General features: G+C 35.9%; 3 protein-coding genes across 4 annotated transcripts; 1 reads left to right on the top strand and 2 right to left on the bottom strand.

Moving 5' to 3' along the window:
- The first annotated feature begins 20648 nt into the window (after positions 1-20648).
- nrtn (neurturin) lies at positions 20649-21974 on the top strand. Its single transcript, XM_065241889.1, has 2 exons — positions 20649-20914; positions 21000-21974. The coding sequence occupies exons 1-2, from the start codon at positions 20665-20667 to the stop codon at positions 21425-21427; spliced, it is 678 nt and encodes a 225-aa protein (XP_065097961.1). The 5' UTR covers positions 20649-20664; the 3' UTR covers positions 21428-21974.
- Positions 21975-40824: 18850 nt separating this feature from the next.
- Positions 40825-55201, bottom strand: ranbp3a (RAN binding protein 3a). 2 transcript variants are annotated; one of them, XR_010521045.1, is made up of 19 exons: positions 55157-55201; positions 54350-54438; positions 53835-53890; positions 53688-53724; positions 53198-53269; positions 51748-51819; positions 51560-51625; positions 51299-51391; positions 51138-51214; positions 46730-46840; positions 46545-46624; positions 46369-46444; positions 46147-46255; positions 45937-46061; positions 45742-45862; positions 43629-43771; positions 43358-43535; positions 43124-43236; positions 40825-42913 (listed from the first exon to the last, which is right to left on the bottom strand). XR_010521045.1 is itself a non-coding variant. In XM_065241861.1 (18 exons), exons 2-18 carry the CDS (start codon positions 54423-54425, stop codon positions 43187-43189), a joined length of 1542 nt encoding a protein of 513 aa, XP_065097933.1. In that variant the 5' UTR covers positions 54426-54438; positions 55157-55201; the 3' UTR covers positions 40825-43186. The 2 variants fall into 2 exon arrangements, 1 of the variants encoding a protein (XP_065097933.1); XM_065241861.1 differs by having other exon boundaries at positions 40825-43236.
- Positions 55202-56583: 1382 nt separating this feature from the next.
- On the bottom strand, positions 56584-65613 carry ctns (cystinosin, lysosomal cystine transporter). Its single transcript, XM_065241868.1, has 10 exons — positions 65309-65613; positions 65015-65093; positions 64832-64919; positions 61941-62044; positions 60924-61061; positions 60739-60838; positions 58365-58484; positions 58111-58281; positions 57655-57772; positions 56584-57254 (listed from the first exon to the last, which is right to left on the bottom strand). Exons 1-10 carry the CDS (start codon positions 65370-65372, stop codon positions 57109-57111), a joined length of 1128 nt encoding a protein of 375 aa, XP_065097940.1. The 5' UTR covers positions 65373-65613; the 3' UTR covers positions 56584-57108.
- Between the last annotated feature and the right edge of the window lie 6476 nt (positions 65614-72089).

The following is a 72089-nucleotide window of genomic DNA, read 5'->3' as shown; positions in this document are numbered from 1 at the left end:
ACAGATGTTATGGTCCTGCACAGCTGTGAGTCTGGACTTACGTTTTACTCTTGTGTTTACATCACCTGCTGTCTGTCCTCTGGCCGCTGTTCATTAGATAGAGGGAGGTCCATCTCTTTATCTTAATAATGGATGATAAACCCATGGTGCTGATTAAACAGGGTTGGAATGTAAAATTGCACGGATCCAGCGCTCTTTACCTTCAGTGGTTCTTTAACTGTTTATCTTTGAAAGGATCTCATTTCAAAGAAATATAAACACATGGGTGATTATATAATTGCAGGTACATTTGGTGCCCAAAGTCATTATTTTTTAGTTTTTTCAAATGGTTCAATTTTTTTATTATTTTAATAATGTGGTACTTGTGATATTACCATTATATTCGTAAAACTTCCTGTTTTTTGAATTACTCAATGTCAATTCTGTTACTGTCAAACTCTACTACAAAGGTAAAGTAACAGTGTTGACAGTATGTAGCAGAACTCTTTCACACGCACGCACACACATGCACATGACTGTCAACACTGTTACTCTACCTTGGTAACAGGGATTAAGAGTAAATACATGGGGTTTAGAGTTAAGATACAGTATATGTAAAGGTATTTTTTAATAAAAAAAAATCTCTTTTGAAACTCATGGAGACACAGGAGAGTTTTCTAAGAAGAAATATTTGAGATGCAAAGGTTTTATTGTAGCTAGGTTGAGATATTAAAGTGATCTCACCTGTGATTCTTCTTTCTTATGGGAAAATCCTATTACAGTTAATCCCAAAGTATCTGTGAATAGATAATAGTCCAAATAGCTTGTGTCTACCAAAATGATGTAACACCACTCCCCAGATACTGTAATTATTTTCTTTGGGAACTGTCATGAACAACCATCACTTTCTTTGTAGATTTTTTTGAATGTATAATGATCCTTAAACATGTTGACTCAAGACTCGTCTGGGAGAGAGGGCTGATTTAATCCAGCTATTTCATTCTGTCTGTGGTGTTTTAGAATTGACATTAATTCGTTCTTAAATCTCAAATGTTTCTGGTGTATTCTTAGATCAGCTGTCATTTGCAATACTTCAATTGTTAGTAGGCCTGTAGGGAAACTAAAGCTTGCTATATTTCCAACACCGGTCATTTTTAGAGTTCAGCATATCTTCCACCCCTTCTTGTTTGTTAAATGTTCTGGTTTATCAGACCAACGAAAGACTCAGTCGGTCTCTGCTTGCCATATTTTTGGGTATCTGCCCCCAGTGTTTGAAGCTGACGCATATGCACAATGTTTAACGCAACGTCATTTGATTAAAATATTGAGTAGGTATAACATTATATTCTTAAAATGTTTTTACGTATTGTTTTTACAAATGTTGTGTCTGAAACTGCCTACTACCATACTATGCAGTAGGCGAAATGCAGTAGGCAAGGCGAGTAGTATGTCCGAATTCGTAGTATTTCAAAAACAGTAGGGCGAAAAGTACCCAGATGACCTACTACTTCCGGTTAGATTTTGAAGTGTGCATATAACGGACTCATTCAGTACGTACTGTACAGTATGCGGTTTCGGACGCAGCCAGAGTTTTTTTTATTGCAAGAGTGAAAGTTGGATCTTCAATTGGTAGTCACTTACAGTAACGGTACCTTCACATGGGGCGCAAGCGTTTCATTTAAATGAGGCGTAAACGTCTCATTTACTGAATTCAATTTACAAACTGAATTGTGGATCCGTCAACGTTGCATCACGGCCGTTGCTCGTGGCAGATTTTTCTCAACTTCAGTCATTTCTCAACTTTTCAAACGCCAACGCGCAGGGGTTACCTATTACAAGTCAACACATTCTCATCCCATGGCGTCAATATTTGACGCCACTTGACCATGCGTCAATATGTTACGCGGAGGGTATACCTTTCGCGTCATTTTTTGACGAACTGGGGACTTCAATACTATTACGTCCGTTGCATTCTTTTTCCTATTTTCTTCCCATTTTCGCGTCGGTTTAGGGTTAGATTACGCAAAATTAAACAGTGTACGCGAAATTAAACAGTTGTCACCTGGCGTTGGGGTTAGAGTTAGGTACGACAGTTGTCACCTGGCGTTGGGGTTAGAGTTAGGTTTGGGTAGGGATGTCATTATGTAAATCTAACCCTAAACTGACGCGAAAATGGTAAGAAAATAGGAAAGAGAATGCAACGGACGAATAGTATTGAAGTCCCCAGTTCGTCAAAAAATGACGCGAAAGGTATTCCCTCCGCGTAACATATTGACGCATGGTCAAGTGGCGTCAAATATTGAGAATGGGTTGTACAAGTACTGTGCATTACGTAATAATACTACTTTTCTGTACCAGTAAAGTAAGTCATTAATATTTGAATTAATACAAGTTATTTTTTTAGTTTATTTAATTTGATTAAAAAGACACAATGTACTAAATTAAACTGAAAGTCACAAAAAATTACGCACTATATGCGTGTGCGCCTGAGCGGGAACAGTTTTGAGTAAAATACAGAGATGGGCAGAGCTTGATATTTTTGCGATGGAAAATGCAATTTCTGAATGCATAACCTTTCAGTAATAGAAAACACGTGCAAGGCCTGAACGAGATCAAGCCTCAGCCAAGAAAAAGTAATGCAAAAGTAACTTAAAAGTAATGGAAGCATAACTTTCAATGATAATTAACTAAGTAACGCAATTAGTTAATTTTTTGCAGCCAATCAGATCGCCTTATGCAAATAACCTAGTGCGAGCCAGCCAATAACGTTAATGCAAGACCGGAGCATGTGTTGCGGCCACTGTGTTTGGCTGTTGTCCACGCTTCCCACAAGCCTTCTGTCAAGCGTCAAATTTTATAGGAAAAAATCTTCACTTAAAATGAGAAATGTAATATTTTTTGTCGGTGCTATCAAATGAAAAAATTTAATACAACTTTCACTTTTACAGTTTAACAATAGTAGAGATCAATAGAAATGTGATGTTAATATGCCATGATGTCAAAACGATACAGAATTGCGGCTATTTTACAGCCGCATAGTCGCACTTGTCAGTAATTTTGCCATGAACATTCAGCAATTAACATTTTATGTTTTTGCCAACATTTTCCAGAAGATCAAGTTTGGGAATCAGTTGCATTGAAATTAATTATGAAATTAAGAGCTGTTGCCAGGTTGCACAAACAAGGTATATATATATATATATATATATATATATATATATATATATATATATATATATATATATATATATAGCATAATATAGGCTTTGCCGCAAAGGTTAAACTTAAACAATATACAAATATCTTTCTGTGTCAACAGAAGTTCAAACTTTAATTTTTTTTAAAGTATACAGTTCAAAACCAACCTCTTACCAGAATGTATTGTAAACCATTTCAATACGTCACATAAAAATGTATCAAAGAAAGATTTCACAAATTGGCATCTGTACCATAGACATCACAATGATCAGGCTAAAAGTACTTGTCCGCAATGGACAGAGGGGTGGAGCTTGTGTCTGAATAAGTCTTGTATATTTAATAATCCCTCCCTCTCCTGTAGTAGACACCCACCCCTCTCTCCACCTCTCCAGCAGTACAAGAAACTCATCTCCTCAATGCCATAGTGCTGCTCTCAGAGTCGGTTACTCTCATTTCTGTGTAATTTAGTACAAGGGATTGCTTCATTACGTGGCACACAAGGTAGAAGCTGCCAAAGGTTCTTAATTCTTAATCCTCCGGTGTGGAAAGGATCCCAGGAAAGGTGGCATTTACTGTCAGCCAAAGATCAGGATGAGTTGGACTGGTCCCAGACTGTAGGATCTAAATCTCTTTGGTAATGAGATGCTGGACCCGTATCATGCATATGAAAATTCTGCTTTAGATAACAGAAGTGATGGATTTCAGATCTGGATGTGCATCTCTCGGAGAGATTATGATGGGACTTTGGTTTCTGCTGGGACTTGCAGTCAGCTTCTCCTCACCTTTATGAGTCATTGCTGCACAATCCGTTAGCTAAACATCTGTTTTCTGAGTGATTACTTCTTTCAGAGTTGTGTATCGAAAAGATGTAAGGGACAAACCTGCAGCGTTAACATTTAAAGGACTGCACGTGAACAGCTGCTTCTGTAAACAGGTGAATAAGTGGCTCCAATAGTTTTTTTTTTTTTTGTAGTAGTAGTTTGCAGGTGTTTTGATTGACAGATAGTTGGCAGATACTTTATCTTCCCGTGCTTCTGTGGAATTATAATGTTGAGTGGCAGAACAGCTGATGGGTTTCTTATAAATGCAATTATTGGAGGCTGGTTACACTTTATCGTATAGACTGTGAGAACAATTTTTTTATGTTTTGGCCCCAAGTTTGTTTTTCTACAAATGCCCGAATGCAGACTGAGGATTTGGGGATATTTCTTACACCTTCAGCATCCCTGGATATCTACAGGATCTTCTAACTGATGAACGTCTCTGGACGAGCCCCCAATTCTTCATAAGCACGTTGGAGTTTTTCCAAAGAAATCACATTTCTTTATTTTTAAACAGAGAAGGATTATTGATCGATGCCATTTCTACCCAGAGGTCTGAACTGAACAGACACACTGTGGAGTCTGGATAAGCCGGGCAGACGGTAAGACATCATGTTTTCTCAGCTTAACTACAGCTTAACTAGTAAGATTTTACACACTAACATTACACATGAACATTAGTTCAAGCAAAATTTAACCAGAGAATACTTCAACAGCACTTTGGTTAATTTCTAAATGTGCTAATATAAACATCAAACGTTATAAACTTATAAATATATTTTTGATATAGTAATCTATATTTATAAAGGTTGTAAAAAATGTTATCTGTTCATCACACCCAATTATTTACTAGTTTTTACAACCCAGTCTCACCCCATGGCGTCAATATTTGACGACACTTGACCATGCGTCAATATGTTGACGCGGAGGGTATACCTTTCGCGTCATTTTTTGACGAACTGGGGACTTCAATACTATTAAGTCCGTTGCATTCTCTTTCCTATTTTCTTACCATTTTCGCGTCGGTTTAGGGTTAGATTTACATAATGACATCCCTACCCAAACCTAACTCTAACCCCAACGCCAGGTGACAACTGTTTAATTTCGCGTACCTAACTCTAACCCCAACGCCAGGTGACAACTGTTTAATTTCGCGTACACTTTTTAATTTTGCGTAATCTAACCCTAAACCGACGCGAAATGGTAAGAAAATAGGAAAGAGAATGCAACGGACGTAATAGTAGTGAAGTCCCCAGTTTGTCAAAAAATGACAAGGTATACCCTCCGCGTCAACATATTGACGCATGGTCAAGTGTCGTCAAATATTGACGCCATGGGGTGAGACTGTGTTAAGTTTTTACTAAACTTATTTTAAGATGAAAGTTTGTTTTTGTAATTTTACTTTTATAATAATAAATTACACCTGAAAAAGACACAACTTAGTAATAAATCAGGTAAAGGTTCAGGTGTGATTCTTTTACATAATTAAGCAGGTCAAGTTTCATGCATACATTGATGAATGGCTAAGACCTTGTGTAATAGGATTTCTGTCTCTTAAGTATGTTCAAAGAATGTCTTAAACTGGATCTGTGCCAGTTGTGGACAGGCTTGGTTGACCTTCTGTTGGCAGCGTGTGATGTGAGGCAGATAAAATCTGCATTGACAGTCTTTCATCTGGATAATTCCTGGTAAACTGGTATTGACATGAACATCTCAGATCATCACCATCTCCTCTCACCTGCTTTACATTTGACTCAACTTGTTCTTTCAAAGAAGCGCTTATATCTTAAAGCTGTTTCTCTTTAAATCAGGTGTCTTTACAGAGCACTTACATAAGAATACAGACAACATCTGGTACATTGTAAGTGATGGGTTGGTTTGGGATTAGGGGTAGAGTACAGTATAGAGTGCATGCAGATATTTTAAATTGTACTATACAAGATTACACCTATACAGTACATAAATATATCATAAGGACTGTTTTACACCGAACAAGTGTAAGTGGTACACTTTCCATTTGACCCTGTTGACTCACACAGGTGGTCAACGCTTGGATCTTACGCTAATCCTGCAAGGTTTTGCTTTCTATTCTTTCTGACGATAGGTACAAATGCACATCCCTTAACCTCCTAATACATAGGATTTATTTTTCTTTAAGGTTCACTACCTCATCCACCTTGTGGACTCACTAAATAGTGTGAAATATTCTAAGCGCATGCGCAGACAAGGCATGCAAGCTACACATGCATTATGGCAGTTTCACACGGTACGCGGTAAGCAGCAAAATCGCCGCGCGGCTTCAGCTTTTCTCTTGTATTTGGAAGCGTTTTGTGCAGAATTTATTGCAAATATGTTTGACTTCAACGGCGCCTGTCATGAAGTACCATGTCCGGAGAAGGAATAGGATTTTGGGTGCACGAGCAAGGCGTGTGGACCAACTCCGCTTCACCTCTGTAATCGTCCCCGTTTTGCCGCTTTCCGCACGTCTCCTATTGAAAAAGAACTAAACACTCTTGGTTGCCGCGTACCGCGTGAAACGGCCTTTAGACCTTACAATTGTCACTCTATACAGAAAGGTCATAAGTTCTTATACAATATTGAGTACTATATTGATCTTCGGTTACACTTTATATTAAGGTGTCAACTAAAAAAATTACTTCAATTGGTAACACCTAAAATATAAAGTTTTTTTCAAATTATATGTTTAATTGAAAAATGCTTTAAGTGAAAAATACCTTAAAGGTGCAGTGTGTACATTTTAGCGGCATCTAGTGGTGAGGTTGCGAATTGCAACCCATGGCTCAGTCCACTGCTCTTCCCTCGCTTTTGAAACACATAGAGAAGCTACAGTAGCTGCCACCAGAAAAAAATGTCATCGACGGAGACAATTTAGTAAAAAAAAGTTTGTCCGTTAAGGGCTTCCGTAGAAACATGGCGGCACAAAATGGCGACTTCCACGTAAGGGGACCCTCTGTGTATGTAAATAAAAATGTCTAATTCTAAGGTAATAAAAACATAATGGTTTATTATTAAAAGGTATTTATACACCCCTTATAATATAGTTTTGTAAAATATTTAGCATTCCTGTCAAGAGATCTATTAAAAATTACACACTGCACCTTTAAGTAAAAAATGAAGTGTTACCAATTGAATTTTTTTTTTAAGATGATCCAACTTTTTCCTTTTTACAGTGGTACTGAGTAATTAACACACTGTAAAATGTAAAAGTTGAATCAGCTTTAAAAATTACTTCTGTTGGTAACATCTAAAAAAATAGATTTTTTTCAATTTTCAACAATTTTCTCCCTTTTAATTTTAGGTGTTACCAATTGAAGTAATTTTCACTTAAAGTGAGAAAAGTTTAGTTCATAAACTTTTGTTTAGGTATTACCAATTAGTTTTATAAGTAGAGAAGCTTTCACTTTTTACAGTGCAACATGTGCTGTACTTATTATAGGGTTGGGTTTAGGGTTAAATTAAGGTTTAGGGTTAGTTTCATGTAATTATGCTTAACTGTTACTACTATAGTAAGTATAGTTAGTGTCCAATACAAATTTCCCCTTGGGGACAATAAAGTGTATTCCATTCCATTCCAAGTAACGTGTAACAAAGCCATTGGAAAATTCAGTGTTACCCTATCTTCAAACTACGATATGTAGCTATAAAGTGCTTTTCGGTGCTGCACGATATTAATGGTGAAATGTGATAAATTGCTAAATGATATGAGTTTTAAATTATGAAACAACATAAATGTTTCACAGTCTTTCAACCCTCTCTCTGTTTTACATCTCTCTGCTATCTGCATCAACCTGAAACTGCGACTATATGTAACTTTTTAAAATATTATAATCATTCAGTTATTGAAAATTTGCTGTAGTTATGCAGCTGTTTGCCAGTAACTTACTGTAGATTTTACATGTATGTTATTTACTGGCAACAGCTTGTTCAAAGTTAAATGAACATTAAACATTAACAAGTCTTTGTCTTACAGAATAAAACTATAAAATAACAGCCTCATACAAAGCTTTTGGGATTCAGAAATCAACCTTTTTGTTTTTTATCTTCCGTTTTTGGTTCCCAGAATGCTTTGCATGAGGCTGTCATTTTATAGTGTTATTCTGTAAAGACAAAGACTTGTTAATGTTCATTTAACTTTGAACAAACTGTTGCCAGTAAATAACATAAATTTAAATCTACAGTAAGTTACTGGCAAACAGCTGCCAGTTATGTCATTTCTACAGACATTTTTTACAGTATGTGTATTGTGGTATGCTCATTTGCGATATTTATCTAGTTTGTATATTTATTTTATCTAAAAAACTGTCAGATTTAATAATAAGAAAATGTGTCATCACTACACTGTAAAAATATGCTGTAATTATGCAGCTGGTTGCCAGTAACTTGCTGTAGAAGATAAAGACTGAAAATGTTTCTTGTTCATTTAACTTTGAACAAACAGTTGCCAGTAAATAACATAAATGTAAAATCTACAGTAAGTTACTGGCAACCAGATTTTTTTTACAGTGTATGTCTAGACGAGCATGTAACTTTTTCAAACGAGTGGGTCGCTCCAGTATTTTATAATGCAAGTATTTTTATAATGTATTTCTATATTTCATAAACTATAAATTTGCTGCGTGTAAACTTCATTTGGAGATGAGAAAACATTTTTTTCTCTAATGTAATTTCTAATTTCACCAAATGATTTCAGTAGATGACAATGAAACGAAACGCTCCTGTGGTTTTAATTCAGGACCAATTAAGTTAATCATTTACAGAAAAACCCATGAGTCATTCAGAACCTTAACTCGTCCATCCATCCATCAATGTCTCCATCATTATCTGGATGAAATAACATCTGATGTTTATGACAGTCTGCCAAAGGAAACCGAGCTTCACCTGAGCTCATATTCTGCACGAACATGTTTTCTGAAGAGACCACAGCAGGCATCTCTCCATCTGACTTATAGCCCTCGTCAAACTCATATAATGTGTTGATGTTGTTATTATTGTATAAACACACATTGGGTGTAACAGTGTGATTTTACATCCTGTTATGAATGATACAGTACATGGTGTGGAAATGTTTCTTAAAGCTTCAAGCATTCCTTAATGTTGAGTGAAAAATGGCCATGAAAGTGAATCTAAATATCTGGATGATCAGTGAAAAGTATTCATCCTAAATGAGAGCGATGTTGTACATTTTTCTTTTATAATATTTATATTTGAAAAAAAAATCTATTTTAAATCTGCATTCTGTATGTGTTGACAATTTAAAGCGATCACCTTGACTAAAGACATTTTCTGGTGTACACCTGATTTGTTGAGTTAATTCAACTTAAAAATATTAGTTGACAATGTATTTTTTGAGTGAACTAATATGTTTAAGTTGAATACATTTTTAACTTCTTTTAAGTTAAAACAACACAACTTTTTTCACAGTGTATGTTAAAATCTGTTGAGTGTAACTAAAAAGTCCCTTTAGGCGTAATTAAACGAAACATTTCCCTCAAGATCTATGTCAGAAAATCTTTTATTCGGCAGGTATCGTTTGTCTTTGTTTCAAAACGGTGCGATATCAGTTTAGTTCATGCGTGTCTCGTGAATGTTCCACACATTTGCAATTCATAAACACGATCAGACCAAAACTCTTGGGTTACATTCACATCCCTAACTGTAAAAATAAACAACTTCCTGAATTCAAGCCATTCGCCCGTACAGCTGAAAAACATCACGCTGGGTTGGTTTTGTTAAAGAGGCATCTGCTCATTTTCAATCAGCCTTCATGATGTTGTGGTAGTCAGCTGAACTCAAGCCCAGAGCTTTGGGGAAACCCAACACATTGAATCACGGGGTACGAGAACAGCCACTCGGAAAAGCACTAACATTGATTTCTGCTGCTATTTAGCACCTAAACATCCTCTGACTCGGCAGATAAAGAGAAACACACAGCTGTAATGTAATCACTTGAGTTTGATCTTACTGTATCTGTTACATTGTATTGCTTGAGATGGAGGAAGATCTTTATCACTCCGTTTAGGAGATTTCTCAAACATGCTGTCTAAACTTTATGAGAAAATTTATTTTAAATACCTCATAAAATAGTTTTATGGCTTTTAATCTCTCTGTTTATCTGCTATTTGACTCATTTTTTATTTATATGTGACCCTGCCTGTAAAAACACAGCTAAAGTTATTTATTCGTGATTTATTGTTTTCTACATAATAACATCCAGCATAAAGAAAATTTTGTGAAAATATAACCTTAATATCTTTAATACTGAGGGTGTAAGGTCATGTCAAAGATTGAAGTGATTGAAATCAAGCCTTTTTACACATAGATTATGGAAAATGCATTTAAAATATGTCTGGTATTTGTCTTGGAATCGTAGGTTCATTCACACTGCCAACGGTTTTCTGGATTTATGGGATCTTTGCTTGTGTTTACACATTTAAAATCCCATAAAGACATGAGATGTGTATATTTTATTTGTAATTGAGTCTTAAGTTTGCTCATGATCTGCAATGTCTCCCTTTAGAAATTATTTTTTTCTGATTCAATCATAAACTAGCACATTGCATACTCTTCCATTAAGCTGCATATTGTGAATAGTGAGGAGCCCCCTGATCTCTGCTTCGTTTTAGTTTGCATATATTTTTCGTTTTGAACATTGATGTGCATTTAAAACCCCCTTGCTAAATGATAACTATGACCAATAGCAGTGATCATCTTAAATCGCACCGGTAATGCAGACAGGTTAGTACATAACTTATCTGAATCTCTCAAAGCTTTAACAGCTTTTCTTAATTGTTTTTATTCTTTGTCTATCTTTGGGCATGTGTTGTTGATACACATTATGTGTATATGTAGCTATGTGGATGCATCTGTGGTTGATATGCAGTGTTGGGCATGTTACTTTAAAGAGCACCAATTATCAGATTCACGATTTTTCATTTCCTTTGGTGTGTACATGTTATACCACGGGTCTGTTTAATGCTGTATTCTGATTGGCTGAGAAATGTTCTGTGGGTATGCTTTAATTTCTGATAACCGCACACCTAACTTGTGAAATATCTTAAAAATAGGCACCAGAGCAATGTTTGTGGTAACCGTGGTATAAGGGGAATAATTGACTCCGGTCCTTTGAATTATTTGAAAATAATGCACACCCACTGTTGACATAGCTGTTGTTATAGCACGTTAATAACATTTGTAAAAAACCAAACCGTTTGAAAATCGGTAGAAAATTGTACCTGCACCATTAAACTCAATGCTACGAGTGAGTGAGCTGTCTGAGGTAAGATGGCCGCCAGTTAATGCCGTTAGAGACTCCGCTGTAAGACATCTAGCCTTTATACATATCTATGGTTTTTAACCCATGCTGGGTAAATATTGCACAGGACACACAGCTGGGTTCAAATTTACTAATAGTGTAGCCAGTAAAACCGGAGTTTTGGCTGTGACATGCTGAAGGGAAACTCTGCAATGATTCTGATTGGCCAACATGGCTTTACAGTTAGGGATATATTGGCATCTGTTGGTTTGCATGCTATTGACAACGCTTTATACCGGGTTTTTTTGTTTTCGTGTGGACATGGAGATTTTTTTAATGAAGGAGGAAATAACTCCTTTAAACTCCTATAAACTCCTTTGTTTATAAAAATACAGTGTACGTGTGGACGAGGCCTTAGTCTAGAATTTGTAAAAAAATTCCTCTTGTCATTTTGTCAAGAAGCATCTTGAGATGCTCTTGAGATTTAACAACATTGAAGGAGTTCCCAGTGGGCTCTTATTGGATGGGTTTTCTTTATTATACAGTCCATATCATTCATTTAAAAAAACTTTTTTAAATATTTTTTTGTTTGTTTGTTTGTTTTGTAATCAAATAACGTGTTTTCACAATTATATTTTTTTATACAATTGTTATATTTTTATGTTCAAACATTCACTCAATGTATTGAGATCAAAAAGTTTTTTAAATCATGAAGAACATTTCAGAGAAGTCACCCTGAACTTGAACCGTAGTGTATGCAACAGTGGCGTAGCAAGTGAGTCCCGGGCCCATATGCAAAAAAGATTTACGGGCCCCCTTAAGCCAAAGCCCCTCCAACCTTGCCTGTTGGCACTGTTAACTGTGGCGCGCAAGTCTGTTAACAACATAAACGTTTAATAAGGTAGTCAAATATTTTTACTTTACTTTTTTACTTTAAAGGGTAGATCAAAATAAAGAAAAATTAAATGTTTTGGGTAGTTTTTGACTCGTGACTAAATTCTCCCCCTTCTCTTTTCTCTTGGAGGCCCCACTTTTATGTTTATATTCGTCCATCCTTAATGTTCATGTAGAGAGCTGCTATAGTAACCTCTCACACTGTGTTTTCTTTTTCTTTTTTGGCGCGGCGATGCATTATGTAAAAAACTGATGGCGTAGTACTCTATAGCAGCCGCTGGGTGCAAAAAATAATAATAAACGCAAACAAGAAATGACGGAGAAACTAGACATTACGGAGAAATAAGAAATCACTACACATGATATGCATACAAAAATATATTTATTGCTGCCACAAATAAAAATAAAATTGAAAAAAAAAAAAATTAAAAGCTAGGACGGGCCCAGGGCCGGGCCCCCTATTGGCCCGGGCCCATTTGCACGTGCATACCCTGCATGCCCAGACGCTACGCCACTGGTATGCAATACAAACATATTTACATAATATTTACAGTCTTTCTATTCCAGTAAAATAGAAAATGATAATCCTAAACTATAATGGTTAGGGATCTGGGTTGGTGAGCTATAGGTTGCACGTCTGATCTGAGGAAGTTTAATCCATTAACTGAGAGTTGAAAGCTGATATCCCAGATGTATTGTCAAACCATTGTTCCCTTGAGTGAAGCATTTATCAGAAGGTTGCTCGAGGTGACCGTGTATATAAATAGCTTACAGTGCGTTACTTTTGGTAAAGGCATCTCTTTAGGCACTGAATTACAGTAATGCTAATTATCAATCCCTCTGTTTATAAATGAAGTGGTTAATGTATTTTATATCCATTGCTCAACTGAAAGATATTAACATGAATACCACCATAAGCTGATTTGAGTTGTATTTAATCATTTAAAAGCTTTCTTAAGCTCTTAAATAGGATCAAAATGTTTTTACATTGACTGCAGAAGTAGCAATTATAGTTTTATTTTCAGAGAGTTGAAGCACGTAACAGTGAATAGTACATTGTGATATTGTACCACTGTATCCGGTTATACTTGAACACGCCATCCGAGACGGAAATCAGGTGCTTAAGCAAAGAGGCTAAAGGCCAAAACCTGTCACATTTGTGTATCAGATGCATAAATTAAAGCAAGTCTCAATGTAAAAGTTGTTTTATTGGCACTGTAAAAAGTAATGAATTGAATTTACTGTATGCATGGAAAATAATCAAGGAAATCAGTTCAAAACTTTTAAGGGTGGTTTCCCGGACAAGGATTATCTTAAGACAGGTCTAGGCCTAAGTGTAATTAGGAAATATAACTAGTTTTAGCAAACATGCTTTACTTAAAACATTACTGCCGTACATTTTGAGGCAAAACAAAGGGCACTGATGTTTTTTAAAATATGTCAGTGCAAGTTGTTTTCAGCTTGGACAGCTCTAGTCTAGGACTAGTCTAATCTCTGTCCAGGAAACTACCCCGTAAAGTTTGGTACGCTTATTATAACTTTGTACTCTGTGTAAAGGTAACAAAATAATCTTAAGTACTTATAACTCAGTTTGTCAAGTTGAACCTAGTTCATCAAAAAATGATTTATTGGATTAACTCAATAAAATTGTGGGCAGGATTTCCATCCAATATGAATGTGTACCCCTAATTAATGTGTTAGACTAATTAAATATATACTTATTGCTCTTCATGAGGTATTTTTAATTAATTGAACACAATTTTAATGTGTCATTTCTAAGAAGGGCTTGAATAATTTTTTTGAGTGTGGGTCGCATCAACAAGGATTAAATTAAGCAGAGTTTAGAGTTAATCTATGGTTTGTTGGTCTCAGTTTAATTTTAATTCGAGTTGTGTTGCACCACTAAAATGTAAACACAGATTAACAAATCTTAGATTCAAACTTTAACCTGTATTAAACCTGTCATCTCTGATTTATTTTGTCGCCATAATGAATTTGTAATTAAACAGCAACATTGTCAAAATAAAATACAAAATTGACAATCTTTTAAAACAATTTATTGTATTGATTAACGGAAAAGTGGGGCAGGATAAATTGTATTGATCAGATATTGTGATATAATAAACAAGTTGTGTTGACGCATTTTGCAAGAAACACTGTTGTGTCTATTCATTAAGTAAGGGATAATGTAGAGGCAGCCGGTAGTTATCGGGAAATAAGCCCCGACAGTGTGATCAGGACCCGACGCGAAGCGGAGGGTCTTGTATCACACTGAAGGGGCTTATTTCCCAATAACTACCGGCTGCCTCTACATTATCCCGCTTATTACACGGCTACTTGTCACATAAGAAAAAAAACTGGACATGAATATGAATTTGAAACATTTTATTGGCATATTTGTTTTAAATTAACATTTTTATCCTTCCGCAAAACTTTGCACAGATGCATAAAATGATCGTAATACCTTATTAAGATCCTCTGCTTCATACTTGTCTGTCTCCATTTTTTTCTCTTTAACCAGTCTTTGAGAAGTTTTAATGCCCATTCTGTAATTTTTTGTGTGTTGGCTTCGTAGCTGTCATGCTCTATTTTGTCAAGTTCAGTCTCAGTAAGCTCTCTGTGTCTTGTCGTGGTTGTCCAGTGTTTGTCACAAGATGGCGCCAAACAAACAGTAATCTTTATTGGCGCGGAGCGATCTTACTCGTAAAAGTAGTACCGGCTATGCGTTATTATTTTGGAGTGGTTATTATTCGAAAAGAACGAACCTGCAAATGTCTCAACTGACCAATCAGAATCAAGCATTCCAGAGAGCCGTGTAATAACTGTCCTTAAGTTCCTGACTGGAGCATGGATGACAGGAGAAGTGCAGTACATGCAGTTTTTAAATGAAGGTTTTTATTATGAAGGGAATACAAAATCTAAAACTATACATGGCCCTTGAAAAAACAACACCCATGGTCTCACTGATATATACAAACAATCAAAATTTGACCAGAAAATATTTATTTGACCAATATTAAATGACATCATCACTACAACAACAACAAAAACCCTGTGCACATCCACAACAGGGACAAAAAATGACATTGTGATATAGGTTATTTTCTATTTTCTCTAAAGCCTGAGAAACTCCCTATTGGGAAAGGTGATTCTTGGGACGCTATTGTAGGCATTTCATATCTTTTGAGTACCCACTTGACTAGACAGTTTATTTTGGGACTTTCTGTAAACACAGATCTGCTCATGTTCACTTCCCAAGAAAGAATACCAGTAAGTTTGCTTCCAAAAGCACGGACAGAACAATTGTGTGTTTCCTAATATGGAGACGGTGTGCTTAATAGTGTGATTTGTGTAGGGTGTATCCTGGCTGCATGTCTAATGCATGAGAATGAAACAAAGAAGCAATTTATCTATGTTTTGATTGAGGGGTAATTTGTTATAGTTTGTTTAGACAAGACTAAAATAAAACACTGATAGTTTCTAAACGTCTAATGCTATAGGGGCTCTACACGTCAGTACGGAGTTCACACAGGTTCAGATGAAAGGTTTCAACGAGGATGCAGTTGTTTGTAAATGTGACATATACATCCATTCATCCATTGGCCTATACTTCAGACAGACGGGCCAAGTTGTTCTTTCATAAGATCAGTTTGCTGTTGTCCCATCTTCTGCTTTTCTAGTTTGTCTAGTGTTTAAGTTAGGTACTGTCATATAACAACACATTAACGCAAAGCCCTACCATGTACAGGTCCATATCTTCCTCAGTCTATGTTCTTCTAAACCACACTCAAAAAACATTCAATGCTCCTTGCAGTTTACTTGATTTAAACATTAAATGTAACACACGTTGTTGCTTAATCTAAAAGCATTATATTATTGGTTAATGCCATATTCAGCTTATGAATCTGACCTGATGTCATTAGGCATTGTCATTAGGCAAGACTGATTCAAATAAGTTTTTATTTGTATAAATGTGCATTTACTTGATTGAGTCATGTTTTATCTACATGAAGTAGTTGAGTATGGAGGACCACAAGAGTCATGCAAAATGTAATAAAGAACTTCAATATTTAATAACTACCTGGACAATAAAAATAGCAATTAATAGATTTGTTTAAAAATTCGTTAATTAATCTATAAATAAATAGACAAAGTTACAAAAAAAATCATTATGTAACATTTTATTAGGCAATAAAAAATGAGATTATAAAAATAACATAGAAATGAAATATTAATCCATTAATAAATAATTCAAATTAATATAACAATTTATAAAAACAACATAAAATACTCAATAAGTTCATCATTTTAAATTGCATTTATAAATTCTTAATTAAATAATGGAATTTCAAATTGTATTTCAAAAAGCGATTTAAAACGAGAAATAAATAACTGGATTTATAAATTGAATTACAAATACAGGTTTAAATTAGGCATTTAAAAAGGGCATTTCCGTTTGACTTTTATGTTTTCATTTTCCCAATGATTCTCCTTATTCTTTTCGCTATTGGATTTGCTTTTCGTTTTAGCCTCTCTATTTAGCTTTTCCGTGACTCTTTGGGTCCTCATCTGAGATCTATAAATCTGCGCATGACGTACAATCAGAGCCAATCAGCGAGCTTGTTACATCCTCCTGGCCATAGCTAATTTGCATTTCTCATTTGACCATTTGCAAGGACCCAAAGAGTCACGGAAAAGCTAAATAGAGAGGCTAAAACAAAAAGCAAATCCAATAGCGAAAAGAATAAGGAGAATCATTGGGAAAATGAAAACATAAAAGTCAAACGGAAATGCCCTTTTAAATGGCTAATTTAAACCTGTATTTGTAGTTCAATTTATAAATCCAGTTATTTATTTCTCTTTTTAAATCACTTTTTGAAAAACATTTTGAAATTCCATTATTTAATTAAGAATTTATAAATGCAATTTAAAATGATGAACTTATTGAGAATTTTATGTTGTTTTTATAAATTGTTATATTAATTTGAACTATTTATTAATGGATTAATATTTCATTTCTATGTTATTTTTATAATCTCAGTTTTTATTGCCTAATAAAATCTTAAATAATGATTTTTTTATAACTTTGTCTATTTATTTATAGATTAATTAATGAATTTTTAAACAAATCTATTAATTGCTATTTTTATTGTCCAGGTAGTTATTAAATATTGAAGTTCTTTATTACATTTTGCATGACTCTTGTGGTCCTCCATAGTTGAGTAGCGCTCACATGTTAATTTTGCGAGTCAAACATGAGGAACCACTGACTATGATTGAATCATGTTCAGCATAAAGCTGTTTTATTTATTTATTTATGTAAGTGCAGAACCATATTTTTCGAAGTGCACTTTAATAATGTCTGTTAAAGTGCTTGAGAGACAGTAACCTGCATAAGTTTTTCTCTGTAAGATCGGCATTTCCTGATTTCAGCAGCTGAATTGTTTGGGACCTCCAGCCACTATCGGGAGGGCTTTACAGAATCAAATGGGGTCAATATCTAATTCGTATAACAGTTCGTTTTAAAGGCAAAAACACGTTAATTGGCAAAAACACTTAAGCATATGGCATCACTCATGTTCAAGACTGTTCGATCTTACAGAAATATACATATACCCCAACCCTAACCCCAAACCACAACAAAGTTTTAAAGTTTGAGGGCTTGACATAAACTATTGTCATGTAGACAGATTCGAAATACCAAGTATAGTGAAGCAGTTTGTAAAATCCAGTTTCATGATCTAATGATGAGATTAGGAGCATCAAAGTTTGACTTCAATCATTAATTTCAATCTTTGACATGAACTTATTCAGTCAATGTTAAAGATATCAAGGTTATATTTTCTTTATATTATGTAGGATGATTTTATGTAGAAAACAGTAAAATGACTTCGCTGACTAGGTCACATTTTATCACCAGTATGCTCCTGTTCAATGGTAGAGCATTGTTTTAGCAGCACAAAAGGTCATGGGTTCAAATCCATAAATAAAATGTAAACCTTGAAATGCACTGTAAGTCATTCTGGATTAAAGAGTCTGCCAAATCCATAAATGTAATGTAAATGTGTTTCCTGAGAAACAAACCAACAATCTTTGTGCTACGAAACACAATGCTCTACCAGATGAGCTAGATGAACGCATATATGGTGTACATATAAAAACTGTGTAAAAAACACTGATTATCTAACAAAAAGACTTTTAAAGGGACAATTATATCAATAATAATATGGTTATCATATTTGTACCATGATTTGACCAAAATAAGTATTTTGCAAGGGAATTGTTGTTCTAGTTATATTATGTACAGTAACAAAATGCTTTACAATAAGACCTTAGAAATAAACGGCATAGTGGGCAGATCTGTGTCTAAGAGACCAAAGTCATATAAATATTATGTGGATGGAAAAAACATACTGATCTACTTTTCGTATGTGTTGTATAGTTGCCAGAGCAGAGCAGAGCCATATAATAAGCATAACATGTAGTCTGAGTCTACATGGGATCTATTCTGGTCCAAATTCCCATTTAATCCCCTTCTGATATAGAAACAAGAGCATTCTGGGACTCTGATAGTGTCTCCAAACATGAATGACTTGAACTGTCTCAACATGATCTCACGGAAAGTCACACAAAATTTGATTAATTTATTCATGTCCATGGCACAAAATGCAGCTTTTTCATTTTTTTTTATAAATAGTTTTTGTGTGAATTGCACGACTTTCTTTTTCATGTCATTTTATGTATTGTTTTATCATTTTCCCCCCACTATTTTTAAATCATTTTCGCTTGGGGTTACATTTGGGGTTTGGTTTAGGATGTACTTTTATGTATTGGTTTCTACATGTTTTCTTCCGCTTTTAAAGGAAAAGTCTACCCTTTTGCCATATTAAACTATGTTATTACCTCAACCTAGACAAATTAATACATACCTATCTTTTGTCAATGCGTGCACTGTACAGCGCGTTGTGAATGTGTTAGCATTTATACTAGCCCCATTCATTCCTATGGTACAAAAAAAAAGTTTTATTTTGTGACACCATACTTACTGGTATAACTCCTCATGTCACAGTCTTTAAAACACGGAAGTGTTTGGTGGCTTCCCTGTTTGGTACCATAGGAATGAATGGGGCTAGGCTAAATGCTAACACATTCACAACGCGCTGTACAGTGCACGCATTGAAAAAAGATAGATATGTATTAATCCGTCTAAGTTGAGGTAATAACATAGTTTAATATGGCAAAAGGGTAGACTATTCCTTTAAAATTATTTTCACCTGGAGTTGGGGTTTAGAGTTGGGGTTTGGGTCTAAAAATGTAACAGAAAGTCATTCTAACCTCAACCCCAAGCGACAACGATAAGAAAATAGTAGAGGGCAAAACACTTATTTTGACAAAACACGTGATGCACATGGTTCACCTGACGCAACAAACACATATTTTAAAAACACGAGCAACACACATGACACTCCGAACACTTAATTTAAATATGCGCCCCTCGGAAGAGCAGTCACGAGCCGCCACTGCAATATAGGAAAGACAATGAGAAAACAATACATAAAATGAAACGAAAAAGAAAGTCGTGCAACACACACAAAAAACTATTTATAAAAACGTGCGAGTGTAATGAAAAAAAGCTGAATTCCGTGTCGTGGACACAAATAACTGGATCAAATTTTGCGTGACTTAGTCTGGACATAGTTCCTCTTTGGATGGTCCACACCTGTGCTTGGTCGGAAAAACCGCCACCTGAACGAGTCGCATGGCAGAACCACTTGTTCAAACATCTGTGAAGGAAATCTTTGGAATAACAACTGGGTTTGCACGAGGCTTTGTTGTAGCTGAAAGTTCGAGGATACACATCTGAAATGTTTTCAGTTTGGTTTGGCGCTGCTTGGTGTGGCACTCCTCTAAATGTTGGACCGGCAACCTTGTATTATATTTGAGAAAAACAATACTGTCAAACATCGCTTTTAATCACGAATCTACTTGAAAACATGTTCAAGAAACACTTTAGTGAGAAAGTCTGGCTGGCCGAGTAAGACAGGTATTTTGATGTACCCATGAATTTTATTATGTTCCCATATAGCTAAAGCATCACATTAGCAGCACATGGGTTTGATAAAAAGTGTACAGCTAGTCTGCACTGTAAGTTGCTTTGGACAAAAGTGTCTGCCAAATGCATAAATGTAATGTAAATGTATTCTGATTTTTTGCCAGCAACATATAAATTACAAATGATTCATTAAAGTAGATGTTTCGTCTGTGCTTAATACTTTTAAAAGGGCTATATCATTAGTAAAACTAATGTTTTTTCTGTCTGTTGTATTTAACATCACACTTCTGTATAGTCTCTATTGAACAACCCTGTGAGTGATCGGTCACATTGCATTAAAGACTCAAAATGTGAAGCAGTAATGCAGTGTTTGTCTATTGTTTTGAGTGATGTGTGATTAATGTCTGTTTGTTTTGCAGGGGCCCAATGCTTCTCTTCATATTAAGATGAAGTTATGGAAGTTTGCTGCCATTGGCCTGATTCTCTGTGGTGCTACACTCCCCCTCCTCATCTTTAAAGCCACACCCTCTTCTAGAGCCCCACCTCCTCCTCTTCCTCCTCCCCACCGCAGAGCTTCATCCTCATCATCACCATCATCTTTGTCTACACCATCTAACTCCTCATCCTCCTCCGAGACAGGTGTAAGACAGCGGCGGGTCAGATCTGCTGAAAGTGGAAACTCTCTGATCACAGAATGTAAGACAAAGGTTTAGTTTAACAGAATAGCATATGTTAAGTGGCTCAGTGAAAATAACCAACCCTTCTTTATTCTTTACCTCAGTTATGGAGATGTTTCAGAGCTTCACAGCGGGTGAGCTGAAGCAGGTCATCGGGACGCTGCTGGAGAGGAAAGCCCGGCGAGATGCTCAACAGAGTAAGAGAACCAAGCGGGCTAAGAAGCCCAGCAAACACTGTTCGCTACGGGACGTGGAGGTGATGGTCAGTCAGCTGGGTCTGGGATACGTCAGCGATGAGACTATAGTCTTTCATTACTGCAGCGGCACATGCATCGCCGACCGCAGATTCTATGACCTGACACTGGAGCACATGAAGCGTCAGCGACTGCTCAAGAAAAACCAGCGTAAAAATGCTCGCCACAGCCCGTGCTGTCGGCCTATAGCATACGAGAAAGACATCTCTTTCCTTGATAACTTAAGTCGATACTACACCATCCCAGAGTTGTCGGCCCAGGCTTGTGGATGCGTGTGACATTGAGGATCGTAGTACATGTTTTATTTATACAAGACATCAAAAGATGACAATAAACCCAAATGCTGCAAGAGCAGGATCCGTTTTGTCCTCAAAGTTGTGAGATGTGTTTCTTTGTCTACATGAGATATAAACGCTGGGTTGTCGGATTCAACATTAACACTTCCTGGAAATATATTTAAACACAATAGGTGTTTCTCAATATCAAGGATACTTCGTTCGCAGGACTGGTCCTTCCACGTCACTTCCTTCAGGGGCTAGGCGAGGCTCCTCTTAAGCATTCGGAGAACACGTAAATGAAACAGGCTAGCAAGTGCACGTCATTGCGTCATTACGTCAGTAAAAAATGTGTGCTTTCGGCGGTGCGTGCATAGGATTGTGGGTGATTTGAGAGCGTGAAGGCTACACATATGCATCCTTTCCTGTATATGAGATATTTTCCGAATGAATGACTCAGTCCTTGGTTGAAATTCTGAGGATCCTCGACAATGGAACAGTCCTTCCTGATGTCAATGACGTAGCGTCCTCGAAATTCTGGTTTCTGAGGATCCTTCCTTGACATTGAGAAACACTTACCAACTCATGATCTAGTTTTGCTGCTGTATATGTTGTCCATAATGCCTTCACAGGTCAGTTTCAAATAGCATGAACTGTCGGCTGAATGTTGTGTAAATGTGTAATGATACAAACTAGAAAATTCATTAGGGTTTCGGTAAACAAAACACAGACACCATGGCACATCCAAACCTAAAACATCGAGATGGAAAGAAATTCCCTGGCCAGTAATCCCAATGTTCAGCTATGACATTTCACAAATCAGATAATAATGGTGAAAGTATGTACTCCAGCTGTTACTGGGGCATATGTACCATTATGTACATATATGTATACATTTGGTACCAATATTTAACTTTTTAGGTCTAAAGGGGTATTTTTTGAAAGGGAACTGCCCAAGTCACAGCTGGGGTACTATTTTGACAATTTTTTCTGACAGTGTATAATCTCCATATTAAACATCTACCTCAGCACCAATAGTCAACAATGTTTTTAACATTAACACACATCTCACACACAATGTTACATTTTCGATTCAGTTCTAATTTAAAGGGAATATTGTATGATGATCATTAATGCATTTAAAATGTTTGAATTTCGCTTTGCCAAAAACTAACACGACAATCAAAAATATTGTGAAAAAAGAAACGCTTGACAATAAGATCATTGAGTTGTTTCTCAAAGGAAAGCAAACACCATTTCACAGTTCATCATGTACTTCATCCTGATCTCATGGAAATTTGTATGTATTTTAAATTGGCTAATTAATAGGAATTTGTACAAAGAAAAAATGAACCGTATGTATGAAACATACAAAAACTATAAAGTAAACCCAGCCCTAACTTCAACGGCACAGGGGTCAAGGCAAATCGTACAGAAATGTACAAATGTAGTCGTACAAATGTATACGAATTAGCCACCTCGTAAAATACGTAAGAATTGCTATGAGATAGCGATGGATTGTTTTGTGTCCTCTGAAAGTACACTTCAGGTTTTTAAATATTCAAACTCATTCATTACCTTATTTCTCGTAGAAAACTTAACGTCAGAAGAATTCAATACACTGTGGTTAAAGACTTATTTCATGTGGTGGTGATTTCGTATGAATTTGTACGATGTGAATTGTATAGAAATATACAATTACACATGGATGAAACCCTGCCCCTTACCCCAAATGTCACAGGTGCGAAAGCAGATCAAGCAACGCTTTCTAATGGCAATTTATATGTATTTTACAAGATGGTAAAACATTCATACATTTTTGTGCGATGTGCTTTTGGCCCAGTAAAGTTGCGGTTTGGGATCGTTATTCTTTATTTTTGTGATAATTTTACATACTGATCTCACGGAAAATCGTGTTATTCATGAACATCAGCTGATGTCATTCACATCTCAAAGTTGTCTTCCGCCATTTTGAGTAACTGAAGTGGTCGCAAAAGAACTAGAAGCTATGCCTTCAATATGTTGTGAGCATCAAAATCGCTATTTTTACAACACTAAGAAGGTTCAACACAACTAGTTGAAAAAGGAGCCTCATTCATTCGCATTCGTAAATCGATTCTTTATGTCTGGCAAAGATAGCGTTGCGGACACCATAACAGCTAAAGTCAGTTGTTTAAAACCTTTCTTCTTAGTAAACTCTGTGTACACAAAAAATGTTCTCAATCCTCGTGTTCATGTGTAGAGATCCAGGTGATACTTCAAGCAAAGTTTCATGTTGTGTTGTGCCTTTCAAGTGTGGTAAAAATAATGGTAGTTCGGTAGCAGCGGACAGCGGCTGAAAGAACGCATCAGGGATCGAGTAGGCATCACACTCTAACCAAGACATTTATTTTTTTTAATTAGCGTTTCTTTTCATGACAGTCGAGGTGCGAATGTTGTCTTTCGTAGCCATTTCCCGTATCCGTAAAAATCATAGACAGTAGCAGATAAGAAATCCTTAAATCGTAGCAAGCTAGCCAATGCTTGTCAGTAGCCTACTGGTACTTGGTAGGTACTCAAGTTGACGATGACAATTCATCAATTGTGACAAAATGTGATTAATTTATTCATGTCCATGGCACAAAATGTAACTTTTTTACCTGCTTTGAGCACGAATGTCTTTTTCGTGTTACTCGCACGAATTTCTATAAATAGTTTTACGTGTGCATTGCACGACTTTCTTTTTCGTGTCATTTTATGTTATGTTTTCTCATCGTTTTTTCCTATTTTCTTACCATTGTCACTTGGGGTTTGGGTTAGGATCACTTTTTGTTCGATTTTTAGACATCCTAACCCAAACCTCAACTCTAACCCCAAATTCAGACAAGAATAGTTTTAAAAGCGGAAGAAAAACATGAAGAAACCAATACATAAAAGTACATCCTAACCCAAACACCAAATCAAACCCCAACCCCAAGCGATCATTTAAAAATAGGAAAGAAAATGAAAAAACACAATACATAAAATCACACGAAAAAGAAAGTCATGCCACGGACACAAAAAATGATTTATAAAAAGACACGAAAAAGACATTCTTGCTCAAGGCGCGAAAAAAGCTGAATTTCCCATGGAAATTTTTTGTGACTATAACACGATTTGCCGTGAGATCACTTTGTAATCTTACGTCTTTGTACGATTCACTTCATACGAATTCATATACGATTAGTTCGAATTCGTTCAAATTTATACGAATTGGCCGCCTCATGAAATAAGTATGTATTCCCATAAGATTGTGTCCAATAATCCCAGCAAATCATGCCCAAAGCAAAACATTTATATATTTTAGCACGTCTTGAGTTGTGTTTAAGTTATAAGGGAATCTCTTTTAGCAGGATTAGATGTATTCTGAACATCGTGGCTGAGGTCTTCCCCTAGTTAACCTGATCAAATCCACTTCATCCTATAACAGATGAGTCTAATCCACTTAGCTCGTGTCAAGCGCTGGCCAAAAATACTGAAGTAGCAAGAATTTCTTATCTGCAAAAATACCAAATAAGGCTACAAATGAGGTTGTGTCCTGATTTTGAACTTTCGATGAACTGAAATAAGTAATCGGATAACAAGTGCAGATACTAAAGATGGGTTACATGTTTAAGCTATGCTTTGAATATACTATTATTATATAATAACATGATGCTATACTGGAATTACTGCCCTGTATTGAAATTTTGTATGCATGATGTCATCAAATGTGAGATTGTAAATGTGATAAAGATTATTGACACAACAATCAATCTAAATGAGAATTAGTTACTGCACTTAGTAAACAGATTAAGCATAAGTCTGATCAGTTCATTACAGTAGAGGAACTTAAACAAACCATGCACTTTAAAAGGTGCTATTATATCAAACATTCAACATTGCATTGCTTTAATTTTGTATATATTTAGTTTTCATATGCAAAGATATATGGATAGGTTTATGCAATACACTTATGTAGTCTTTGTGCATGTATATGGTTGTAAGAATCTTTAGCATGCAAAACCAGAAATACTAAACCGGTCATCGGGTTTGTTATGATCTGATACTCTGTATCTAATTCCATATGCATTTAAAACACTTCTTCAGAGTAACTGCATTTACTAAAGAGTTAATCTGCCCATCCATATGGCTTCAGTCACTGTACACCTGTTACATTGGGACGCCCTGTTAACCCAGCACACACCCCCATTACACACACATACATGTGAACATACACAGCATTTGTGTGCGAGGATTGTTGGACCCTGTTGACCAACTGCAATAAACATTGATGCAATGCATCTATATAACAAAAGTATATTTATTAAAGACTAAGTTATGGTTTGTTAATTTATTTAGATGTATCGTCACAACATATTCAGATCATATTATTTATTGAATTTTTTGGGTGCCAAAAAGATGTCATGTATTATATTCATAAACAAATATGTAATATGTTTAATAAACTGTATTAACTTTTAAAACAGTTCTGTGTGATTTGCTTTGTGAGACCATACACTGTTCAAAGGTTTAGGGTCATTTGACCAAAATTGCTGAAGTTTCTCATCCTCTTAAAAATCCTATAATCTGTAGGTGTCTGCTTAAATGTTTGAAATGATTTTTGTGAACAGAATCTGCGATTTAATGTTGCTTATAAATTGAATTTTTTTTTTGATAAATGAGTACAAGCAAAGTCCCCTTAGAAAAGTTGCGCCATCTAGACATCATGCAAGATATCTCTAAAATCGCGTGATAAAATAAACACCAACAATAAAACCTTACATAAACTGTACCATAACTTTTTTCTTAAAGGGATAGTTCGGCCAAAAATGATATTAAACCCATGATTTACTCACCCCCAAGCTGTCCGAGTTGCATATGTCTATCGTTTTTCAGACAAACACATTTTCGGATATTTTAGAAAATGTTTTAGATCTTTTAGTTGATTAAATGTAATGTTAATGGTACTTTGAATTATTTGAAAATAATGTACACTCCGCTTCATGTTGTGCCGCATAAACACTTTGGGTGTGCATTATTTTCGTATAATTGAATGGCCCGTCGTCAATTATTCCTTACATAAGTAAGTTGGGGTGAGCGGGGAACAAATCAATGCAGGTTTACTGTAACACGGCTACTTTACATATTTATATAGATGGTTTCAGCAGTAACAACATAAACAAGTGGCTGTCGTGGTCCAGACTAGGGGTGGGCCGATCCACTTTTTTCATTACCGATCCGATTTCGATTCCTAAATTCTGAGTATCGACCGATACCGATCCCGATCCAATTCTAGTATTTTTCTTGATCCATTTAGAATTGTGTGTGTGTGTGTGTGTGTGTGTGTGTGTGTGTGTGTGTGTGTACACACACATAAATATATATACGGTCATTGTGTTTGTGTGTGTCTTGTGTGCGTATGACGCGTTTAATTCACCGCTACTCCAGTTTATTAACTCCGCGAGCACCAGACCAACCAGAGTTTTTGTGACCTTAAATATCTTCATATATGCAATTGTTTTTCACATAAAGCTGTTGAATATATTAGGAAGACTTTGAATATAGTGTGTTTGTTTATGGTGCTTATGTGGTGTTTATGGTTATAATAGTCTGACTTTTCTATAGCATGATAGTAACAACAACGAGTAACGCACAGTATCGAATTTGGATCGGCCCCGTTATTCCGATATCCGATCCAGCAAAAAAGGTCTGTATCGACCCGATATCCGATCCAAAGTATGGGATCGGCCCACCCCTAGTCCAGACGTAACTTCCAGTTAACTCCGCTAAGAATAAATAACAAAGAAGTTCTTTAAACGTAGTTTATTTATATAACAAGCAAAAAACAACACATAGATTACCTAGGAAACGTTATTTTTTTGACGAGGCATTTTTTCAAGAGATCAGTTCAGCAACTAGTCAGACCATTAAAAAAACGAAACCGGAAGTAAAGTTCGGATCCAGACGTGTATCGTGTCAGCGAACGTGCGTCCGATGAAACCGTCTACATGACGGGGCTGTTGAATGCTTTATTCTGATTGGCTGAGAAATGTTTCATAGATGTAGATTATTTTTCTGTAAACCGCACAGCTGACCTGTCAAATGTCTTACAAATAGGCACAATGTTTGTAATAACCGTGGTATAAGAGAAATAATTGACTCAAGTCATTTGAATTTTTTGAAAATACTCCACTTTGTGTCGCTCTGCATTACCATCCTGGGTGTGCATTATTTTCTTATAATTCAACGGCCCGTTGTCAATTATTCCTTACAGGGCTGAGTAATCTGTGCTTTCGGTCTTTTCTCTCACTGTCAGAAGATGATGAAATTTGTGAAAGGTGAAAAGTTTTAATGTGTTTTGGTTAAGATATTGAACAACGAGTGTATTGGAGGCATGGGAGTCAATTTTCTTTATCTTAAGGTTTTTTTTGAGTTGGGTGTGTAAGTCACCAAATCCAATTTTATTTTAATCACTGTCTTGTTACCTAAAACACAACACTATTTTGAAACATGTCAACAACCCCTAGTAACTGATAGCTGGGATTGAAAACATTTTTACACAGTGGGGTTACAGTAACACAGTGTTACAATTAATACTCAGTTATACAATGATAATGAAACGAAAACTATGTAAATATACTATTCATCAAAGTGATAAGTGTTAATACAATACCAGGGGAAATAATTGACATTTATCATTTTTGTCTTAATTGTGCAGCCCTTATGGTTAGATGAAGCGTCATGATGGATGAACTTGTGGATATCTATCTATTATAGACAGATATATAAACAATATCCGCTTTTAGTATATAGACACAATTTTATTGAATTATTTGTGTTGATGGATCCTACCTTAGATCCTCACGTGCAGAATGTTTTTATTATTGTGTTTTTTCAATGGTGATATTTGGCATCTCTATCTAAGGTAGGATCCATCAGTGTTTAAACTAAACTTTCTAGCAGGTGTTACCACAAACCCTCTGTTTGTTACAATGAACCCCACCTACCTTTATGGAGTAAGTTGTAACGTTTGCACTCCTGTCGCTTTCAGTGTAATTGTACGATAACGGTAGTTCACACAAACAAACTTAAGGCCTCTATCATGCACCTGGCGCAATTCAGCGCAATGCACGACGCAAGTATCTTTTGCTAGTTTCAACTCGGCGCAATTATCATTTTCATGTTTAGTGCCATGTTATTTATTTTAAGCAAATGCATTTGTGCCCAATTGTGCGCCCATGGGCGTTCTGGTCTGAAAAAGAGGTTGTAACAAAGGGCTGCTTACACAAAGCGAGAGAGAGAGAGAGAGAGACGAATCCATATGCAGAATGTTTATTTAAATATCCCAAAAGGGAAGGCAACCAAACCCAAAAAGGGTAATCCAAAATGTAATCCAAATACAGGCAAAGAGGTCAAAATCCAGAACATCCAAAACAAGAACCATGAAACAAGAATATCAAACATAAAACAAGACAATGACAAGATCCAAAAAACCACTCGGTAAAACAGCTGTTACAAATACAATACTTTGCAAGATGATATGAGTTTGAACCAGTTTTATAGTAACAAACAGGAAGTGGAATGTGAAGCATGAAAGTGGAATGTGAAGCATGACATAACCAGATTTCAAAATAAAAGACTGGAAACAGAACATGATATCAAAATAAAAGACAAAACCCTTAGAGGTGTGTTCAGGTGCATAGTTGGTGCGTTGCTATTTTGAGGCAACTAAAATAGACTACGCCATTGACCAACAAAAACCTGCTCTAAAGTCTAAAGTCAATGGCGTAATATGTTTTTGTTATTTAAAGAGCGTCCGGTTCGTAAAATTATCACACACATGGTTGCGCAGCAGACAACACTTTTTATAATATGAAAAATTAAAGGATTAAAATGTAAAAGATTATTATTGAATCTCTTGGGCATAAATGAGGACCGATTATGAGAGAAAAAGTTGCTTCACCTGTAGCCTGGTAAGTAAATAAATGCTTTGCTTTAAAAATTGTGAATGTTTTTTTAAATGCTACCCTGCGGATATTGATATATGATGACTCTGTACCTGTGAATATGGTGAGATGAGAAACATTTTAAAGGGAAACCAGGCAAGGACACTGGGTATGATACAGCGAACTTGCAAGTGGGGTATTCTTCCTACAGACGGTAGGGGCGGGCGAGAGAGTCTTCATTCGTCCGGTAATGAGTTGTTTAACCATATACCGACTTACGAAGATGATTTATTAAAATAAAAATGCTGCCTTGTGTCCCTTTAAAGTAATGCTTTAAAAAAACTCATGGCGCTGTCCAGGTGCTGAAACGGCTCTCCGCACGTTTGTAAATTCTTCATCTCCTCATACAAATAAAGTATTTTTAGAGTACAAAACTTTTCTTACATACTTGTAAATTATTTTTTGATTATGTTGGATAGCCATACATTTACATCAATTAAAAGCCTGCTATTTTCACTTCCATGACTAAAAGTTCCATGACAATTACTTTTAAAGATTTTATTCCAAAAAATAATAATTTCAATACTAGTGAAAACAACACAATTATTTGACATTAATAAACTGGGGGTCTTCTTCCTCCGCTTAGTTTTTCAGTTTACAAAGTCCGTCATCTAAATAGGGATTAGACATAACGCCACTGCAACTGGCTATTAAAGGGGATGAGAGCCGAGACTCTCATTGGTTTATTGCACGTTACGCCCAAAACACACTCATTACAAGAATAGGGACAACCCCTTTCGACCGTGCGCTCGGCGCACAAATCATTTTTCCCGTCGTTAAATTAGCAAAAGTGGATTCGGACACGCCCGTTTAGAACTTGCACCATGCGCTTAGATCATTAACTTTTTCCCCGCCATTGACGAGATATCTCGTCAATTAAGAGAAAACGCTTCCCCGCCAATGACGAGATTTTCAGTCTTTCCGCAATACCGCTATTATCCACCAGGTGGCGCCCTTCCGCAACTTTTTAAAACCGGAAGTATTGCCCTATGGCAAGCTGCTGCATGTCCGTGTCTGTTTTAAAGATCGCTCTGAATGGGATCTCTATGAAAAGTCCGTCACAAAAATGGAATTATCTCTGCTTTTTGCTCAAAATATGGTGTTTTTGCAAAAACCTACCCATATTCAAAAGCTGATTGCAAAAGAACCACTGGAGGTAGGATGAAACGGTTTTTTTTGTTTGAAAGCAGAGGGTCTGTTCTTTCATTTGGTATATTGTATGTTTATATATTTAAAGAAGAACATTTTCTGGAAGGCATTAAACTTTGGTGAAAATCATGAAAAACGCTGGCGCTGGCTGGCAACTTTTTTTTAAAAACGCTGGCGGTGAAAGAGTTAAAATAGGACCCTAAGTGTTCATTTGTAGCAGAGATGTGTTTGTTGATTGTGTAAAAAAAATTATTAATCTAACTTAAATATTTTTTGAATAGCACAAAAGCCAAAAAGAGTTGATTTGTGCCCCGCTCTCCCTTACATATCTCCAACCTGAAATCAACAGAAGCAGAATTCATTTCTAAACTAAATAACATTTGTTCACAACTTTGGGGGTTCATATGGGGTTTTACCTCTAACAATAATTGCACAATCAACTATCATGTAAATAGCTTGTTATCAAGTCAATCACATGTTACTATGTCAATGTTCATGTCTTAACATGAAAACATAACAGAGAAAATACATGGGACATACGCTCATGTTTTATACAAACTGGAGATGTATACTTAGTTGTTGTCATAAAATATTGTAATGTGGCACTATATTGGTGTTTTAAAGAAAAGTAAATAGGTTAACAACATGAGAAACTAGAGAATATCCAAAACAGATATTACGTACACAATGCTCTATTCTCATGTTTCATTTTAACAAACCATATTTTCTGAAGTTCTTTGTCCTGGGGAAATTTGTAAAACAATGTATTTTCTGTGTTTTGATGGCTGAATGACCATCACAGTACAAAGAGAAACACTCAAGATTAAGACGTCTTTCCACCTAATACCACCCGGCGAGTGGTATTCTTGGCACCGGCTACCAACAAGCAGCAATTCACAGTTTGTGGTACAGGTAAAGTCTTCTTGCATTTTTAAGAGACTGATAATAAACCTTTAATTATAAATATTACATAAAAAATATCCTGATTTATTAAGACAAGATAGAAAACTTGCCAAACAAAATGACAGAGTTTGAAATCTTACAACCCAGTGACCCAGGATTACATACCAACCCATGGTAAAATGTAAAGAATTGCTATACAATATCTAGTTTGAAAAAGAGTTTGAACTTTGATCCAGTTGACTCATTCTGTCAAAATACTGCCACATGAATGAGTTAGCATATTTCTCGATTTGTCTTGAGCATTAGCAGTTATGCCAAAGCTGTCAACAGCAACCGAGGCACTTCACAGATCACGAAACCAGACGTTCAGCTTTGTTGAAAGAGAAGGTTGAACTGCATTATTTTCATAAGATGAAAGAATATTTGGGATCTTTCTTGTTTAGAGGTTTCATTTACTGTACCAGCTGTAGATTGTAGCCTCTTGTATATTTGTAGGTTTCCAAGGTTCCTATTGGTCAATACAAACTTTTCATTTCCAGCTTCCTCTTGTTCTGACTGGTGGATGATGGATGCAAGTTGTGAAACACGCATCTGTGGAGGACAACATATTTCTCATAATCTCCCACTGAGATCCAGCAGTCTGAAAGAAATTTCCAATCCTGACACATCTACTTTAGTAGCAACAGTTGTGCTTATACCAGCCTGGTAATACACAGTAATAATACGTAACTTTCAAAATGTACTTTTTATGTTTAAATAGATGCTGAAGTGTACAGAGTAGACGTATCTGCAACATTTAATTGTAGCATTATTACGTTTTTACAGAGCGTTTGATATTACCAACATGATTTCACGGAAAGTCGTGTTATAGTCACGAAAAATGTTTTAATTTACTTGTGTCCATGGAACGAAACTTGAGCATGAATGTCTTTTTCGTGTCACTCGCACAAATTTCTATAAATAGTTTTTCATGTCCATGGCATAACTTTTTTTTTTCGTTTCATTTTATGTATTGTTTTCTCATTTTCTTTGCTTGTTGTTGCTTGGAAAATGTTAAAAAAAAATATAGGAAAAACAATGAGAAAACAATAAATAAAATTAAACAAAAAAGAAAGTCATGCAATGGACAAGAAAAACTATCTATAGAAATTTGTGCGAGTAACACAAAAAAGACATTCATACTCAAGGCATGAAAAAGCAAAATTTTGTGCCATGAACACAAATAAATTAATCAAATTTTTTGTGACTATAACACGGCTGTAAAGTTTCTTGAGGCGCAATATTTGAATTCAAATTCATAACAAGTTTGAGATGTGACTTTTATGGTCATTGATGAGAAGTGGGATCAAGATTACTGGATATAGTACTGGACATTTTAAAGATGTGGATTACAGCGAAATTAATAAAATGAACATCTTTTGTGAATTTATATTGTGTTTTGGTGCGATTATTGTAAAAGACTGCAACAAACTAACTATTACAAAATGGTTAAATGGTTACAGAAATGTAATTCATTTGAAAGTTTTAAAGTGTAGTCTTTTTTGTAATTCTCGTTAAGTCATGAACTTTAAATGCGTAATCTGACTTAAATAAATAAATCAGAAAAAACAATAAGTAAGACACGCCAATGCCCGCAAATTTATTTTTATGAATATAAATACATACAAATGTGTACATCTGTAAAGCTGTTAATAAGCTGTTAAACATTAACATATTAGTCCTGTTAAAACACCTTGATATTATACATTTCAGCGTGTATTCAAATGTAAGTATACGTGTGGTACAACCACACTTTATGTAAAAATACACAAACGATCATTTTTACACCACCAGCTTTGCCGTTTCAGCAAAGTTTTAATGATCATCCATGTTTATTTTTCATTATTTTATTAGAAAAATACAGGAGAAATCAATGTAAAAGTTGGGATGATGGGGAGGAACAATTTGGCATCTCTAATTCACCTAACCTGCAAGTCTTTGGACTGTAGGAGGACATCAGGGTCATGAGAATATTTACAGTGAATATCTGTTTTTAGTGGTCCTTTATTTCATCTAATAATTTTGGCACTGGTGCATTGGGAAAAACTTACTTAAAGGGAACATTTCACAAGACTTTTTTAAGATGTTAGATAAATCTTTGGCGTCCTCAGAGTACATATGTGAAGTTTTAGCTGAAAATAGCATATAGATAATTTATTATTGCATGTTAAAATTGCCAATTTGTATGTATGAGCAAAAATGTGCCGTTTGTGTGTCTCCTTTAAAATGCAAATGAGTTGATCTCTGCACTAAATGGCAGTGCTGTGGTTGGATAGTCCAGATTTAGGGGCGGTATTATCCCCTTCTGACATCACAAGGGGAGACAAATTTCAATGAGCTATTTTTTCACATGCTTGCAGAGAATAGTTTACCAAAACTAAGTTACTGGGTTGATCTTTTTCACATTTTTTTTTTTTTAGGTTGATAGAAGCGCTGGGGGCCCCAATTATAGCACTTAAACATGGAACAAGTCAGATTTTCATGATATGTCCCCTTTAAACTTAAATGATACAAGTTACCACTTTTCTCAAAAGTCAGATGCTTTATAAAGGCAATGAGTCATGGGAGAGCCGCTTATGCCTTGGTCTGTTAAAACCTTTTTATTTTTATCTACAGGTAAAATTAGATTCACTTCTTTCCTTATGTGGCTCTGGCTGTGTCCCGCGAGAGCACTAAAGCTATTTGTCCTTTAATCTGTACTATAAATTAAACAATTTAGGCTTTGTTTCCAAACATTTCAAACACGAGTGTGATGTAACATAGAGATTGACTTGGCTCTGTGCGCGCTCTGTTGTTCATCTAGAGAAATGCACTCATCTCACTATAAGCAAATAATGATGTGCTTCCAGGAACAGGCAGAGTCATTTAGATAGTAAAGCACATTGACTTGTGTTACGTTATACAGATATCTCTGATACAAATATCATCTATCATTGCCAGGCCATTCTGTTTGACTTGACTCTAATTTTATCATTACGAGTCTCAAATTCTCATTAACCATCTGAGTGGAGAGACTAAACATCTCTGATTCATTATTTCCTGTAATAGAGCCGTTTTAAAGTACCTGAAATGAAGGCTTTCTTAACTTGAAGTGATGAGTTTGGTAAGACTTTCAAGCAGAGCGGTCTCATTATGAGCTCAAGTGATTTAGTCTTCCTGTGAATCTTTCTAGAATGACCTTCATTTGCTTAAACAGCAAAACAGCTGTCCTGTCCTGTTAAATGCATTCATCAGACTCAAACACTCAAGTTCAGTTTTTAGGAAATACATGTTTATCAAAGTACACAAACTAGCCAAACCCTAATGTATATTAATGTTAGTGGTATAAGCAGAATAATTGACTCCGGTCCTTTGATTTATTTGAAAATAATGCATTACCACCTTTGGTGTGCAATATTTTTGAATAAATCAATGGCCTGTCCTCATATATTCCTTACATATACACAGAGGCGGTCTTAACATCGATGCATCGGTAGGCGGTTGCTTGGGGCCCCCTACCAGTGGTCATATTAGGGGGGCCCCCAACCTAATAAATAAATAAATAAATAAAACCCTTATCATCATGAACACTTCAAACGCATTGTAAATTGTATCAATATTCTTCAAAAAATAAGTTGAAACTTTGAAATAGTAGTTAAAATGTCCAGTTCAAGTTTATCTGTCGCACATACAACCCATTCTTTCACAATAAAAATGGACTAGACCGTAACGGTGCACGCTGCGCGGCGCAAAAGATAAACCCAGTAGGACTGGGAAAGTACACGAACAGAGAAGAATCAAGACAAATATAAATGCGAAAATGGGGCTTTGGTGAGTCAACCGCCTATTCTGCTAGTAATAGCCTTAAGCCGAAAGTATAGGGACGTCTGCGTATGCGCGCCGTCCGCATGACGTCATTTTCGTCATCAGGAGGGTCCGCGGCCGGCCGCGCGGACCGTCCGCGTGCAGCCCAAAATTTGAGACTGCGCGGACAGTACGCGTACAGTCCGCGTACGACAGCGCATGCGCGTGAAAATATTTAAACAGGACACTCCACTATAAACAATTATACAAAGGAAATAGACAGCATTTGCACACACACTATCGTTTTTCTTCTTTAACTTTTACTTCTTCCAAGAACAGAAAGCTGTGGAGCATGTTTGTTTGATTCCTGTTCTTTGTTGTCTTGTTGTTTGTACTAAACTGTGTTTGCAATGGTGGATCAGTTACTTTTCTTCAACTATCCTTATGTTTTAATGTACTGTAAATGTCGCCAAATCAGTGCTGCCCTGACAGCCTGTTAGACTAATAATTTGAATAAGAAATCATTTGTATTGCGTATAGTGTCGAACGCGGCCATCCGCGTGTAGCCGCGGGGACTATACTCAGAAAGCTGTGCGGACGCGGAAAAAAAGTATACCCGGGCCTTTAGCCCTACACTGATAAAAACGATTTTGTGTTGAAGTAAATAACGTTACTACAGAAAAAACTCATTTAACCCTTATGTTATGTTGGGAATGTTTTCGTCCACTGTGGGGTGTTGTTAAGTCCTAATTTGGCCACAACTGTCTCTGTGTTTCAGCAAATTGAATGATTTTTGGTGACAAATCTTATTTTTTTACACATAGTTTGGGAAAGTGCTTTGAACATTTTTCAAAAACTCAACAATACACTGTGGGCAAATTCAAAACCCTTTCATTATATTCATGAAGAAAACATCCACTAAATTAAACTGCTGTAAAAAAAACTATTTGGTTTCAGATTTTTTTGCATAAATCTGTTAATCAACCTCAGTCCTGATTGAAACTGCTAAATGTTAAATAAAAAATCCAGGATTTTTACTCTTTAACTGCTAATGATTTTTTTCAAAAACTCAAAACTGATTTGGGGAAACACACATACAATACCTTATGTTCAATCTAAAAAGTGATTGTAGACTGGATTTTTTTACCTTTTATCACAGTCATGGGCATGTGAAAGATTAGTAACAATATTGGCTTTGATACCTTGCTAGTTTTTGTGCATTATCAGATTAAATTTTTTTCTCCCTCATTTACTGTTCGTGGCTGTTTTTGCCCCTTTGACTTATTCTTAATTGGTTTGTGTTCTCTGCTTTCCATCTTCATTTTGGAGTAAAAAAAATTCATAAAACTTTTAAAAAATGTTTATAGATCGGATAGGGGGGGCCCATACATACATTCGCCATGGGCCCCCAATTTGCTAAATCCGCCACTGCATATACTGTACAAACATGCATTTCAGTGATATGTAAAAATTTGGAAAGGAAAATGTGATATTGTGACTTACATTTTTATACCTGAAATCCTGTTGTAAAATATGTGAATATTTTAAAAGGTCATTTTTGGTGCTTTAACCTTTGTGAAAGATTTTTGTTAGTTTTGTTTTAAACAGACAGTATAGGCTAATAAAAAATAATTTCATTTTCAATACAGATTAATTTAGGGTTTAGTAATTTCTGTTAATATAGCTTTTATTGCTATAGACGTCACTAGTTCACTTTTGTATAGTGTATGGTGCTGAGATGCACCATGATGTTTTTGCACTGCTGTTCATGGTATTATTGCAAATTCTTTATAAAATCTGCTATCACGTTATTCTTTTGTTAGGGGCCATTTTCACATAAAGATGGAAAGTCATGTCTAATTAAATTAATCATATTGACTAAACATCTTATACTCGAAGGAAATTTATTACCATTTTATTAGTTAATACCATTCTGATTTTTATTTATTTGTGAGAACACAAAAGTTTATAGTAATACTATATATTCAATTTTATTTTATTCCTTTTATATACAGGTGCTGGTCATATAATTACAATATCATCAAAAAGTTTATTTATTTCTCATTGCTAAGATAATTACAAACGTGTTAAAATGAATGTGTTGTTAGCAGCAATGCAACAGTCACTGGCCCAATTTAAATATTCAAGCACAAAAAAAAAATGTGACACAGATCTCAATACTTTACTCGCGCATTGTTTGATAAGTTTTGTTTGCTCGCACCCCTCAACCCTCAACTACTGACACGCATATTAAGGCTTCAACAGCATGCAGTACAAATAGTAAAGACAGCATGCAAATGACAACTGAGTTTATTTTTTCTTGCATAACACAAAATATCTCAAAATGCCGTGATTATAGTAGTACACAATCGTTTACACATTAAATAAATATACCTGTCATTAATCATATTGACTAATACATCTTAATACTCGAAGGAAAGTAACCATTTTATTAGTTAATACGTTTTTTTTTTGTGAGAACACAAAACTTTGCAGAAATACCATATATTCAATTCTATTTTATTGCTTTATATTCTATATATAAATTATTTCCCCATTTTCTATGGTTTCTTCTCTTGTAAAGCTGCTTTTAAACACTGCAATGTTGTAAAAAAGTGCCATATCATCCACTTCTAGTCGGGAATCCAAGAAAACCTAAGTAGGATTGGCGTTGTTTGTTCGACTTACAAAAGAGCAGTGACATCTAGCCTTCGTTTCAGCCACAGTTGAACTGTGCCGGAAGTGGCCGTGCACAAAGTTGACAAGTCCCGCCCCCTATTTCTAACAGTGTATTATGAATGTGATATTCATTTTTGGTTGACCTATTTTTTTAAAATCATTAAATCACTCAAAGAAATCAAGAAAGACGCAAATAATTGTCCTTTAAAGTTATACAAGACAGGTGACTTCTGTGGCATATTTTTCAGCACATTGATGTTTATCGTGTCATATCGGTTAACACAAGACACTTTCTCCTAAAAAGTTTGGGAGGAAATTATTTCTCAAGGTTCACCTAAACTCATGCATTCATCACGCCCCAGTACCAGACCTCACAGCCCACCAAAGCCGAAATCTCACACCCTCTCTGTTAAAATAAACACAACTGAAGTCTTCCAGATTGAGAGACGAGTTTGAAAAAACACGGAAAATTACATAAAGAGCCACAACGGAAAAGCGTAAAGATGTTTTTTTACGAGTAATAAGGTTGGTTTCCTACAGACGAGGGGAGACGGTGATCATGGATCACCGCTATGTAAAGGCAGCCGATCATTGTATACATTCATTTTACACAGTAACGTTATCTCAGTGTAGTTTTTGATACGCTCAGGTCATTTGCTTGTTGTTTATTTTGCTTTTTATCAGAAATAAACTACTCTAAATTATTGAAACGTTTGTTCCACCAAATCCGTTTGTTTATGTTGTTACTGTAAAAACCGTAAACAAGTACAGCTGTGCACGGGGAACAGTTTGCATCATAAATACCAACACAATTATCTGAGGATGAGGAAACAGAAGAAATAATAAAAGACAAGATTATTTGCATTTTTCAGGTTTGGGTTTATAACGGTTGTTGGAAAGCATAAATATCCATTACCAATCAAACAGAAATCAACATTTTACAATGAAAACACAAAGTCACAATTACTCAACAGATGCTTTAGTACAAAAGCAGCCGAATGTAAATCCCATCTCAACACTTTCAACAAGCCCAGTACAGTAAGTACTGGATCAGAAATAGCACCGTGTGTTCACAGTTTCCATACACAAACAAGCCCAAAACAAACAAAAATCAGGAGTGTCTCCTACAGCTGTAACACACTGAATGTAAACATTTACAGACATGTACAGCACTCTGCAAACATCCGTTTTGTAAACGTTTAGCCCTGCTAGTTTACAGCATGCTTCATATTGATGGGAAACGTCTCGTTCAGAAACCCTTTATGGAAATGTGCATTCATTCTGTGATACAGAACGTGACATTACGAGGACAAACGTGTACCAGACGAATAGGAACACAAAACTATAAATAAATGATCACAACAATCTCAGAAAAAACAAAACTATACTGTAACTGTTAAACTTACAACACTTCTTGGTTAGGTTGTAACAACAACATATCTACATATTTCTCCTTTAATATTTTGTTATTTTAATTAAAATATACGTTTTCACATTAAAAGCATTTTTATCGTCTTACTATAAAACTACTAAAGTTCACCTGTAATTTAAACACATAATTGAAGGATTCATTTGAACTTTTTTTTGCAGTGTTTTTCACATTGTTTATAAATGTTACATCAATGGCAGGATGGAGCAATAGTTTAACAGCTTTATACACATTTCAAAATGTGTTCAACCAAACAATGATGTGTAATATTATGTCACGGTCCATTTTTTTCACATCAGTATAATCTACTAGAGATAGATAGCTGGCAGTGTATTATGGTTATACAGTAGTAGCAGAGTGAATGAAAGCCCTTTAACTACACAAGTTAATGTGTACGTGTAATATGTTTGGCAGTATGATAACTGAAAATGAACTGATGTAGAAACAGTAAACCTTATAAAAATCTGTCCAGGTCATATCCATCCACAAAATAATATGAAATTATAGCACATTTTTATACCATTAAAGGAATAGTCTACTAATTTTCAATATTAAAATATGTTATTACCTTAACTAAGAAGAGTTGATACATCCCTCTATCATGTGTGCGTGCACGTAAGCGCTGGGGCGCGCTGCAACACTTCGATAGCATTTAGCTTAGCCCCATTCATTCAATGGTATCAAACAGAGATAAAGTTAGAAATGACCAAACACATCAACGTTTTTCCTATTTAAGACGAGTAGTTATACGAGCAAGTTTGGTGGTACAAAATAAAACGTAGCGCTTTTCTAAGCGGATTTAAAAAAGTAACTATATTGTATGGCGTAATAGCACTTTTGGGAGAACTTCAACTCGCCTGAAAAATCCGCTCCCCTTCTCCCTCTTATAATGGGAGAGGGAGGGTGTTACTGCGCCGAGTCGAAGTACTCCTATAAGTGCTATTACGCCATACAATATAGTTCCTCTTTTAAATCCGCTTAGAAAAGCGCTACGTTTTATTTTGTACCACCAAACTTGCTCGTATAACTACTCGTCTTAAATAGGAAAAACGTTGATGTGTTTGGTCACTTCTAACTTTATCTCTGTTTGATACCATTGAATGAATGGGGCTAAGCTAAATGCTATTGAAGTGTCGCAGCGCGCCCCAGCGCTTACGTGCACGCACACAGATGATAGAGCGATGTATCAACTCTTCTTAGTTAAGGTAATAACATATTTTAATATTGAAAATGAGTAGACTATTCCTTTAAAGGGACACTCCACTTTTTTTTAGAAAATATGCTCCATTTCCATCTCCCCTAGATTTAAACATTTGATTTTTATCGTTTTGGAATCCATTCAGCTGATCTCCACGTCTGGCGCTAGCACTTTAAGCATAGCTTAGCATAATCCATTGAATCTGATTAGACCATTAACATCACGCTAAAAAATAGCCAAAGAGTTGCAGGAGGCGTAGTGATATTACGCACTGCCCAAAAATGGTCCCCTGCTATTGAATGTAAGCAAGGGGACTTTTTTCAGGCAGTGCGTAATATCACTACACCTCCTGCAGTCATGTTACAGCAGCAAAGTCCTTGATTATTACGCCAGAATGAGAGTATAGTTCCTACACATATCTGAATAGAAAATCAAAAAAAAAAAATTTCTGTCGGTCTTAGTACACGATGTAACTACAGAAGAGTCAAGTTTTATATAGAAAAAATATCAAAACCCTTTGGTTATTTTTTAGCGCGATGCTAATGGTCTAATCAGATTCAATGGATTATGCTAAGCTATGCTAAAAGTGGTACCGCCAGACCCAGATGTCAGCTGAATGGATTTCAAAATGGTAAAAATCAAATGTTTAACTCTAGGGAAGATGGAAAATGAGCATATTTTCAAAAAAGTGGAATGTCCCTTTAACAGCTCTGCGTTGTACGATAATTAATTAATAAAAATAACTTCCAGTAAAATTTTCAGAAATGAAAAACAAATATATTATTATTTTAATTGTAAAGAAAATTTTTTCCATGTCTTATTGTTTTTTTTTTTACTTTTCTGGGGGGTGAAATATAACTTGGACATTCCTGACAGTTTTGGTACATCAGATATTTACTGCTGCGTGCTGTCAAAATACAATTCAGTTCCTGTATAAATATTGCTCAACCTTGTTAAAACAAAAAAATAGCAAAAAATTTGCCGTTCCAATCTATTCAATGAGAAACATATTAAAGGGATAAATCACAGAAAAATAAAAATTCTGTCATCATTTACTAATCCTGAAGTTGTTCAAACTATAAAACTATAAATGTCTTTGTTCTTCTGAATACAAATGACAATATTTTAAAGAGTGTTTGTAACCAAGTAGAACTGGGGCACCATTGGCTTTACTGTAAAAATGTACAATTCATTTTAACTTTCTTGACTAGTGAGGAGTCACTATAAATGAAGAGTTTCGTTTCAAAATGAGATAACTCCGTTTTTTTATTTTTTTAGAAATCTCGTTTTTTGGTTGTGCATTCCAATTAATATCAATTCAACTGCAGTTGGTTTGTTTTGATTTTAACCTTCATAACTTAAAAAAATACAGCTAAGTAGCACCATTATGATTATGAAATTAAATTTCATAATTATGAAATTAAAGTAGAATTAGCTAAAGTTATTTCATTTTTATAATTTACCCCTCACTGTAATTTGTCATTTCAAATTGATTAGACTTAAAAATGTAAGCGCAACAAGGAATTTTTACACTGTACTGTAGGAAAAAATTATACTATGGAAGTGAATGGTGCCCCAGATCTCTTATTAACATTTATTTAAATATCTTAATTTGTTTTATGCATAACAAAGAAATGTATACAGGTTTGGGGCAACCTGAGAGTAAGTAAATGATGACAGAATTCATTTTTAGGGTGAACTATCCCTTTAATGTTTTGCTCTAGTAAGGTAAGTTTCACAGTAAACAAAATATTCAGGATGAAAAACACTGCACACACTAAACAATCTGTAGCTCTAGTAACAGACAATTATCATTAATAAGACAATTCACTATAAAAGTTTGTATCCTAAACTTATATACAACACTACATTAACTCTTAATATACATGACATGTTCATAAAAATATACTGTGTATGAAATAGTACTATTGCATTTACCATGAAGTGAAGAATAAATTACAGTAGTATTTATACAACAGTTTCATGTGTGGTGAGGTTCACTTTTCAAATAACTAGCAGTTACGCTAAATAACAGGAAGTACCGCCACCCCATAATGATGTTTAAGTGCGGCAGATGTTAAATAAAGAGAGGAAATGTGAAGAAAACGAATAAGGTCTTATCTTAATCACAGCTTCTGATTAGAAAACCCAGATAAGTGCAGAAACATCTGTTTTGCTGTTTCACAGCGCTGTGTCGAGTTATATACATCCCATGATTTAACTGAGGTCATTCTGAGAAGATCTAAAGCATTGCAGGAGGAGGTAAAGGATGATTTTGCAGATGCAGGAGGAACAGAGCAGAACTGTGATGAAAGACGAGATGTAAAAATAAACATGATCTGCATGAATCCGAAACTATCAAACGCACATACGAAGAAGTTCACGTTTGAAATTATAATGAGTCTCTCCTTCTCATCAATATGATGATGTCGAGAGCGTTTTGTGTGTGTAGTCCTTAAAAGTTTTTTGCTGTTAAAAATGAAATAAAAGAGCAGGAGTTTGGAGAGATTCACCTGCATAGTATTTTCTTGAGGGCCTTCCAGTGAGGCATTGTAGGATTGAGATAAGCTGCAGATTTAGCACTTTGTGTCCCCTGTGGATGGACACACACCTGCTTCTGGATTACCTGATAAAAATAAACCAAACTTTAAAAAGATAAGCAGTGGTCTTTTTTGTATCTTTCATTCCCATCAGCAGCAGTGCCTGACACATCCCAACATGCAATTTATCTGCGTATGAAAGATCACCTGATGCGGGTGTAGCTGTGGAGGGGGGCGTGCGGGACGCATCGTCGTCACTGAAGCGGGCGACTTCACCCTCAGGGACAGCCGGCTGCCCCTCTGACTCCTGCCCACCGGTGCTCCGCAGTGCCAGGGTGCGATGATGTAACGCTGCAAACAGCTGCGCAGCATCCTTAGAGCTAGACTGAGAGATGACAGCCACCGTAAGTTCAAACTTAAACCGAATAGCAGTCCACTTACGGCTCAAATCTGTGGTGGTGGTGGACTGTAATCTTACAGCGATGAGGAAGACTTTAACACCCTGCTCCTCTGTGTCCATGGCGGTTATTCTGAGACTCTTCTCACTGGCTTTATCCACCTGCATCTGAGGCCAGATCTTTGTGTTGAGAATCACTCGAAGACTTCCTTGGGTCCTCATGACTGCAACCCACAAACAAACACAGCTCTAACAAAGACATACAGGTACAAAAAACATGCAGTCTCTAAAAGACTCAATTTGAATCACATGAGGTAACGTGTAGGTTTTAAATGTGCTCTATACTTTAATTGTGTTTGAACCCAAGAAAAACACATGCTAATAAAAAATGTGTACTTTGTAATGCTTTGAATAAAAGCATCTGCCAAATGCATTGCATACATGACAATATGTGTCTCATAATTTAATAATGAGATTAGGAGCATCAAAGTTTGATTTCAATCTTTGACATGACCGTCCTCATTCAATATTAAAGATATCAATGTCATATTTTCACAGAATGTTCTGTACGTTATGTAGAAAACAGTAAAGCACAAAAAAAAAACGATAGCTGGGTTTTCACATACTGTGTGTGCCTGCTTGACTAATTAATAGAAGTGTTGGCGCCCCCTTGTGTTGGTCCAAACATCTGCATGTATTTTTGTCATAGGATTATGCAATCTGTATATATAACATTTAATGAATTTTGGTGACTGTTATGCAAAACAAGTGTTTGTTTCAGTATCTATCCGAAATGATAGGAAACTGAGATATTAACTGACATGTAGAGGATTAAAGCATGGGTTTTCAAACTGTGGTCAGAGGACCCCAAGGAGGCCCCAGAAAACTTTGGCGAAAAAAGACAAAAAAGTAAAAATTTATTTATTAAGTTTATCTCTCATTTCTTACTACAGTACATTCCAGAATTGTTTATACTTTATTTTGTAAAGGTTTTCTTATTACAGTCCCCTTTATCTCACTCACTGATGTTTATAAGGCAGTATTCCTTGTAAAGCTGCTATGAAACAAGATTTATTATCAAAAAATACATATGATTTGAAAATGCAGCATTACTCTAATTGTAGCCATTATAGTTGTTATAAATAAAAATATGTAAATTGATAGGATATATAGTTAAGGTAGGGGGTCCCTAACAAAAGGTTTATCATATTTGGGGGTCCTTGGCATCATAAAGTTTTGAAAACCCCTGCCTTAAAGGATAATTCAGCCAAATTACAATCAGTTGTGTGCTTAGTACCATCATTTTTTTTATATATATTTTCTTTTTTGTTTATCAGGAAAAAAGAAATTCATACAGGCTGTCTGAGAACAATATGAGGACGAGAAAAATATTTTTGGGTGAACTATCCCTTTAAGTTAAAATGGATCACGCCCACATTTTGGGAATTTAGCTTATTCACCGTATCCCCCAGAGTTAGATAAGTCCATACATACCTTTCTCATCTCCGTGCGTGCTGTAACTCTGTCTGACACACCCACCGCTAGCCTAGCCTAGCACAAAGACTGGAAGTGATTGGCTCCAGCTAGCATACTGCTCCCAATAAGTGACAAAATAACGCCAACATTTTCCTATTTATATGATGTGATTTGTATAGTCACACAAATAACAAGGTCATATGAGACACAGCCATCTTTTAACCGTATACTATATTCTCAGAAGGCGAAGCACTGCTACTTGGGCGGAGTGATTTGCACATCTCTGACCGAACTCTCTGCTCCTCACTTTTTTTGAAGTCCCAAAAAGTCGGCGTGTTCCTTTAAGGTCAACCCTTAAGAGCATTTCCAACATTAAAACTACGAACAATGCATCAGTTTTTACTTTCTTTTTTGTCATCAATATTCAGTCTTCTGAATCTGTGCATATGTCATTCAAACCCTTTTCTTACAGGACAAGTCAATGTCTACATAATTTTTTAACTTAAAAAAATGTGTAAGTACTGCACTCTGCAAAAACAGCAGCATCATATATTGTGAAAGCACGGGTAGTGTTGTAGTCAAGTCTGAGTCAAGACCAAGGCCAGAGATCAAATGTCGAGTCCCAATCAAGACTTTATCTTGACTCTGTAATGACTCGGATTTGACACTCGATCTCTGATCTCGGACTCAACTACGAGACTAGGCTGTGTTGTGTTACCCAGTCTGGACTGTAGCATGCCGTCATCAGCGGATGACATGTCATTGAGTCGGAGCACTCCACATCCTCTCTCCACCCATGACTGAGAGACCACCTCAAACACAAACAGCTTACACTGCATCTGAAAACACACAGGGATCATCTTCTCATCTGCTTTGACCAAACGAAATGAGTGGATCTGAGAGCTGCTCTCACCTGTAGCACGTTGCTCTCCGACTCCTCTCCCGTCTTCACCTCCACCCGCTCCAATAAACACTTCTGGGGTTTGTGGGCTTCGTGACGAGCCGCAGACTCCTCCAGAGAATCTTTCGTGTTGTCACCTACATAAACCACATTATACAAACCAATCACACACTGACACACAAACTTGACCGTTACACCAGTCCACAATGTACAAACACATACCCTTCTCCAAGTTTTGATCGTGTGAGGGGAGAATCTGTCCAAATAGGGTGACGTCCGACTGCTGGTCTCTGCTGCCTCCTGCTGGTTCTGCGCTGAATTGTGGCAGTGTCTGGAATTAATAAATGTGGGTGGGATTGAGGCATTTGATTTCTTGTAAATTGGAAATCAGGGCCAAATTTTTACAAACAAGTCAAACGATTAGAGAGGAATTTATTGCTTTACCAGGACTCGATCTGACATGTTCTGGCCAAAGACAAACTTTGCGCTTTTGGCATCGCCGTCATTGGCTTTCTGTGTGCTACGAGAAACAATATTCATGCCAAGAACTGTTACAAGTTTCTGCCTGAGGAGACCTTGAAAACCTTTTTAAAACAGGAAAAACATTTAAACTGCAGTACCTGGAAGTGATGTACTGCAAGAAGTAATTTGTTTCCTTTTTGGCCGAAGGACAATTATCCTTAGATGAACGTCTATCCACCTACCCACAAACAACACAAATATATCTTAAAAAGACAAAATAACTGTACTGTAAAAGTACTTCTTCATTTTGAAATAGTTACAGATAACAACAATTCAGTCAAACCTTTACTCGTTCCTTCATGTTTTGTCCAAATACAAATGTGGTTTCGACAGGAGCGTCATGTCCTTCAGATTTGTTGCTTGTCTTTTCATCAAAGCTTTTGCTGTTCTTCATCTCGTTTAAAAAACAAAAGACAATTAAATTGATAGTTTGTAATCTGTTCACTTTCACGGGTACTAAAATCATTGGGGATGCCAAACAAAACAAAGACGTGCAGAACTAGATGTCTTTGTTTTTGGAAGTTAGAAGACTTGGAAAACAGAAAACGGACTTTGGACGGCAGCCCATGCTGCGTTCAAACTTGCTGACACTGACATGATGTGGAATATAAAAAAGCTTTTTTATAATTAAAGATATTTGGGTTACACTTTATTTTAAGAGGTCACTGTTACAGTATTATAATACATTGAAGTACAGAGTGCTTACTATAGGGTTATGCTGCGTTCACACCAACCGCGGTAGAGGCTTGAAGCGCGAGTGATTTCAATGTTAAGGCAATGTGAAGACGCGTTGACGTGCGTCTGGAGGTCCTGCGGCGCAGAAGAGGCGTTTGGCGCAACGCGGAAGACGCGTTTCCGCCTCATTCGCGCGGTAATGGTGCTTTTTGTGGTTCACACAAATTTGCAGCTGACACCCGAGTTGAAAGTTTTGAACTTTGGTGGAATTTCGCGCTGCGTTAACCAATCAGGAGCATGCTTGTTGCTGTGGTGGCAGCCCCGCCCGGGGTCACTCATTCAGCATGAAGGCTTGATATTGTCCGTAGGCAGTCACCCGGAGACATACGACAGAAGTTCTTATTTCCATAGAGGAGACAGGAATAAAAAGGACCTCGCTTGGAAGAGTGTCAGTGAGGACATTGGGCAACCTGGTAAGTTGTAATACACACTTCACTTTTGAGTCACATGACGTTTATCGACCCGCGCCGTTTATCTTCCCCCTATAGTAAGGTTACCAAATACAAACTGGTAACTCTCTCGATAAATGCACAATCAACAAAAATCAAAAGTCATCTTGCAAACAGACAACCGCCTAGCACTTTCCCCTCCCACAAGAAGCGGATTTTGACGTGCGTCAAATGCTTGCTTTTTCCGCGCATCTACTCCGCTCTACACGCGCGAATGCATTCACACTGTTCAAGCGCCAAACTAGGCACGGTAGACGCGATTTTGACGCCTGAAACTCGGTTGGTGTAAACGCACCATTAGTTATAAGGTTTGGTTTAGGGTGAGTTGCATGTACCTATACCTAATTTACTGTTATTACTATAATAATTACATGTAAGAAAGACACTGTAAAATAAAGGGTTACCGACATTTGTATTAGGACACTTGGATGTTAGAAGTTAGCAAATCTTATTACACGCCACTTTAAAATGCTTGATTCTGGTTGGCCAGTTGCGACATTCCAAAGTATGTTTCTCCGAAAAGGTAACCCGGATGCTGCAAATCATTTTGACAGGTACCTTTTAACTCTTTCCCCACCATTGACGAGTTATCTCGTCAATTAAGAGAAAACATTTGTATAAAAAAATTGTTTTTGAAGAATTTTTATGTTAATCTGTAATACCGCAACTATCCACTTACCCAATTTATGAAAAAACTGAAGCCAAAACATTATTTACTAATTTTAAACGATGTATTTTTTAATAATCATTCTAAATCTGATCTCAAAATTCCTTCACAAAAATGCCATTTTTTAGCTTTTGGCTATATTTTTTAGGAAAAATACTCATATTTCAGAGTTTATAAGCAGAGAAAAAATATAGATAGGATGAAATTATTTTTCCCCATTTTGTCTGTTTGTTTATTGTTTGTTTGAAAGCAGAGGGTGTTCTTTCATTTGATATATTTGAATGTTTATATATTTTTAGAAGAAAATTTTCCTGGAAGGCATTTTGTGAAACTTTTGTAAAAATCACAAAAAAAGTTGGCGAGTAACTTTTCAATAAATGGCTGGCGGATAGGGATGCGCGATAATTTGCATGCAATATTATGCACATCTTGTCAGTAATGCTGGTTCCTTGATTAGTAGTAAATCGCCATCACCTGCTATTCAGATGGAGCAGCATTTACTACACAAAGCCGTAATTCACTGATAAACTGGGCCATATGGATTTTTGGGGGCCGATGCCGATATTAACTCGAAAAGAGCCGATTTATAAGATGATATTTTGATTTTTAAAATAAACTAGATATTAGACCCATTTCCTATAAACTGCACTTACCCAACACATTCAATAGCAAAATATCTGCCTGATCTATGTATGTGGGCTGTATAAACCATTTTCCAGAAGGGATTATGTTAAAAAGCCTTCGATTACAGCCTCAATGACTAAACAATTGGATATGAAAAGTATATATTTTTAAATGATCAAAAAACTGTCTGGTTTTAAACATTTAACACTTTTACTTCCAGTTGAAGCTGGTTTTAACAGTCTGTGTACTGTAAATAAATTATAATACATGTCCCTTCTGGTTTAATCATTTCTGACGCACCTACAGTAGATACTGAAACTACACTATATTTGTTCTCACAGACACATTCACAACGGACCCGTATATCTTCTCTCCTTCTCTTTGTGCAGTCTGAATCAAAACATTTGCAGTTAACAGGTCATGTGTGAACAGAACCTTTCCGGTAAATCAGTGCTCCCCATTTACTAGTAAGACCGGTTGTAAGATTGAAAGTAATTTACCGGTAAGTGCTGTGTCTGTGTGAACGAAAAATATAGGATTCCTGGCTTAAAGAACATCCGCATTTCTTTACCCAAGTTGTTTAAAACAGCTTACCATCTATTTGCCAAACTGCCGACGTCCTTAGCACATTCTCTGTGAAGCCCCGTTTGACGCCGCCAAACGCAATGTTGTTTGGTCACGAGCAACTTCGCGACCGTCAGCGTTTGCCACAGATGTGAAAACAACAAAATACGTACCGTGGATATTAAGTCATAACCCGCCATTGTTTACAAATACGACACTGAGCTCACCGGCCGCGCGCCACAGGTAACCTCCGCTTTTTCTCTGAGTTTACATGCCGGGTGTAATGCTTTGCAATCGGCTTGGCTGATAGCTTTCTTCTGTAGTGGATTTCTGGCGCTGTTGTCAACTGAGGAGTTGCAGACCTCCCTCTGGTGGGCAAACTATGCACCACTCATAACATGAGTGAAGCATGAAAGACTGTTTCTCATGTTTTATCGGCCGTTATAAACGCTGATGCCGATATAAATGCAATTAGCTCATATCGGCCGATAATATCGGCAGGGCTCTAATATCACATACATGTCGCAGGCAATACGTTCGCAATAATTAATGCGATATTGCCCCAATTGTCAGTAAACTACAGATTTGTGTAGTAAATGCCGTTCCATCTTAATAGCAGGTGATGGTGATTTACTACTAATCAAGGAACCGGCTTAACTGACAAGATGCGCAATGACAATCACATGCAAATTATCGCGCATCCCAACTAGCAGGGAATAAGTTAATATTACTCAAAAATTTATATAAATATGCCTTTAATAACATATCTGCCATTAAATTTACAAATGATTAAACCAAAGAGTGTGTTCGTGACATTCTTGTCGTCTTATCTTAAAACCGAAAGTAAACGTGTTTTCCTCTGGGAAATCCCTAAAAATTAGCAAATGATATATTTTAAATCAATATATAATGTTCCTTACCCTACTTATGAGGTTAATGGCTGTGTAATAAGCAGGATAATCTACAAGGAGCAGGTTGTAATCGTGAAATAAGTAGTGATAGACCGATATATCGGCCGGCCGATATATCGGCCGGCCGATATTTGCAAGTTTTATGTGTATCGGCATCGGCCGATACGTGGCTGCCATGTTCGGCCATTTTTCCGGCATTATTTACAGACAGAGTAGTGGAAGCCGCAAGCGATTGCAAGTCATGTGACTAAAAACAACCAACAACATTGAAAGATGGTTCCATAGCACCCTCACCTGTTTTTACTATTTGTTAAATATAGTTTTTTTGAGTTCAATAAATGTTACTTTTTAAAAATTGAGACCTGTTACATTTAGCATCATCATTGTGTCGTTTTATGATGTAAATTGAGTGAGCAAAAGCAGTATCGGCTCCAAATATCGGCTCAAGAAAATCGGCAGCCTGTATCGGTCATCGGCTAAGGCTGATGAAACAAAAATCGATTTCGGCATCGGCACTGAAAAATCCATATCGGTCGATCCCTAGAAATAAGCACCTTCAGACCCTCCGTATCATGTCAGATCACACTGTCAGGGCTAACAACCTGCTGCCTATACATTATCCCTTACATAATGAGTGTGATAAAAGTCACTCTGGGACACCTTTGTGACTTCTTTGTCATTACAAATGGGTCACATTTTAAGTGACTTAACTAGTGTTGTGAGTAATAAGTGGTGGCTTACAGATGACAGCTGGTTATCCTGCGCAGCTGTACTTGAGTCAGCATCTGAGGGCTCATTCAATCCATTTGAGCTTGTGTCTGTGATGAAGTGAAAATCTTTAATATATGATCTAAATTAACTCCTTAGATTCTGTTTTTTCCTAGCACATTTCATGTTCTTACCGCTCTGAGGCGGGGTTCTGGTCGGAGGAGGCTGCAGGACAGGTGGTCGCAGGATACTGCGCTGTGCTTCTTTGGGTTTAGGACTGGGGACACCTGGAAGAAATGAATTAACCATGGTCACTCACTCTTAAAATACCAGGCCGGACAGTGATGTCCTCAGACTGTCAGGCTCTAGGAGGATCTCAGATTCAGAGTTCATCGTGGCTATCTACTGAATCATGACAAACAACAACTTCATTAAAAACAGATGTTAGGACTTACCAGCACTGGGCGCCTGCCCGTGGATCAGCGTTGGGGGCTTTAGGCGAAACCCCACTGTCTTCTCCTCTGATTAAAGGAGGCAAAGTCAAGACAACAACATTACTTATGTAATATAGGCTAAGCATTACGGTAGATGTCACATTTATCATAGCACATTTGTTTTGTAGCACATTGTAGCAAGGTCTTACCAGGTTCTGAGTCAGAGTCTGACGTTGGTGACTGACTGATATTGGATGGCATGATAGTATTATTCTTAGAAACTGCAAAGAGGGAAAATAAAGTCTGTCAAATACGGTTAACTAAAAAAACATCCTTTATCTATTGTATCGATTTATCTACCATATTGTAAATTGTAGATAAATTGTAGATATCGAGTATTGTACAGTTCTCAGGAATAGTCAATTCTGATTGGTCTGATTTGTGTCTGTCCATATTGAACGCGAGAAAGGGATGTGGCACAACACAATCAATCAGGAAATACAGACAATACAGGGTTTCCCGCAGCACTTTTCAGTTCGGGCGGCCCACCTAAGCTGGGATACCCTACCACCTTAACAAGGTTGTCCAAAAAAAATTAGCTGCACAAAAGGCCGTCAAGTGCATCTCGGAGAATAGCGTGGACGCGCTTCACACTGCGAGCGGGCACGCGCCACATGGCCGAAATGAGAGGAAGACATGGTCCGTCAATGTCTAGAGCAGTGGTTCTCAAACTTTTTCAGTGTGCAGCCCCCCTTGTGTACGGTGCATTCCTTCGCGGCCCCCCAAAGAAAATTTACGACAAATTTGTTCTAAAAGGTAACATTTTAATTAAACAAAACATATTAAATTATACAAAGTAGAGCTGTTGGTTAGTAGCCTTATTTTTTAAGGTTTGATTACACAGAATTCATGATAAATAAATTTATTTTATAAAATGTCATAAAACTGGGGGCCCCCCGGACCTGGTCTAGAGGATAACTAGCCTGTTGATAAAACATTTAATTAATTAATAATCTAGTATGTGTTACTTTTCTGTCATAGTTTTTTCAAAATTAAAGTTTTATTTGAGTGTTTTAAATAAAATATTTTCATCATGACTCGTACGCCCCTTTGATTGCCACGCCCCTGGCCCACCCACCTGCACAACCCTACCACCTTAACTAACAAATTTTCTGCTTTTAAACAACAACAAAAAACATTTCATTCATCTTCATTTGTTTTCTTTTATCACTTCTCAAAAATGGGAAGGTTTCTTCAAAATACCAAGTTTTGAACAAAAATAGATCATTGCATTTTTGTAAAGAACTTTTGTTAGGGATCAGATTCAAATCGAAGATCAAAACAAACACAAAGTTTTAACAGCTTTTGTATCTGTAAATTTTGTTGTGTTTTATAAGGTGGGTAAGAGCACCACCTAGTGCATAATAGGCGAAATATGGATTGCCGTAAAAATCTGTCTTTGACATGGAAGCGTTTTCTTTTAATCTAGACATAACTCGTGAATGGCGGGAAAAGAGTTACATTTCAAATAAAAAATGTATTTAAGTGGATGATTTACCCTACTGATTAAATTTTTTGGAGAATAAAACCTCCCAGGACCCTGCCAAATCATCTACAGTTAAATCCACAAAGTATAGGTAAGAATAATGTCAGGATTACCGGAGTGTGTAAAAGAAGAAGTTCTTCCTCTTTTGGCAGCAAGGCAGTAAATGCCATCATCTTTATCAGAGTCTAAAGACAAATAGAAATAAAGACTGTATTAAAAGATAATACAAGAGACTGAGAAATAAAAAGAGAATAATGTAATACTTCAGTACCACCTTACAATAAGGCTTAATAGGTGAACATTAGTAAATGCATTAGCTAACAATGAGCAATGTGTGTTTACAGCATTTATTAAGGTCAAACTCATGTTATGAATCGTAAGCTTACAGTTATGAAATGGTGTAGGGTAAGCAGACATTGATTTTTTTATGTACTTGCTTAATAATTGATTTTTGTTATTTTTAGTTTTATTAAATGTTGCAGCTTTTGTAAAACATTTTCTCATTGTTAGATTAAGTACCAAATGTGATTAACCAATGTAACCAAAGTAAACCTTATCATAAAGTGCTATCAATGTTTTCTGTATACTGGAAAAAAGTCTCACCCTCTCCATCCTCTGAGCTGGACCTCTCTGCTGACCTCTACAGACAGATTCAGAATCAGTGTTATAGTATCAGTACTGAACAGGTGTGAACACTATTACAATTGATTCAATATACAGAACTGGTAAGTGCAGAAATGTTGGTCTTACTTTTTGTGCTTTATCTTTCTGGTAGACAAACACAGAAGAAGCTACAGCAGGTTTCTCTGCAAATTAAGAGATGCTTAGTGATCATAAAGGACATTATAGCATTTCATGTTCAACCACTGACCTACCTGTATACAGGGGAACACATCTTCATCATTTTAAAAACAACAAGAAAAATCCTTTATACAAACACAAGCTACCATCAATGTTATGGACCTCATTAATACATATATACATATATTAATATAATATATACAAGACCAATCAGTGTTAATTATCTAACAAATATGCAAATAAAAACAAGAACCTATTATTCATCTATGCCTAGGTAAATAATAATGTAAATACCCAATAAATACAATCTTACATTCCACGACACCTTTAAACATGCAAATGTGCTATTACATAATGGAAATATTTTCTTAAAATATCAGGGGCACTTCAAGTAAACAATTTAGGCCAGGAGGGTTCGGCTGACAAGAGTTTGAAAACACCTTATTTACATAAACACGACTCACCATTTTCATCTGCCATCCTGATGTCTGTGTCCCTCCTTAAGATGATATCAGGTTGTTTTGAGTACAGTATCACCATCAGAGACACAACACTTCACAAAAAAATTATTAGTTATTAAATGCAATGTCTGGAAAGACATAAAAATCCTTAAGCTACTTATAAACAATGCATTTGTATGAGCAACTGACATGCTATACTTGATCAAAAACTATTTTAAACAGCATAGTTTTATTTCTTGTACAATGATGAAAGTATAATTTTTTTCACCTAATCTTACATTAATAGGGCACAAGACATTTTTTTTCACACCACAAGAACTAGTGAAATGCAAGAACACTGTAGCCAAAACTATTAATGTTAATGTATATTATTTTAAACGTATTCGTCAAATAATGTTAACCGATGATGTGTCAATTAGTGTGTCAGAATGAGGTATGCATTTAATAATTTAAAACGTATCCCTTAAAAACTAACTGTACACATCACAAAAGACAAAGACATACATCATGGTCCTAAATCTAAAACCTGCTAGTATATAGGAAGTCAGAATATAAAAAAACCCGTAAAATACAGCAGCACACATAGTAAAATGCAAATAAACAGATAGATGTAAACAAATATAAACACATCTGTATGTAAACATTGCTCATAGCTCTTAATAACAGCGGTGCGATAAAATGTTGGCTAATACAGCGCGATTAAAACCAACACACACTCACTCAACTCCAAACACTTTAATACTTCACAATATCGTGCATTACAGAGATTAAATGCGAACTGAGTTAACACACTGGTGTTTTGACACTTACCCTCAGCTGTCAACCCTGCCGCCATCTTACTTCCGCTCTTTACCCACAATCCTCTGCGCTGACATCAATAGCGACCGACGCAAATTTTGTTTCGTTTTTTTTAAGACATGTATTATCTCTTGAAAATTCGCCAATATAAACGCTATTACAGAAAGTCAAATAAGAACAAATAAATCACAAAACACAACAATAGTGAAATAAATTAGACTAATATAAAAACAGCAGAAGTGAAACAATATTTTCTATATTTAAGTGTTACGAAACCAATTTGTAAAACATGTATTGTGATTGTAAAAAATCGTTCTATTTTTTTTTTTTACAAAGATAAGAAAGATTTTTTTCAATTTATATTTATTTTCCAATTAACATTTTACGTTTACAAACCAACCAAGGCATTGCAATGCATTTATACAAAATAAAAGCACAAACTCAACATTAAACAATTTATAGAAAAAATATATATATATATACAATAACATCACAAAAACACTATAAGAGAGGCTTACTCAAATTAGCTTGTATTTATCACAAAGTAGAATTAATTTAAGGGCTTTTTATTATTAGCAATTTTAAGGATTTGTATATAAGTTTAACCCATAGTTTAACCTCATTTAACCACTGATTAAAGTTGGGCTTTGACTTGTACAATCTCCATTTATTAATAAAAAACTTTGCAAAACAGAGCAAGAAGTTGATAATCAACTGTAAATCCTTGTTTTCCAAAAATATACCAAATTTAATAGCTGTATTGTGAGGGGTGGGAACATTCTTAAGTTTTTAAGAGTTATTCATGTTATTTTGCAGAATTTTGGTGACAGTTCGGCTGATTTGTCAAATTAGGTAACATGATAAAACTTAGTCAGTGACAAAAACGGTTTGGCAAGGTGAGAAATTCAAAAACTTCAAAAAGCATGCATCAGGTTTATTTCAATGCACATAGTATATTAATGTTGATGTTATGCAATAAAAAAATACATTTGCACCATTTTTTTAAAGTTAAGACTGAATGGACCTGAAAAGGTCAAATGGTGAAACTGCCAATTGTGCAAAAGACCGAAAAATATAAAATATTTTATCCACTTTGATAGCATGTAAGCGTAATCATCAAAAAAAGTAAATATTTTATTATTTATTATTAAATGTAAATTTTAATGCATTTTTGCAATATTTTTCCTGACATATGCTGAAAACAGCTCTGTTTTCTAAATAATATTTGACAAATTATGTAAAAATATATGAAAAAAAAATCATATTATACTAAACTAGATGATTATATTTTATTCCACTTTTTTATGAATATACTTATATTTTAATTTAAAAAAAAATACTAGTTACACCAATTGACACAGACCAGTTACACCACACTGACATTTTTCAAAATGAAATAAAACCAAAAATGTTAGACTTGGTCCTCAAAAAAAAACAGATTGTATGCAAGTGCAAATTTATTTTGAAATTTTAACCCTTTTACATTTAATTGAACCATACCGACACAAAATAATTAACGCCACGTCATTGACCCAAATACATAACAGTTTTAAATGCCCCAATGTCAAATATAGAGTACGGAGGATTCATCTCATTGTAGTTTATTTTGCATCAACCACATGTTAGACAATAAATTCACACATACAATTTTCACCTGTAGTGTTTAATTAAACACTTTATTTGATTCATTGAAATACAAGCGCTAATTATGTACTAAAGACAGTATTAAATTATGAAATCCATAATAAAAATGTACAAATCTATAGACTAATATAAAATTAAATGTGGTTTCTTGCTAATAAAATGCAAAGGCTTTGGTCAAGCTATATTGTTAGCTTTAGTGTAAGTGTTCATAATTCCCTTTTATACAGTAAATAGTTCACACTTTAAGATTCATTAAACACTATCAAGAGTATATACAAAAAAAAAAAAACATTACTTAAGGCTAACGAGGTGCTGATAATCTATTTCTGATTATCCAAGTCATGATACGTTTGATCTCTGTTCCTATACAGACAATAATGCTGTATTATAAACACAATATCAAAAAAGATGGAGAATATGCCCAGTCCAAACTTTGTGGGATCCCCAAATATAAACTTCCATTTGTCTGTGAAGAAAATACATTAACAGATTAATAGAGGAAAGACATATATAGTGAGGCTGGATAACACTCAGACTTCACCTAAAAAGTGGACGTCATCTATTGAGAATCACACATTACCCGACTGTCAAGTCATAAATCACAGTTGTTTGGTGTATGACTTTAGATCTGAACCGTGGAGCATTATATGCCGAGATGTCACTCAGTTAAAATATTGAACAAACCTGTAATTGAATCTGTACCTGTGAAATCAATCATCTTTGAATGCTTAACTAGAGCTAACTTGCCCTGACTGCAAAATGAGGCAGAAGTATCTTAGTGTAATCCAGCCTTCAGTCTGAAAAATCATTTAAGTATATACTGAAAGTGAGTGTGTTAGCTATAGGAGTTGTTTGTGTGGTCTTACCATTGTTAAAGGCCTCAAGAAACATCTGGATTAAACTGCAGCTGCCACCTGTGAAGTCCAGCAGAATGCCTCCAATGCTCCATCCCTCTGTGCTCTTTCTGCGGTAGTTCATATAAGCCTAAAAAATCAATAACAGATGATCACAAACCTACTCGTTGAAAACTCTTGCTCAATGTACTTTCACAGGCCATGTGTGTAAAAGTGTTTGGAGAAGTCATTTATTTCTGTTCAAAATACAGGAAGTGTGAAATTAGTATTATTTATATTTAACAGTATGTCTTTCACAACATACTGTAGGTCTACTGCTCTGGTACAAATTTTTCCAATAAATAAAATATTTTCATCAAAATGTAGTAACATTCAACACTATAAATGTAACACCTTTTGTAACTTAGACCACATTAGTATAACTTAGTAGTTGAAGTCGTTGCAAACGCTATTTGTAAATGAATGTACCTGTGGAATGTATTTGACAAGTGTAACACCCAGTTTAATATAAGAGAAGTAGTACAGATACTCCAGCCAGGTGATGATATGTGCCACAGCAACAAAGAGGGAGACGAACGCAAAGCTCCAGGCAAACACCAACAACCCAATGGCTACTTTGGAAACTTTTTGCCCACCTCTCTACACATCAAAAAGCAGACAGGGATATGAGAATAAGGTTTAAGGAACAAGGCAATCCTAAAAGGTGAAACGTTAATACTCACCTCATAGATGACACACTGGCAGATGTAGATGAGAGTAAGAACTACAGCATGAAGGCTGAAGAACACATCATTGGCATCGACAGGAATGACTCCGTTTGGATCTTTCTTCAGGAACTCCTCCTGTATAATTGTGTGATATTTGTGCATTTATTCAGCACTTTTCCAATATTATGCTTGTAAAGAACCAGGTTAGTTTGTGAAAGGTTTACACCTGAAAATCTAATAGAAATTGTGTTACTGTTTTCTTTGCTTAAAAGGTTCACTAGTACTATACCATATGTTTAAAAATAATATAATCTTTTTATTATTATTAGCCCATTTTAATTCTAGATGGAGTAGGTTACCAAATGAGGGTCGACAAGTTCAGATCACACATGACCAGCGGACACTACTTTTTTAAGTGTTTTAAGTGTTTGTCTTGGGAAAAAATGTACTTTACTAAAAAATGTTTACTACATTCTAAAGCATATAATCATACTGTGTATCCCTTTTATATTGCATATTAAAATTGATTTAATAACTAATAACATAAAAAATGTGTTCCTTTACTTTTCTTGAGTAAAAAAATACCAGATGTTTAATGTACTTAAATATTAAATATAAATCAAAAACTTGAAATTATAAAATATAGTGGAGTAAAAATTATGATAATATGCTTTGGAATGTATGTTTTCCAAAGAAAAACACTGATAAAATACTTAAAAATTTACTTTTATGTAGAAAGTAAAAATACTTAAGTAGTGTCCACCTCTGGTTATTGGACACTTGGATGATAAAATGCAGAATGAATGAATAAATCAATGAAAAAGTTCACCCCAAAATGAATATTAGACCATATTTTATTTACACTCATGCTGTCCTAGACTGTAAAAAATCCTTGTTGCAATTTTTTAACTAACCTGAATTAACAATTGATTTACTTTCTTGACCAGTAAGGAGTTGCAATAGATTATAAAAAAAATAAAGTGAAATTAGCTTAAGTTATTTCAACTTTATTTTTATAATTTATACCAACTCTTTACTAGTCAAGAAAGTTAAAATGAATTAAAGTTAAATTAAGTTAAAAATGTTAGTGCAACAAAGAATTTAACTTTCTCCTTTCAACCAAACACATTGTAAGTTTTATTAAATAATATCCTGGTATTTATAATTGCATTGGATGGTGCCCCATTTTTAAAGCTCCAAAAATGCACCCATTCATCAAAAACTAATCCATACACTTATTAAATGTCTTCTGAGGTGAAGCAATGGCCTCAACTCTCTCGTGAACATATGTATACATGGCCATAGTTTATAAAGTTTCATATATAAATGTTTAACCTGTCGCTGTGCCTAGAAAGATATTTAATCAACATATAATTCGTTTTTTAACGACACCGTGTGTGCCCAACTTTACAGCAGAAATAAAAATGTACCAGGTAAATGTACCAGGCTAGTCTATATAGCTAATTTTGCCCTTAATAACAACTGTGAGGGGGGTGAATTTTTTTGTAACTCATCCTTTTAAATTATATAAAGCCTTAAAGTTCTGCATAATTAAGGGCGTGGCCACATAAGTGACTGGTGAACTGCCACTGCTGTCACTACTTTCGAGCTAGGTGGGCATGGTTTCAGCAGCCAGGCACCTAAGCTCTACCCACATCCTGCCTTTTTACCATTTTCGGTGTGATGCAGGGTGACCAGTGGCGGTTGGTGACTGCCTTCCGAGGGGTGCAAATTCAAAATATGTGTTCAATGTGTCATGTGTGTTGCTTGTGTTTTCAAAATATGTGTTTGTTGCATCATGTGAACCATGTGCATCACGTGTCTTGTCAAAATACGTGCCTGCTGCTCACGCGTTAAAACCGTTTATGATAAAAGTGGCGTTCACGTGCACAAAATACTTTCAAGATACTCACTTAAAAGTAAACTTTGATACACACGAGATTATGCGAGTATCTGGCAAACCCGAGCAACTCATCATAAACCCTTATGCAGCAGGCACTTATTTTGACAAGACACGTGTTGCACATGATTCACATATTATTTTGAAATGATGAAACACACACATGACGGGCTACATACATGTTGTGACAAGCTTCGCATCATGCACCCTCGAAATAAAAGTCACCGGCCGCCACTGATAGTAACATGCTGCCAAGATGCCAACGGCAGGCCCCGCCAACTATTGGCTTCAAAAAAGCTCTCCACAAACCTATGGGTGACATCACTGACACAACGTCCATGTTTTTGTACATTCTATGCATTTAAAACTAAACTAAAACTTTACCAGTGTCACATACTAAACCGTAAGTACACATAAACCATACCATATTGCAATACAGCAGGTCGACAGATCTAAAACAAATAAATGTAAGATTACGTCAACTCTCACCTGTATATAAGGCACCCAGAACAAGCCAACATTGAATACGCTGTAGGCAACGAATCCGGTTAGGTTGAGAACGATGAAATCAAAATTGAGCCCCACCACACTGTGTGGCAAAAAAGTTTGTGTTATTTCTTAAAGCTTTTTTATTCATTATTTTATTCTTACGTCTCAAAGAGAAAACACCTCACCTGCGTCGCCTCCAGTTCTCATACGCTTGTGGGTAAAATGACACAGACCAGGCCAGAAAGTAAATCCAGCCAATAACCTGGTTAATGATGAAGAGTACTGTGCTCCTTACAATCAAGAATCGGATTCGAGTTTCAAAGCTAAAAGAAAATGATTTTGTTTAAAATGGTAAAATATAAAACATCATATAGCTTAGTGGTAGACAACTGCAAAACCCCCATGGAACACACATTATAAAAAAAATCTATGCACTTTAGGCTGCTTTCAATAAAAGCGCCTGTCAAATGCATAAATTTCAATGCAAATACACCCTTGGGCTCACAAATGGTTTCCAGGAACTGCATACATTTTATAGCTGTAGGCTATGTATGAAATATGCAGCTTCTTTTTGGGCGAAAAATTGTACATATGATTTTAATGGCAAAATGGGATTAGTTCTTAAAATCTGACCTACTTTAAACCTGGCACAGTGTTTAATGATGCAAGTGCTAAGAAATGCAATAAAAAAAGAGACGATAATAATGAAACTAACTACAGAGAGAAACTGTGTGAACCGTAGTAAATTTCTTGTAGTGTATTTCGCCACCTGTGAGACCCTAAAGCTTATATTCTGTTACTTGGGTGGGGTGATGTACATTTTGGAAAACAAAAATAAGGTGACGGACCAACAAAGGTTGAAAATCCCTGAACTACGTGACATGTTAAAAAAAGACATGTTATTATAAAGTATTAGGATTTTGACAAGAAATATGTGCTTCATTCAGCGTGTGAAAGGAGAAGGTCCCTCTGGCTGTTATTTTAAGGACACTGAATACATCTCATCGGTTAACACACATCTGAGACTTACTGTTATTTCCCAATAAACTTCAACAGAACTTGTTTTGCAAAATCCTGATGTGTGAACCATGTTAACCACATCATACACAATCTGAAACAGCTGCTGTACCTTCTTTATAAACAGCTTGCTAAAAGCATAATAAAGCTATGGGACAAGATTGTCGATTTAGTTCAAAACGCACCTTTTAACACGAGTGTCATTGCTAAAAAGGTAAGTTGACACCTGCCCGACCCCCTTCGCCTGCACTTCAAAAGATACAGATGTGTTTCCTGCAGGCACAAGAATCTGTGGAAGATGAGAAAGACAAATGTAGCTGTTTATCCTTGCTTACATTGACAAGGAGACTATTCATCACATTCAAATGAGCGATTAATCTCTGAAACATTCATTTAAAGGGGACATATTATGAGATTTTTTTAAAGATGAAAACTAAGTTTAAAATAGGTCTGAGCAAAAGTGTGCCGTTTTGGGTGTGTCATTTAAAATGCAAATGAGCGGATGAAGTGCAACCACTGATCACAATGATCGTGGTTTGTTGCAATTGAAACTCAATTGTGCTGTGAAATATTTTATCTCTCTCTTTCTCTCCATACTAAATGGTTGTGCTGTGGTTGGATAGTGCAGATAAAGGGGGCGGTATTACCTTATTCTGACATCACAATAAGGGCCAAATTACAATGACCTATTTTTCACATGCTTGCAGAAAATGGTTTACCAAAACTAAGTTATTGGGTTGATCTTTTTAATATTTTCTAGGTTGATAGAAGCACTGGGGACACAATTATAGCACTTAAACATGGAAAAAGTCAGATTTTCATAATATGTCCCCTTTAAGCTCAATAAGCATTCATGACCAAAAAAACATGATGATGCCTGTAGGCTACGTTAGAAACCAATAGAGATAACAGAGATTGATTGGCTATTTGACACAAACTAAGATTATGGATGTCTTGGATCAGGGATGTTAATATTGAAGAATATAAGAATTTATGAATAGAAAAAAAAGCCTACAGACATTTTGCCACTTTTTTATCCTTAATTTGTGAATGGCCTGTAATTGGCGCAGATTGCTGCCCTAGCGGTCTGATAAAGTAATCATTTGTATAAGAAATCATTTGTAAGTGTAGTGCATATATGTCCATGCTTGAATATGATTTGGAAGCTGCACGGATGTGTGCGCAAAATGACACGTCCGTCTTGCGTGCGTCCGAATAGAACTTCACTGATTGCTAGTGATGGGGACGAGACCGCCTATGCCGAGTCCGAGTTAAAACCGAGTCTTTGAAGGGTCGAGACCGAGTCCGTTGGTTTTCAAATAGAGTTGAGTCCGAGTCAAGACAGCACCGATACCACTTTTTTGGAATACGAGTACGAGTATGAGTACGAGTACTTGCATTTCAGTACTTGCCGATACCGAGTACTTAATAAAAAACATGATTTAAATTTACTGGTAACAGCTTTAGTCATATAATTTAACAAAAAACAAGGGACTAGTTTTCCAGTTTGTTGTAAACTCTGCCTCTTTGGACAACACAAGAGGCATTAACCCCTTACACGCCGCTCAAACATAGACATTTCTCAGACCGTGGTATCGATTCCAGGTATCGGGGGACTTTTAACGAGTACGAGTACTTTAGAAAATGTGGTATCGAGGCCGATACCCAATACCAGTATCGGTGCATCCCTAATATATTCATGATTTAATATCACCCCAGTTAATAATCAAGTTAGGCCTACAGACTAAGCTAGATTGGGAAATGTTTAGAGGAGCGTCTTAACGTCTTAATATGGATGGACTATGCTTTTACTATCATTAAAAAAAGCCCTACCACATGCATCATCTTCAGACTATTTTTCTAGAGATAAATAAACGGCTCTGATGGCGGTATCTTTGCTTTGCACCATGGGATGTCATTTTCAAATAATGCACCGTCAACCTTGCATTTTATTATTATTGTTATGTGTGTTTTTATATGAAAAAAAATGCGCTGGTCTCGAGGACGCTGTCTGAAATTACGAGTCCTGTGTGTCTGAGACAGAGTCAAGACCGAGTCTTTGGATGAACAAGTCCAAGATGAGTCCGAGAAAGCAGAAATCGAGTCCGAGACCGGTCACGAGTACTACATCACTACTGATCACCTCTGTCCTAGACCCTGACCATAAACATTTCTCTTTTTGCACAAACAAAGAAAAACTTTTTGAAATGTGTCCTGCTTAAGAAATGTCCACTGTGGTAACTGAAAAAGAGACAATCCACTCTCTTTGGATATTTACCTCTGGACTGATCGCATGCTCTTTGATAATGTAATGTTGCGTGAAAATATGATAATGTATAAATCCTGGGGCCTCATTAATAAAACTGTGCGTAGGATCCTTACTAAAAGTATACGTACGCACAAAAGCCAAAAAATATTAAGACTTATAAAACAAAGCAATATTCCCTTTATAAATCACAAGTCACCGGCAAGTATGCGTACATGAATCATCCTTAGATCCCACCCTGCAAGCCCATTCTCCCATTAGGTTAGTTTGTTTTTATAGTTCACAACCTTTACGTAGGAACTGCCGTACACGTGTTTCAAGCCCCGTTTTTAAATATCTGGAAATGTATATAGCAAGTGAAGGTTAGGGAATAAGCTAGCCTTCGAGCACACTGGTGCTATATGTCGCCACACTAAAAATAAGGCTATCAGCGCAGACTAGACACGTTTTACAGACAATATTATATGGTTTGGACATCTTGTGATCAATGACAATGATTTTTTTATTTTTATTAATAGTAATAAAAAATATTTGGACTTTTGTTTCCTGACCTTTGTTTTGGTCTTGAACCCTCTGTGTTAAGCTTTTGAATTTGTTTTGGAAGGCACTCTTATCTACATTAAATCATATGCAATCTCTAATCTAAAAAGCAATTTTGATACTAAGCTTGGCATTACATCCGTATGCATCCATGCATTAAAGCTACTTTTTGTTTGGGAGTATCTAAAACAACCAAACTCTTTGAAACCCTCAATAGTCGATACGATGTTCCTGTTAGATGTTTAGTTGTGTTATCGTAAGTGTACATACCTCATCTGGTAGCTGAATTATAAAGGAGACATTTCTGGATGTATATGTGATGTTAAAATAAAGTGTTACTGATGTGTTCAACTGCGAACTGTGAAAAACAAATGCGTAAAAATGATTAATAATGACCATATATTACCATGTGTCATGTACACTAAATTCATTTAATATACATATATCTTATACCTTAATGTAATAGTGATGTTTAGTGAGGATTGTTGCTGTAGATCAACTATTGCTGGAGCTGTAATGGACACTTCTGCATCTGCAAAGATTTTAAAGGCAATACTAACATTCATACAAAACATACAGCCAAATCCAAAACTAAAGCAATGTGATTAGATTAAAAGCACTTTTATAATGAATGAACTTTGCTGTAAAGCTGCTTTGAAACTAACTGTAATGTATAAATAGCTATATAAATAAAAGTGACTTGAATTCTTTGTTTTTATTTTCATAAAATAATGTTACGTTACTTACCAGCAGATGCAGCATACACACTCACAGATAGCGTTAGGAAAAACAGCAAAACTCGCTCTTTCATCTTAAATAACGTTTATCTGTGTTAACTGATAATGTCATGCATGAGTTAACAGCTGTCATAAAGAAAGCGAAACGCTCGCTCCACTCGACGACTGTTGAAAGTCAACGTAGACAAACGACAAACCTGCGACCCCGAAAATGTAAAATCTGTACATATAAAATAATTATGAAGAAACTAACGTCTTTAAAAAGAGGAAACTAATTTGAACTTCCTTTTGCGAGATGTTTGATCACATGACGCAGATCAGCTGACACGTGTAGCTCGCTGTGTCTGACGTCATGACTTTGAGTCGATTTCAAGGATGCAGATACTGTAAGTTTTAATCGGTGTTAATCTATTTTTTTTTAGAATATCTAAGATTAAAGTTAAAGGAGAATTTGCTTGGTGAAGGCGTACAGTAAATTATTTAAAAAAGGATATAAACTGAAAGAATATATATATTTTTAAATCCGGAAAAAAATAATATATTAAAATCTCTCAGGCTGTAAGCTTTTATAAAATATGTTATAAAAAATAACATCTGGTTTTAAACCTTATTAATGATTTAATTTACGATTATAGTTTTATATATATCTAGATTAATCTCATACAAAATAAAAGTAATTTTTTGCATAACATATGAGTTTGTGCTGTGTGTAATTATTATGTATATGTAAATACACACACATTCATATATATTTATTTATATTTTTATATATTCTAAATTATATATAAATAAAAAAAGTATATTTAAATAAAACATTTCTTAAATGTATATATATATATATATATATATATATATATGTGTGTGTGTGTGTGTGTGTGTGTGTGTGTGTGTATTTAAATATACATAATATTTACACACATCACAAACGTATCTATTTAGCAAAAAATTACTTTTATTTTGTATGAGATTAATCTAGATTAATCTATGCCCAGCCCTAATATATACAATTTTTTTTTTCATTCGATTCAACATTTGACCGACCAGCCATCTTTTACACATTTTCTTGTTTTTCTTTATTGATAAAAAATAAATTATTATTGTCTTTGATATACATTTTAACATAGCTATTTTTGAAGTGATTTTAATGCTTCTATTTCCAAATAGATTTTTTTAAAAGTCCCTATTTATAAAGGTATCAAACACTGCAGCTCCCTTATTTTTATTAGTTATTCAGGTGTTGTGTCTTCATATTAGTAGGAATATATTTCAAGGAAGCTTATTTGACAGAGAAAAAAAAAATTGTGCTTGCAGATGACACAATCATATTTTTGAGAAAAGTGCTTGGAATGAAACAATGCAATGTACCCGAACAAAACGAAGGGAATCATTTCACAGAAATAAGCCCCGCAGTGTGATCAATTATTCAAAACTTTTGTAGACAGATCACTTATGTATATTACACTGGGACACTTGGATTTAAGGACATACAGTAAATATACTTTGTACAGGTACTTACTGTAACACACAAACACATCCATTTGTGTCATGATCCTTGCATTCATGGTCATAGTTTTATTCTAGTTTTTTGACAGGATCGTGAGCTGATCGTGATGTTACGTGTAGCACATGGTCGTTGTTTGTTGACTTTGACCATGTGCTTCTTGACCTCGCCCCTTCGTCTCCTCATTAATCATCCTATTATTGTTTCATGATTATCACCTGTTGCTCCCTTTGTCCTTGTGTTTGTTGTTCTGCGCTGGTTTGTTTTGTAAAGCGCCTGTGTGAAGTGTTAAGTCTTGTATCTAAAGTCCTAGCCAAGTTCATTGGCAAGATTTGTTTTATCTGTTCAGTGTGTAGTCTGCAGTTGAATGTAGTTTAACCTCCTCGTGAACATTTGAACTACCATCTGATTTATTATTATTAGACCCTGGGATGGGTCGGAGAATGGCAGCAACATTGATTTTGATGTATTGTTAATTTTTGAACAGGGTCAGATTTTATACAAAAATAAAAAACCTCAAACGTGTGATCCTAAGGCCAAAATGACACCTTCCCAAAAACTTCTATAAAAATATTAGGGATGCACCGATAGGATTTTTTTGGGCCGATACCGATTTAAACAGACAACTTCTGGCCGATACCAATGCCGATATTAAACACTTGTATACAATACTATACAGTTGGTATATTAGCTAGTTTATTTCTGCATCAAATTATTTTTACTAAACATGGATTGGATCTAATTAACATTCAACTGACCAACATAATAAGAGAGGCACAAATTAAGCTAAAACAAATATAATAAGACAGCATGACAACCTTCAAAGGTGGTTTTTGCTTTTCAGCATTTATTTTATTAACAACATTAACTCATTTTTTTTTTTTTACATATAATGGATTTCTTTATGCAGTTAATTAATAAACAATCGGTATCAGCCTTTCTTGTGCTATTGCCGATATGCCGATGGTTTCAAATTCATCAAAAATAAATATAAATATCGGCGGCCGATACATCGGTGCATCACTAAAAAATATCATCAATATTTTTTCCACTTTAAACGATTAAATATTTTAAAACTCGATTTTCTGCCTGAAAAATTAATATGAAATATGAATTATATTTGTGAAAATTTTAAGCCTTTATATGCAAATGTGTTCACATTACAGTTTCTACGACAGATTTTTCAATACTTTTAACAATTTTCTTAACACATTTAGCACTACAGTACATTTGCCTGTGTGAACTATTTACACTTTTCCTGTTGCTTTTACACAAAATGCTTATAATTAACACAAATTTAAAATGCTTGAACTTCTTTTACACACAAACTCAAACAATACCAAAACAACAGATTTTAATGTCAAATTTACAAATGCTTTCACACAGCACGTCAAAACAGATAACATTATGTGCTAAACCTGACTTATAGTCAAAGTAAATAGCTGGTCGAATTATGAATTAAAACACAAATATATCCCCTGTATTTTATTTTATTGGGAATGAAAAATAGCTGATTGTACCAATGCAAATATATAATCACAGCTGATTCTCATCTAAAAAACACACTCAATTGCATGACTATATGGTGTACGATAAAAAAAAGTAAAAGAGGACCTCTTTAAGTCGATCTTGTGTGGAAAAGGAACAATATCAGCAACACAAAAACTAAGATAAATGCCTGCATGAGTTAGCAGAAGACCATCCAGGACAAGGTTGAAGTTTTCCTTCAGTCCCACGGATGCAATAGATGGTGCATTCCCAGAATTTAGTGACCTAGTTGAATACTTAAATTTCCATATTGTTGACCACTCTTCTCATATCAGTTAATATTATTTCACTTACTGTCATCCATTTGTCTTTCATATAACTTGTAGAATGTTTCTTCATATTTATTACAGTTTTTGCCCATTGTTTGACCACTATAGACCCATGCTTAGGCTAAAGTAACACAACTTGAAGCTGCTGCTTTCCACTCTAGTTGCAATTCTGCAACACACTTACTCCTTTATGCACACACTTGGTCCTACATACTACACACTATTTCATACATCAGACACTTCGTTCAAAAATTAAATCTCAGGGTGCCATTTGGAAAACACATGTGTCCAAAACACATTGGGTAATTGCAACCACTCAAATACACATCTGAAGGCACTTACTTGCAAAACTGAACACCAATCAGGAGGGAGAGCAAAGAGGCAGAGGTAGAGGAAGAGGAAGAGGAGGACAAGGTCGAAGAGGCCATGCACGAACCACTATTTCTGATTATATAAGAGCAACTTTGGTGGACCATGTCATCAACCATTAGTAGTAAATCGCCATCACCTGCTTTTACACACAGAGACGAATTTCACCAACAAGATTGCAAAATCACGTTCATAATTGTGGGAAATCACCTCTGATATTGAATGTGACTTTGCCTTGCTTCTCTGTAAAATTCGGCTATGTGTAGTAAATGCCGCTCTACCTGAAAGCAGGTGATGGCGATTTACTACTACAGTTTTTGCCTATGTTGAACACTATAGACTTCACAATCACAACCCTAATCTACCAAACTTTAAATACAATATTAAGCCTATACGTCTGCACCAACAGCAGCTTACAGTAGCCTCAAAGAGCTGATTAGATTTACAGTATTTTAAATATTTTATAATCGCTGATATCCAATGTCTTTCCATTACATGGCAATGTATAATAAAAAGGCACTCAATACAAAACAATACAGAACAACACAAGAAGCAGAAAAATAAAGAAATGTCTGGACGAGGGAGAGTTAGACTAGGAAGAGAACAAGTTGACGGAGAGGACTAGTAGGACCTGGACAAGGGATAAGGAGAGAGGAAGGGGGAGAGGAGTAAGAATGCGTGGAGCAGCTCAAAGGAGAGGAAGAGCTGTTGTCACTTATGAAATAACAACCACCATCATAGACCACCATAGCACAACTACAGCCAGAAGCAGAAAGGGAACAAATAGGAGGAAACATTTGTGATTGTGAAGACATTGTGATTGCATAGCATTCCACCATTCACATGCAATCCTCAATCCCATTGAGGATTTTTTTTCTGTCTGGACTGTATGTGGAAAGTCTTTGATCATCAACCACATGACCAAATGTCCCTCCAGGATGCAATGGATGCAATTTCATATTGTACAGGTGAAACTGAAACATGACAAGTAATGTAGTTTTTGTAAAGCCACTAATTGTTAGAATTTTGACAGTCTATGCGCAATGATTGACTATATGTTTCTGTTGGATGCTAATGTTTTGACCAAGTTACTCGGTTTTTGATCTGGTTTGCTGTGTTTTGATAGAGTTAGTATTTGTAGAAAAAGATATTTAGGATTTTGAAATGTAGAGTTTGTATTTATTTACAGTTGCCTGAACCATTTTGAATCAATCACTCTTTTGGCAAAACCATAAACACGTTTCACCTGTTTAGACACGACATTTTCATTGTGATGCACCTGTGCTGCAAAATGGTGAGCACAGGTGACAAAACACAATTAAAGCACAAGTGTCACCACTTGAACACAACAACTCAAAATTGATCACACTTGTGGGGTCACACAGGGTTGGCTCGTTGGAAAGGCCCTCTCATGTAGGATAAGGGATGCCAAGGCGACCGAGCTACGGACGTTTGAAATTCAGGAGATCATCGGCCGCAGAAAGGGTTAGAGAGTCGGGGGTTGGCTCGTTGGAAAGGCCCTCTCGGGTAGGATAAGGGACCCGAAGGGTGAACGCCCGGACTTAAGGTGCCTGAGCTACAGCCGTATGAATTTCAGGAAGTGGCACGCTGTATCTCGGCCAAGGAAAATATATAACATTTAAATTAAACTGGCCGTCAGCACAATTCAATTGGTTTGGTATAGTAAGGAAAAATAGAATAAAGTGATCTCTAAAAAATAAGTACTTTTTGACTGTAAATAAAATTGTAAGGAGTGAAAAGTACTTTTTTTCTTAAAAAATGTAATTAAGTAAAAGTAAAAGTACTGATTTTAAATTGTACTCAAGTAAAGTAAAATTACCCAAAAATAATACTTAAAGGAACAGTACGTAGGATTGTGGCCAAAACTGGTATTGCAATCACAAAACATGTGGCTTAAACTGGTACTGCAATCACACAGCTGTGGCCAATACACAAAATGACAACATAAACATCAGTTGAGGGCTGCAACTCCACTTTTTAAATGACAATATCCTGGCCAGACCACTGTTGTCAGTGATATAAGTATTTGAAATGAAAATTATTTCTTAATGTCTAGTGACATATCAGGGCCATTTTATGATTCATTGATATACATTTCTTACATACTGTTCCTTTAAGTACAGTAATCAAGTAATATCTGTGCCTATCTGTCTGTCTGTCTGTCTGTCTGTCTATCTATGTCTGTTTATGTCTGTCTGTCTGTCTGTCTGTCTGTATATGTGTACCTAGCTGGTGTGTGTCATGACTGCTGGGTGATCGATGGCTGTGTGATCTGTGTGTGTGTGTTGTTTACCTGTGGTGCCGGTTCCTCGTGTGTTCACTAACTCCGCCCCCTTGTTTCGGTAATTGTTCACCGGTGGTGTCTCGTTTACCTTTTCCTTTATATTGCACATAGTCCTGTCCTTCGTTGCGCGCTCATTGTTTTATCACAGTCCTGCTGCCCTGCCCTGCCCTGCCTTGTCTTGTCAGTCGCTCTCTGTCTCTGTCTCTGTCTCTGTCTCTGTCTCTTCCTCTTGTTACCCCAGGTTTGGTTTTCGGCGTTTGGGGACTCGTCTTCGCCCGGACCGCTCGCTTGAGGATTACTGGATCTCATTGACTTTGTTTGTCTCTCGGATCAGCTGGTTCGCTTTGTTTCTAGGCGGTATACCAGCTGTCTCTGTTTCTCTCCGGTTTGCATCATCACCCGTGAGTGGAGTACACCTTTTACCATTGTGGATTACATTGACTCTAACGACTGTTGTTTCTCGGGAACGCTGGTTCGCTTCGTTTTTAGGCGGTGACCAGTGGTTTTCGGGTGGCTCTTCTACATCAGGATTTCACAGTGGATTACCCGTCTGAGAACTTGGATTTACCATCTTCCATCTCCGCCTGTCATCCACCTTCAGGGCGGCGTGTATCATCCCTCTGTTGCGTGTGGTGACTGTGCTGGTGTTCTCGACGGAGTGCGTGGGTGGCTCTCTCTCTCCCTTCGGATCTGTACTGGATTATTGTGTGTGGATCTACCAGTGACTTTGCTCTCCGGATCTCTTTCTACTTTTCTAAATAAATATTGTTAACTTGCACTTGACTCCGAAGTCTTTTCC

The sequence above is a fragment of the Paramisgurnus dabryanus genome, chromosome 14 (genome assembly GCF_030506205.2).
Source record: "Paramisgurnus dabryanus chromosome 14, PD_genome_1.1, whole genome shotgun sequence".
Lineage (NCBI taxonomy): Eukaryota > Metazoa > Chordata > Actinopteri > Cypriniformes > Cobitidae > Paramisgurnus > Paramisgurnus dabryanus.
This window is presented reverse-complemented; position numbering and strand designations above follow the sequence as displayed.

Excerpts from the sequence above, each read along its gene's own strand:
- nrtn (XM_065241889.1), top strand. The coding sequence starts at position 20,665 with ATGAAGTTATGGAAGTTTGCTGCCATTGGCCTGATTCTCTGTGGTGCT. Across the intron at positions 20,915-20,999 it reads AAACTCTCTGATCACAGAAT|TTATGGAGATGTTTCAGAGC; the intron begins GTAAGACAAAGG and ends TCTTTACCTCAG.
- ranbp3a (XM_065241861.1), bottom strand. The coding sequence starts at position 54,425 with ATGGTGATACTGTACTCAAAACAACCTGATATCATCTTAAGGAGGGAC. Across the intron at positions 46,256-46,368 it reads ACATGTCAGATCGAGTCCTG|ACACTGCCACAATTCAGCGC; the intron begins GTAAAGCAATAA and ends TATTAATTCCAG. Across the intron at positions 43,772-45,741 it reads CATGCTACAGTCCAGACTGG|TCATGAGGACCCAAGGAAGT; the intron begins GTAACACAACAC and ends TGTGGGTTGCAG.
- ctns (XM_065241868.1), bottom strand. The coding sequence starts at position 65,372 with ATGAAAGAGCGAGTTTTGCTGTTTTTCCTAACGCTATCTGTGAGTGTG. Across the intron at positions 62,045-64,831 it reads TAATTCAGCTACCAGATGAG|ATTCTTGTGCCTGCAGGAAA; the intron begins GTATGTACACTT and ends CATCTTCCACAG. Across the intron at positions 57,773-58,110 it reads TTGTCAAATACATTCCACAG|GCTTATATGAACTACCGCAG; the intron begins GTACATTCATTT and ends TTGATTTTTTAG.